This window comes from Lactuca saligna, chromosome 5, assembly GCF_052625555.1.
Source record: "Lactuca saligna cultivar CGN05327 chromosome 5, ASM5262555v1, whole genome shotgun sequence".
In the NCBI taxonomy this organism is placed as follows: Eukaryota; Viridiplantae; Streptophyta; class Magnoliopsida; order Asterales; family Asteraceae; genus Lactuca; species Lactuca saligna.
This window is the reverse complement of record NC_136421.1, coordinates 226,906,649-226,978,737: the sequence shown is the minus strand read 5'-3', so window position 1 is coordinate 226,978,737 and position 72,089 is coordinate 226,906,649. Positions and strand designations below refer to the sequence as shown.

General features: G+C 36.7%; 1 non-coding gene and 1 pseudogene across 1 annotated transcript; both read left to right on the top strand.

The window, feature by feature from the left end:
• Positions 1-38,455: 38,455 nt before the first annotated feature.
• On the top strand, positions 38,456-47,007 carry LOC145046323 (calmodulin-binding protein 60 A-like; annotated as a pseudogene).
• On the top strand, positions 39,905-40,011 carry LOC144998984 (small nucleolar RNA R71). Its single transcript, XR_013660515.1, has one exon. It is a non-coding gene; the product is annotated as a small nucleolar RNA R71 (small nucleolar RNA).
• Positions 47,008-72,089: the final 25,082 nt, after the last annotated feature.

Here is a 72,089-nt window from a genome sequence, read left to right as displayed (position 1 = left end):
TTAATAAAGATCAAAAAACATCTTTGGAGTGCGGCATGTACGAGACCAATGATCTATCATTCCACATCAATGACAAATATATTCAACATTCTTTTTTCCTTGAGCACTTTTATCATTAAGATGTAAATTTTTGTTATTCTCCCACTCTTGGTGGTTACTTGAGATTTTATTACTGTCATTATGATATATATATATATATATATATATATATATATATATATATATATATATATATATATATATATATATATATAACGACCTCCACCACGTTTACGACCTCGACCATGATCACAACCTCAACCATGGTTAGACCCAAAAGTATTATTCTTATATGATGTTGTATTCATTTCGGTGAATGGACTAGAATTATTCATGGGTGATTGGTGATTTTTCATCAATAACTCCTTGTTTTGTTCAACCACAAAAGACATGAGATCAATTCAAAATATTTTTTAAAATCTTTCTCATGAAATTGTTGATGCAGGAGCATGTTAGTGACATGAGAAGTAGAGAAAGTTTTCGCTAACATGTCTTCATCAGTTATAGTTTAACCACATAATTTTATTTGATAAATAGTTTTAAACATGGTTGAGTTATACTCACTCACATATTTAAAATATTGTAGCTGAGCGTGTGATCAATCAAAACGATCTCTAGGAAGTACCAATGTTTTTTTGATGATCATACCTCTCAATGAGATTATTCCAAAGATTAGTTGGATCTTTGCAGTGAGGTATCCGACTTTCAATCCTTCGTCTAGATGATGGTGATGGAAAATCATCGCCTTAGCCTTATCTTGGTTTGATGCTTCATTGAGTGCGTTTATAGTTTTGGTGTTTCTAAGACCCATAACATCAAGGTGGGTTTGAACATCAAAGATCCATGATAAATAATACTTTGCACTGATGTCAAGAGCAATAAACTCAAGTTTGCTAACGTTTGTTGTAGTGAAAACAATAATTAAAATAAAGACTTGTATGTTAGGGAATTATTAGTTAAGAATTTCCATAAAATAACGTGTGAACTTGTAAAATATACATACCTAAAAATGAAAAGAATTATAAGAAGTTTGAGCTCTATGGTAGAGTCGTGCTGATACCTTGTTATAAAATATGAAGCTAAGTTAAAAATAAAGTAGGAAATACGATTGTAAAGAACTTTATTCCATTACTTGTGGTAAAAACAACTAACATTTACAATACATATTACTCATTATTTATACTTACACAAAATAAAATAAAATGTGAGGTATGTTATGAATACTCATTATAGTGGTGCATAACTATACTTATAAAAACCATAATAATGTTTGTTATAATTCTCACTAAGTATGGAGAGTGATGGGAGAATATAGCAAATTCAGTAGTTATTCACTAAATAATATTTCATAACACATGCTTTTTTTATTTTACAGCAACAACCCATATGATTAGGGAAATAATTATATGACTTATCAATTATCATCAATTTGATTGATGTTGTTTTTGTTAAATTTTGTAAAGCGGCTCCTACTAGTGTTGTAATTGAACTTTTTTAGTTATAAGGGGGCCATTAAAATAGTCGTTAATATAGGTGTTTTTGTATTTTCGAAGCCAAAACGCCTTAGTTGTAGACCACATCTAAAACCATTTGTAGTAGAGGAGGTGGACTGAACGTCTGCAATCTAAAATAAGAAGTATGTTTGTTTGTTAATGTCTGCAGGCTGCTGAAATAAACTGAAATTTAAATAAACTAGTTTTACATACTTCAAATAATTTTTCAACACCAAAATTTTAATAATTCTAGTCGTGCAACATTGAAATAAAATTAATGCAACCAAATTAGTCTTACAATAACAATTTTATTTAAAAAATTCATTCCATATTTTGCATCAACAGCTCAAAAATTTCATCCCGTTACTGAGTCATATTTACGGTATGCTGCAGTACCATGTGTTGGAACCTCGTCTTTATCATCATGAACAGGCACATTGTTATTTTGAAACAGGACATTGGGTTCATCATATCATGTGAAATACTCATCATCCAGTCCCCACTTCTTTATAAAATTATGAAGCGTGAAACATGCAATGATAATGTCTTTTTTGTGTAACTAACGAGAATGATTTCTTCCTCTTCAATGTAGGGTATTGTTTCAAGACACCAAAATCATGCTCAATGACGCTCCGAAGTTTTGTATGTGCATGGTTAGAATTTTCTCTATTTGTTAATGCATGTATTTAATGAAAATCTCCAAGCCAATACCTCACATTATGATACGTGACCATAAATCCTAAAATGTGTGCCTATGTGACATCAAATAAATAATATTTCTTTGTAAAAGTGAAAAACATTAATTGATTTTAAATTAAGATACAAATATCTAAAAACACCATAAACTTTCCTGGTGGTGGAAACGAGAATGGTGCATGTGGATCGGCTAATGCTTTTGATAATATTTTAAAATCATGTGCTACTCTTTCCCAACCGGTCACAACAAACGTAAGATTCATGTTGAAATCACAAATTGCTAATATTTTATGGTAACAATCGTCATTTCCCCTCAACTCTATATAAATCTTGTTTCTTTTTAGAGACAACATGTATCAAAGTGTCATCAAGTGCACAAACTGCTCATTTGAAAACCCGTCGTAGCCTCTTATTATGTCCCATAATATTTAGATTTGGATTAAAAGAAGTTGGTACTATAATATCTTTTGCGATAAGAAGTTGAAGCTATATGGTAGAGTTGTACTGATAAAATGTTATAAAATAACCTATGAACATTGTACATGTGAATTTGGAAAATATACATACCTGATAATGACAAGAACAATATTAAATTTGAGTTCTATGGTAGTGTTAGGCATGTGAAACCCAAGAAATAAAGGGGTATGATATTCTCCAAAATAACACAACTATATTGCACTAAAAGGTGGTACAAGACAAGTAGGGTCGATCCACAGAGACACGGGACAATTAGTCTATACCTCTTTGCGCGAGGTACTTTGGTCACCAATAGTAAAGAGGGGGTTTTGCAATGATTAAAACAAACAATAAAGACACTAATCAACTATTAAGTGAATTAAATACAGAAATTGTAAGGACTCCAACTCTATGCATGACAACTTAGCTATGTGATTCAAAGATGACTAGATATTTGCTCAATTCTATCTAAGTCGGTACTTGAAAGTGTTAACAAGATCTAACACTTCCAATTCACTACATTAAATAACCAAAACAAGCTTTTTGATTAACCCTAACCTTACTAACCAAATCTAAACAAGCTCTTAGAATTAGATTAAAATGTTGCGTTAAACTTTATGTGAACATTCCCAACAACACCCAATACTCCTCACAAGCTCGGGAGCGTAAGAGTGTGTGAATAAGATTTACACTAAATTCATTCAATGGAAATCAGTTTAGTGCTTGTTACTTAGTCCAATTCACAAAACAATTACAAAATTTTCAATTAGATAACTTGAATGACCTAATCCTAATTCAAATGGCCAATAAGAATCATAATTAGAATCAAACATTTGATTAAAGAAAAATTAAATTTACTAGATAGAAATTAAAAGCAAACATCAAGTCATATGATTGAAATCACGATTAAGAAGTCAAAACATGAAGTTGGAGAAACTAGGGTTCTAGTCACACATGGCTAGAACAACATCACAAGTCAAAAGATGGAAATAGTATGCAATTACAATTTACAAATTAGAGAAATAATGTTTCCAAATGACAAATAATCAATTCCTTGCAAAAGCCTTCGAAATCCTCTAACCAATAATGCTCTGATATCATGCCTCAGTGTCAAAATGACCCAATTCCCGTGATATAAAAAATAGGAAAAACTGTCAAAAGTTGGTTTTAGGGTCGACCACACCCCGTGTCAAAATAGGGTAAATTAACATGGGTCGTGTTGAATGGAAAATGGAATTCAATCCTTGATTCTTCTTCCAAAGTACAATGCTCAAAATTGCTTAGCTGGGCCAACACGACCCGTGTCAAAATAGGCTAAACTGACACGGGTCATGTTCAGCAAGGTTAACATCTTCTTTTCTGGTAAAACACGGCATGTGTTCCCTTTGCAGTGTAAAATCAACACACTCCGTGTACTACTCTGCCTCCGAATCCAAATTTGATATTTTCAACTTTTCCAATTTACACCAGATCATCCTGAAATCTTCACCTGTGCTTCCCACCACTCCCAAAACGCATTCCAGCCTTCGGTTTACCTGAAAAGATCATGAAAGTGTGCAAATAAGGTTGTTCTAAAGAATAATGTGCATGTGATTAAATGCAAGAATAATGAAGAATAACTATGCTAAAATGATGCATAAAAGGGACTAAAAGGGTGTGCAAAAAGGTTTACAAATGCACCTAGGAAATCTCCCCAAGCTTAGACCTTTCTCGTCCTCGAGAAAGAAAAACAACTGGACGAACAGGATGATTTCTAGATAGAAAAAAGAAACATATAGAAAAAGGGGACAGAAAGATCCTAAAGGCTAAGAATGAATGCATGCAATGAAAACCATGGAAAAAGAAGTACATGTATAAAATAAACTTAAAAAAATTGAACCAAATAAAAATTTAAAAACACAAGTAAGTTATTTATTTTTATAAATATAAATATAGACGATCAGACTTTACATCGATAGGGCTCCAATCACTAATACCTAGGCGACCATCATGTTACCTTTCATATATAACAAACTCCCAAAGTGAGGAAGACCACGAAACGGTGTAACCTAATAATCCAACCATAGAGTTATTTAAACTTTATATCTTAATTAGCTTTCTGAGTGAAAATAACACAATTCGAGGTCTCGTGTCCTTAAGACTAGATAGTCAAGAATCAGAATTGACAGATCCTGAAGAACCCGTCATGGTAAATCAGCTTTTGTTGAAGTAGTGAGCCCACCCGAAGGGCCCCAGCTCCTATGATTTCACTTTTTTCAAGAGCCATAAGTATCATATCACATAGTTTTTCATTTTCCAGATTTGACTTTGAGATGACTTCTGATTTGATTGAACTTGGATTTGTATATTCGTTTTAAGCTTGAGTTCTCCAATCAACTTTTGAATTTTTTGAAAATTTCTTGAATTGAGTACTTGAAATTTTGATTTGGGTACCGGATATGAAAGTTGTACTCTTTCTTCTATCTTGACTATGTGGATCAGATACTTAAGCTATCTTTCACCGTGAGGGTAACGCATGTCAACAAATAGGTCCGTATTCTATGGGTCCAGAGTTGTCGATACAGTTTCTTTTTAGACATTCAAAAGCAAAGCATCCTAAAGCTGTTATTACGGCCTACAAAAATGGTCCAGTATGCCATTTTTTTATTATCTAAGGCTGAGCGAATTACGGTGTTTGGGTCCCCTAGTTATGATATTTGATTCTACACTTCCGGTCGCTTCAGATTTTTTCATTTTGATTTTTCGCTTTCCCACTTCATGGAGCTATCGCATGTAAAGATTTTCTCTTCTAGTATTATTATTATTATTATTATTATTATTATTATTATTATTATTAATTTTTTATTTTTATTTATTTAATTTTTTTTATAAATGCACGGAAATGGGATGCAAAAACTTTAAAACTAGAAGAAAGAGGAAACCATATTTTTTGGGTTTTATAGATTTTGACATGTAGAATGCAAAAGAAAAAAAAATGAAAATAAGAGGGTTAAAAGCTTTTTGGATTTTTTTTTATGCACGAGTAATATGCACATGAAAATGCATGGATGAACCTAATGTACAACTCTACCCCTCCCCAAGCTTAAAGATAAGCATCGTCCCCAATTCGTGGAGATGGTGGATTAACCTATTGCAGAGGAGGAGGAAGATAATATCCGGGGTTTTGGGTCCAAGCCCAAAAGGCCTCCTCATGATTGCGCTGACGCTCTTAATCCCGAGCATATTGAGTGGTGAAGGAGGAAAATTTTTGTGTTAGGCTCGTGAGAGCTTGATGGTAGGTGTCAAGGCGGGTGTGAATCAATCTGAATTAATCCATGTATTGTTGGTGGTATGATGATTTTGTAGCACCACGGGATGAGCTGGCACCACCCGTGGGAGGAATATTTTGTGGTTCCTCCTCTCCACCATCATCACCGCCATCCTCCTCACTTTCTTCGTCTTCCTCATCTCGATCACTGGAATAGGAGGTGGGTAAAAGGTACGGGGTGATTTGATGATTAGTAAAATTGGTGGGATGGTTGAGGGAAATAATGTTTTTGTTCTCGGGTGTGATCAGGAGCTTTGGGTTGTGATTTTTGGCCCACGGTCCAATGATGGCTGTCGTCCATCGATTGGAATAGTTGCAAGGACTCGAGCACTAACATGGTGAGATAAGGCTCACTGGGGAGTGGCTGGTTGTTTTCGGGATATGGGGCCCGGACCGGAGCACTTTTTTCAAACATGCTGACAATGCCACCACAATAGTGTTTTCCCAACCGGGATGTGCTGAGATGGATGAGTTTGTTACAAAGAAATGACCTATAATGAGGTATGAGGCTCTCATCCGGGTGAGCCATAACATAGAGGATTTTTAGCTCAAGTGCCCTAATGGTGCTTCGCTTTTCTCTAGGGATGACTAGCAAAGCAATGATCCGATGAGCCACCTTCATCACAGGATGGATGAGTGATGAGGCTTTAGCCGCGTTACATACATAAGGATGTGATGGGTAAATTGAGTCCACCACATGAGATCACTATATCCTTCAATTGAGTCATTGGGGACAAAGGTGTTTTCGGTTGGGGCCTTACAATGGCATTGATTTAGTCCAAGGAGAGGCATAATCATGGTTCATGAGTCAGAAATTTAGGACCCCATGATCCAAATAGACAGTGGTCAAGAACTCGATTGTTGGGACTTTATAGCTGAGCTCATGGACTTGAAGCAACCCTTTCCATCCAATGTTTCAGAATAAGGTGTGGACTTGGTTATTGCTGTGCAACTCACGGAGAGATGGCACATGTGCAAAAATTTGGATAGTATGAGTGCGATAAAGGAAGGCCTCAAATTTGGAAAGTTGACGTGAGCCAAGACATACACACCACCATGTGTCGGATTAGTTGGATGTGGAGGTGGAGGCGGAGGTGATGGGGACCTACGACGATGGGCTGATGACTTAGTGTGCCTAGGTTGTTTAGGTTTCTCACTTTCCATGATCAAAATTTGGTGACAAAAAAGTCACTTGTTGACGGGTCCAGCCATAACAAGTTTGGCCACCAAAATTTTGCGGGAAACTCAGTTTTGAATGATTTCCAAGTGATTTTCCAATCTAATATGGCTACAAATTCATGCAATTTGACATTAAAAACATAAAATCCACAATTGAAGAATTGAAAAGATTGTACCGAATCGTTGGTTGAAATACATTGTTGTCGGTGAGAGGTTGCTCTACAACCTCCCTAAGCGTGCCTACACGAATATTCAAGCATAAGAACACCAAAATCCTTAGTAATTTTCGGACCTAGGGTTTGTGAAAACCCCTAAATCCACCATGAAAGTGCAAGAAAATGGTGTGTGGGATGTAGGAGATGAGGTGTAGAAAATGAAAATCAAACATTTTTGAAGATTTAAGCCAAAATTGGTGAAGAATCAAGGGATTGTGAAGAAAAGTGGGATCTTTAGGGTTTCATGGGAGAGAGAAATTATTTTGGGAAGTGATTGTGGATAAATGAGATGAAATCCCAATTTTAAAAGTAAGAATATGTTGTTGCAGGTGTGAGAACACAGCCCGTATCTGTTTGAACTAAAACAACATGCCCATTGTTTAGTTAAAATTTACCGAGAATAGCTGAACATGGTGTCACACCCCAAAACCGATGGCGGAAACATTCCCAGACGGCTGACGTCATGTAAGTATCACAACCAATGTACATAGTAAGCATAGTAAACACGAAACATTACATTACCTATGAATAATTACATTTGTTTAAAAGTAAAGTGATATAGGTTTTAACTGCACATTAGTTTGAACAAAAGTAAAGACGTGACTTCTAAAATGCTCCATCTTCTCCAAAAGATTGTGGGTACCTGTCTAATGTGGACCTGAGAATACAAGCAGATTGAAAATCAGCATAAATCTGGTGAGTTCATAAGAGGTTTGTTTTCTAAAAATGAACAAGTTTCCTTTGGTTTCTGAAAAAGTGGTTATCCAAGAAAATCCCATATTTTCTTATAAGTATAGTTTAGTTATCCGTTTGTTACACGATCTGGTTATGTATATTTTGTTATCCCAGGAAAAACCCTTATTTTCCTTAAAAGTATGTAATTGGTTATCGGTTCTGAATGTAATGTACAAGTATCTGCCATACTTAAAATGTTTGTGCGATATATCCTGAAAACCTGGTTATCCTTGAAATGTATGATAGTTTTAACACATATATAAAACTATTGTGTGAAAAGTAAACTAATTCATACAGTTATTAGTTTACTAGATCCATTATTACCAACAAGTAAATCTCTGTTATCTAAATTGCGAGTTCCATAACCATACGATAGGTTATATATGGCAATAAGTAGTCCATCATCAATTTATGACTTTTGTCACCCTTGAACCTTTCGGTTCAACTGTAGCTAGCAGCCAGGTGCGGGGTTGTCAATCTTGTATAGATCGATACACTCAAGTCAAGCTCTCCCTCCAAGAGATTCTGGTTACGGGGGCGGTCCTCCACTTGCGTATCTCTGTGAAGTGTTTCTGAGGACGTGTCTCCATTTATTAAGATTAACAAATTTACAAGTAATAATGCGGAAAATCATGTTCGTGATTCTGGTTACAACGGGGGTCCTCCACTCGCGTATCTCAGTGGAGTGTTACCAAGTACGTGTTCTAATGTTCTAAGTTAATGATTTTTAAAATAAATGAAGTGAGAAATCATTGGTGAAACATACAATATAACACTGTATAATTAGGTTTGCAATTAGTTTGAAAAACTAACTCTACAGTTCAAACAGTTGGTTAAAACGGTTTCCAGTGTTAAAATTATATGAAATATGAAACATTTCAAATTAAATAATAACTTTAAGTACAAGATATTCTTGTACTTTTGCTTGTATTCCCCCTGAAAACATTGAAAACAAGGAAAAACGTAGGGGTATGAACTCACTAGACGAGAAACATGTCGGTTGGATGCTAATTGTTAGTTCGGGGCTTGAAAACACACGAGGTTCCTATGTAATATGAAGAGATACATAAATTGTATCTAATTAGACTTTGAACTACTAATTAGATAAGACAGTACACTCCGAGACGTGAAAACACTTCATTACAAGTGTTAGGAGTGACCCGGGTAGCATCTAAGGGTGTGTAGGGCCTAGATAAGGAGTTTACTCTTCAAGTGTAAGCCCTTAGAGGTGTTTACGGTCCAAAGACCATGTCCCCATGAGTTTACAGTCTTAAACTCATGGATGGTGTGTTATTGGATGTTTAAAGGCCTTACAATCCACAAAGGAAGGTTCTAGGGTTGATTCCATGGCTTAGGAAGTGATCGGGACTTGAATTGACCTTGGAAAAGGAGTTTACGATTCTTGAATGGAACTTGGGTAGTTTACTACCATAAACACATGAGTTTATGGCAGTAAACTCATGTTTGTCCATGAATCATGTGTTTTGGTAGTTGTTGGTTAAGCATACAAGGTTCTAGATCCAAATCTAAGTCATACAAGGTGTTTAGGGCACTTAAACACCCCATTGAAGGTGTTTACAATTTTGGGAGACCTTCCCAAACCGTAAACTCAAGTATGACTCCATTCTATATGTTTTGGTGCATCAAATGAAGGAGTACAAGGTTCTAGGCACTCATGGAAGCCTTTGGAGGTATTTAAGGGGCATTTTAACACCTTAAAAGGTGTTTAAGGTCGATGAAGATGTGCTTACGGTTCAAGAAAGGTCTTGGATCGTAAACTCATGTTTACCACCCAAATGATATGATTTTGGTGCTCAAATGTGGTGCATGCAAGTCCTTAAGTCATATCCAAGCACTAGAAGGGATTTGGATGGGTTTTGGGGCTTCAAACCCCCTTTAAAGGAGTTTATGGTTTTGGGAGGTGTTCCCAAACCTTAAACACATGTTTTTGATGGTTTTGGATAGTTTAAACATAGATTTTCTAGATAAACAGGCTTAGAAACATGCTAGGATAGATTACTTACCAAATTGAAGCTTGAAAGTGGAGTTTTTTGCGAAATTTCGAGTTTTAGAGAGAGAGAGTAGAGAGAGAAATTTGTGAAAGTGGGTAAAAGTCTTCAAATGATGCCCACTCACCGTTTATATAAGGTTTGGGTTTGAGACCCGGAGGAAATCTACCCGATACCGACGTTAAACAGGGTTTAAAATTTTACACGATTAATTTGTCGTAATTACGACTTAGTCGTAAATAAAATTTTTCCAAATAAATAATGAGGGTAATTTTTACGCTTTTCTAATGGGTTTGGAAACTCATGAGGCCATAATAAGAGGTCCCCATTCTAATTAATTTAATCCAAAAGTTAACAGAAAAATTGGAATACGAACAGTTTTATTAACGGGAACGGGTTACAGTGACGGAATAAATTACGGGTTGTCACATTGGCCCGTGTTAAAGTGAACTAAAATGACATGGGTCGTGTTCATGAGGATTTTCAAAGAAAATTTTCACAAAAGTTCAAGCTCAACCCGTGTTCAGTTCCATGCCAAAATGAACACGACCCCCGTACACCTCTACTTGCCAATCATCATTTTTGAACCCAAAAAAATCCCAAATTGTCCAAAAGAAATGATTTTGCATCCTGAGATTTGTTTGGTGATTTGAAAACATGTTATAACACATTTGGAACATTAAAAACCCAAAATGTCAAAGAAACAGAAATGTTTTGAAGAAAAAGACAAAAATACCCCCAGGTTGCCTCCCAGTTAGCCGTCCTTGTTTTAAGTCATTGGCTCAACTTGACCCTGAATTTGTTTCATTCTTGGTACGTGGGGTTCTCAACCATCTCCATCTCTTCATTCTGAACTTGGAATCCCTCATAATACGATTTCAATCTATGTCCATTAACTTTGAAAATCTTCCCGGTTTGTTGGCTTGTGATTTCCACCACACCATGGTTAAAGACATTTGTAACCACAAAGGGACCAAACCATCTTGATCTTAAGTTCCCTGATATCAACTTGAATCTTGAATGGTAATGCATCACTTTTTGACCTTTTGTGAAGGTTTTCCGAGAGATCATCTTGTCATGATACGCCTTGGTCTTCTCTTTGTAATCATTTCACTTTCATACTCATCATTTCTAATATCCTTTAGCTCTTTAATGTCTAACTTGCTTTTGTTTCCCGCTTCATATTCATTCAAGTTGAATTTCTTCATAGCCCAAAAATATTTGTGCTCAAGCTCTACTGGGAGACGACATGGTTTCCCAAACAATAATTGGTATGGAGACATACCAATAGGAGTCTTGTAAGTGGTCCGGTAAGCCCATAAGGCATCATCTAACCTTATACTCTAGTCCTTGAGGTTTGAATTGACTGTTTTCTCCAAGATTCCTTTAATTTGCCTATTGGGAATCCATGCTTGACCATTGGTTTGAGGGTGATAAACTTTTGAGACTTTATGAGTCACCCCATACTTTTTCAAGACAGCTTCAAGCATTCAGTTGCAGAAATGAGTCCCCCGATCGCTTATGAGAGCTTTTAGAGTGCCAAACTGGGAGAAAATCTTTTCTTTAAGGAAATCCGTGACAAATTTGTAATCATTAGTACGGGTGGCCTTGGCCTCCACCTATTTGAACACATAGTCCACCACCAACAAAATATATGAACAACCAAATGAGGGTGGAAATGGTCACATAATGTTAATACCCCACATATCAAATATCTCACATACTAAGGTGAGGTAAGGTACATTTGATTCCTAGAACTTATGGACCCAGATTTTTGGAACTTATCACAATGTGCACATAGCACATAAGAATCATGAAAATTGGTGGGCCAATAAAATCCTCTAAGACTTTTCTAGTTGTCATTTGGGGTCTAAAATGACCTCCACAAGCATAAGAATGACAAATTTTGAGTATAGATTTTAACTCTTTTTGCTCAACACACCTTTGGATCATTTGGTCCGTGTAGTACTTCTAAAGGTAAGGCTCGTCCCAAACATACCTCTTTGTCTCCTTGATTTTGTCCTTTTGCCAATGAGTGGATTCCAGGGGAAATTGATTCGTTACCAAGTAATTGACAATGTGCACGTATCATGGAGCTTCTTTGGTAACAAACAAATGGTCATCCGGAAATGTGTCACAGATTGGTTTGGCGTCTTCGTGTGGTATGATTCGACTTAGATGATCCACGACCAAATTCTCTTTCCCACTTTTATCCTTGATTTCTATATTGAACTATTGCAGAAGTAGCATCCACCGTATTAACCCCAACTTTGAATCTTTCTTGATTAGTAAGTGCTTTATAGCTGCATGGTCTGAATAGATACTCACTTTGGTCCTGAGGAGGTACTATCATAACTTCTCTAATGCAAAGACAATGGCCAACAACTCCTTTTTTGTTTTGGTGTAGTTGTTTTGTGCATTATCCAAAGTCTTGGATGCATAGTAAATGACATGATGAGCTCAGTCCACCTATTTTCCCAACACTACCCCAACCGCGGTGTTGCTCGCATCACACATGATCTCAAATGGGAGATCCTATTTAGGTGGTTGGATGATTGGAGCGGAGGTGAGTAAACACTTCAGTCGATCAAAAGCGTCCTTACATGGTTGAGTAAACTCGAATTCAACATCCTTTTGGAGTAGTTGACGCATCGGCACCGTAAGCTTCGAGAAATCTTTGATTAACCACTGATAGAAACCTACATGACCAAGAAACGAACAAACTTCCCAAACATTTGTTGGGTAAGGAAGACTCTTGATAATATCTATCTTGGCTTTGTCAACTTCCAATACTTTTTGGGACACTATATGAACTAAAATCAATACTTTTTCCACCATGAAATGACATTTTTCATAGTTAAGCACAAGATCTGTGTCAATGCACCTTTGCGGAATTTTTGTTAAATTGCTCAAACATTCATCAAAGGAGTTTCCATAAACAGTGAAATCGTCCATGAAAACTTTAATGATGTTTTCAACATATTTAGAAAAATGCTCATCATGCATATCTAAAATATTGCAGGTGCATTGCATAGACCAAAAGGCATACGTCTATAAGCAAATGTGCCAAAGGGACAAGTGAAGGTGGTTTTCTCTTGATTTTCCGGGGCTACCAAAATTTGATGAAACCCGAGAACCCATCTAGTCAACAATAATGAGATTTACCCACCAACCTTTCTAACATTTGGTCAGTAAATGGCAGGGGAAAATGGGCTTTTCTCGTTCAGCCATTCAACTTTCTATACTCAATACAAACTCTCCACCCGTTTTGCACACGAGTTGGCACCAATTCTCCCTTAGAATTCTTAACAATTGTTACCTCGGTTTTTTTCGGGACTACCTGAATGGGGCTCACCTATTTGCTATTAGAGATAGGATAAATCATACATGCATCCAATAGCTTCATGATTTATTTCTTTACTACCTCCATCATGGGGGGATTCGATCTTCTATGTGCCTCACAGGTTGGTTTGAAGTCTTCCTCCATGAGAATCTTATGCATGTATAAGGATGAACTCAACCCCTTTATGTCAGCAATCGTCCACCCAATATCCTTCTTATACTCTTTCAGCAAAGTCACCAACTTATATTCTTCTTCAATGGACATCTTGTTGGAGATAATGACAGGAAAAGTCTTCTCTTCTCCAAGATATGCATACTTCAAATGACCAGGAAGAGTCTTTAATTCTAGCTTAGGTTCCTGCACAATAGAAGGAAGAAGTTTTGTGTAAAAAATAAGAAATTTCACCTTGGTATTATCATACCTCATTTTCTTCTTGTCTTCCATAAACTCCACAATTTCCAGCAACTCTTCATCAAGCTTGAAATTTGCTGTAATTTCTTTGACTAAATTGTTATGAAATTCCTGCTCAAAACTAACTCCAACGAATCATGGTTAGTTAAATCAAAACACTTTTCAGTCAAAGGTTGGATCATATCAACAAAATTAATACAATGAACATCACTTGGATACCGCATTGCTTCATAGATATTGAAGTTGATGACCTCCCCATCAAATTCCATAGACAATGTACCATTGTAGACATTAATTTTTGTTTTTGCTGTTTTTAAAAATGGTCTACTTAAAAGTATGGAACTCGAGGTTTGGTCGTCATTTCCCATATCAAGAACATAAAAGTTAGCGGGAAATACAAGTTCATTTACTTCACTAAAACATCCTCAAATACACCTTTTGGGTGTACTAAAGACCGATCAGCAAGTTGAATTATGACTCTGGTTTTTGTTAAAGGTCCAACTCCCATTGTTTTATAGCTTGAATAAGGTAAAATATTAATTAATGTTGCAAGATCAAGCATGGCACGTGGCACAAAAGGTTACCCATTTTACAAGGAACCGTGAATACACCTGGATCCTTGCATTTTTTGGTAGCCATTTTTGTAACACAACGTACACCTTTTCCCCTAGTTTCACCGTTTTATTTCCTTTGAGCTTTTTCTTTGATGTGAAAAGTTCCTTGAGGAACTTAGCTTATCTAGGAATTCGTGTAATGGCATCTAAAAGAGGGATGTTGATTTCAACCTTCCGGAACATTGTCATGATCTCATCATCTTCCCGTTCTCTTTTCGTGCTTGTTAACCTTGAAGGAAATGGTGTTGGAGTTACTTTCACTTTGGTATCTATTGGCCTCTTTGACTTTGAAGTATATTTCCATTCCTCTTCTTTGATAGCTTTTTCTACCTCCATCTCATTTTCTTCTTCTTCTTCTTCATCCGGAATCTTTAGGCCTTCATCTTTTTTCCCTCCTCTCAAAGTAATGGCACATGCATTATGTTTCGGGTTCTTATATGTTTGAGATGTTAGCTTGCCTTTTGATTCCATTATACTCACAAATTAAGCAATTTGTGACACTTGTTGCTTCAAGCATTTTATGTTAGACTTTGTTTCTTGTTGGAAGTTTTGAGTGCTAGTGGCAAGACTTTTTACAGTATCCTCCCATGACATACTTGATGAACCCGCTTGTGGAGGTGATTGTTGTGGTGGCCTTGGCTAGAAATTTTGAGGTTGAAAAGGAGGCCTTTGATGATTTTGAGGAAATGGTGGTCTTTGTTGATCTCCCCCGTGTTGATTTCCTCCCTAACCTTGACTGTTGTTCCATTTTTGGTCACCCTGTGGTTGCTTGAATCCTCTTTTAATTTGACCCGGAATACCCTCCCAAGGCATTTTCTTCTTCATAATCCTAATATTGAAGTTGAGGGCACATGTCGAGTGGGTGCCCCACTTGAGTGCAAATACCGCAAGGGTGGGGTGTGGGTTGTACGCCTTTATCTTTAGCTAGCATCATTACCACTTTTGTAAGCTTGGACAATTGAGCTTCAATTTGAGTTTGGACTTCCTTTACACCTCGGGGTGCATTTGTGTATCATTCTTTATCATGGCTCGAGTGTTTAGAATCTTTAGTCATGTTCTTGATTAGGTTGTGGATTTCAGTCAGAGTTTTATCGGGTAAAGATCTGGCACTTAAGGCATTAAGAAGCTTTCTTTCCATTCGGGTCATTCTTTCAATGAAATATTGGAGGAGTTAATATTCAATTATTCCATGTTTTGGACAACGGACACAATAATTTTTGAATCTTTCCTAATATGTGTGGAAAACCTCCCTCTTATGCTTCTTGATTCCAATGATTTCCCTTTGTAGGGATGAAGCTTTCATCTCGGGAAAGTATTTATCCAAAAACAATCATGCAAGATCTACCCAAGTAGTAACCGTCCCGACAGGAGGTCATAAAGTCAGACTTTTGCTGCATCTTGCACCAGAAAGGGGAATGCTCTAAGATTGATTTGATATTCTGTAACATTGTGTGGCTTCATTACCACAACACACAACATGGAATTTAGTTATAAAATTGTGGGGATCTTCATTTTCCATGCCTCTAAAATTTGGGAGTTAGTGGATGAGCCCAAATTATAGTTCTAGGTTTGTAGCTTCCAGATATGTGATGCAAAGAGGTTGTTGAGTAACCTCTTGCCTTGCCCATTGGAGAAGGGTTTGCTCGGGTGGTGGATTTGGATGATCTTTATTCCCTCCAAGGTTATCTCCCATTGTGTGAGTAGTGGTTGAAGTTTCTGTGGGTGTGGAGTTTGGGATGTTATAAGTAGGTGAAGAGGGTGGAGTGGTATTTTAGAATAATGATAGTTGAGGTGAGAGTGAGAGGGTTTCTGATTCAGATATGGACACACATGAGAGGGGTATATCCTCCCAAATGTTAATGACCGGAGGGGTTGATGAAGAAGAAGTCCCGGAGACCGGTTGCCTCTTACGAAGCCTGGCTTGCTTCCTTAACCTCTTTGCAGTCTTCTCTATCTCTGAGTCAATTGACAGTGGTGTACCTAAATAGAAAGATCTAGGCATAAACAATTAGTAACACCATGTCCCCATCAACGACACCAATTTGTTAGGCATGTCAAACCCAACAAATAAAGAGTACAATATACTCGAAAAGAACACTACTATATTTCACTAAAAGGTAGTACAAGGCAAGTATGGTCAATCCATAGAGACACGGGAAAATCAACCTATGCCTCTTTTCACGAGGTACTTTGGTCACCAATGGTAAATAGGGGGTTTTGAATGCAATGATTTAAACAAACAATTAAGACAAAAGTAATCAGCTAATTGAGTGAATTAAATTCAGAAATCGTAAGGACTCTAACTCTATGCATGAAAACATAGCAATGTGATTCAAATATGACCAGATATTTGTTCAATTCTATATAAGTTGGTACTTGAAAGTGTTAACAAGCTCTAACACTTCCCACTCACTATATTAATTAACCAAAACAAGCTCTTTGATTAACCCTAACCTTACTAACCTAATCTAAAAAATCTCTTAGAATTAGATTAAAATGTTGCATTAAACTTTATGTAAACGTTCCCAACAATACCCAATACTCCTCACAAGCTTGGGAGCATAATAGTGTGTGAATAAGATTTACACTAAATTCATTCAATGGAAAATGGTTTAGTGCTTGTTATTTATTCTAATTCAAAAAACAATTATGAATTTTGCAATTAGACAACTTGAATGGCCTAATGCTAATTCAAATGGCCAATAAGAATCACAATTATAATCAAACATTTGATTAAAGCAAAATTAAATTTACTAGATAGAAATTAAAAGCAAACATCAGGTCATATGATTGAAATCACAACTAAGAAGTCAAAACATGAAGTTGGAGAAACTAGGGTCCTAGCCACAGATGGCTAAAACAATATCACAAGTCAAAAGATGGAAATAATATGCAATTACAACTTACAAATAAGAGAAATAATGTTTCCAGATCATAACTGATCAATTCCTTGCAAAAGCCTTCGAAATCCTCTCACCAATAGTGCTCTCATAACATGCCTCAGTGTAAAAAATGACCCAATTCTCGTGATATGAAAAATTGGAAAAACTATCAAAAGTTGGTTTTAGGGTCGAACACGCCCCGTATCAAAATAAGGTAAATTAACACAGGTCGTGTTGAATGGAAAATGACACTTAATCCTCGATTCTTCTTTCAAAGTACAATGCTCAAAATTGCTCAGCTAGGCCAACACGACCCGTATCAAAATGGGCTAAACTGATACGGGTCTTGTTCAGGAAGGTCAACATCTTCTTTTCTGGTCAAACATGACCCATGTTCCCTTGGCAGTGTAAAATCAACACGCCCCGTGTACTCCTCTGCCTCCGAATCCAAACTTGATTTTTTCAACTTCTCCGTTTTGCATTCGATCATCCCGAAATCTTCACCCGTGCTTCCCGCCACCTCCCAAAGCACGTTCCAACCTCCGATTTACCTGAAAAGATCATGAAAGCGTGCAAATAAGGTTGTTCTAGAGACTAACATGAATTTGATGAAATGCAAGAAAAATGAAGAATAAGAATGCTAAAATGATGCATAAAATGGACTAAAATGGTGTGCAAAAAGGTGCACAAAATGCACCTAATAGTAAAATCATACTAATTACGTGTTATAAAATATGAAACTAAGTTAAAAAGTAAAATAGGAAATAAGATTGTAAATAACTTTATTTCATTACTTGTGGTAAAAACAATCAATATTAATAATATATATTATTTACTATTTATACTTCTAAAAATGTGAGATGTATTATGAATAATTGTTATAGTGGAGATAACTATATTTACATATACATAAAAGCTTAAAAAGTTGGGGAGCAGTGTACTTTTTTCTCTTTCCTGTTTTGCCACTGAAGTTTTTTTTCTCATTCTAAAGGCACAATAACAATTCCGTCTTCCCATTCTTTTCTTCTGTTCTTATCCTCAACCTTGCCACCCTCCTCCTCCAATAGTCTTTCTTTTCGTTTTCCTTACTTCCTCTTTCTTGCTTCTTTACTCTTCCTCAGATGCAAGAAACCCCTTCTCCGCTTCTTCTACATTGATCCTCTTCCTTCACATGTTGCTCTCTTCATAAACCTAAGGTCCCAGATATTTTCTTTCCATCAGAAATGTTATCGGCTTCGATGAGACTGATCTTCATCGCACCTGGGTTAAAGTGATTCCGATTCATTATTTTTTTTATAAGTATGTATATGTGTATGTCTATTGTCCTGTACTTCTTTTATGTTTTTAACTTCGTTTGGAGGAATCCAATTGAATCGAATTGTGGTATGTATTGTGTATTGTGTGTGTTTGTGTTGCTTTGTATTTTTTTTTCTTTGGATGCAGGCCCAAGCGATGAGGAGTGATGTGTGTTAATTCAACTAGTTTTATCCCTACTTTTTATTAATAAATTGAGCACACAAAGGCAGTGAACCTGTCTTTAAGTGGTATAGATTGATAAGTAAGGTATCGAACTCAGGGAACGGAAAATTAAACTAATAACTAATTTTAACTAAAACAAATAATAAAAGTAAAGGGGTTTTCTCTAGTTCTGCAAGACTAGAAACTTAGACAAACTAAATTAACTAATTATCTAAAGCAACAACTATTCACCAAATTTGATAAAGATGTTTCTATTTAGGTTCAACCAATTCACTCCTATGGTTATTTAAGTTTAAGATAGATTAATTGCTATTGGTTACCAATTATAATAGTTAGGTTCATATTCATTACTCCTAACCCTTAGACAATTAACTAATTTAAGCATTGATCAAGTGTTTAAACTAATTAACTCCCTAGATTAATTATTTGGATTAAATAAGATTTGTAATGGTCAATTAAGTTATTAATTCAATTAACCTCTTGTTGATGGTTTCTCAAACAAGCTCACACATTAATCTTCCTATTTTCTTATTAATCTTAGTTTCATAATCATTACTTCTAAGCATATGGTTTAGCATTCACATAGACATATGAGGTTAACAATTAAGTGATGTTCATGCAACCTAATTGCCTTCCAATTAACAGAAAATAGTAATGATTAATACATAAGGTTCTTTAACAAACTTAATTTAATAAATCACCAAAAGACAATTAATCAATATTCAATAATCAAACCATAGGAGTTCTTTGGTATTCCCCAAACAGAAACAAAAATGAATTTGGCTCATAATTGTAGTAGAAACCAACATAGAAACAAAGTTTACTAAAGCAAACATGTTTAATTCCTAAGTCTAAGTGGTAGAATTAACCTAATTGCTTGAATTCTTCCAAATAGTGAAGCCTAGGGTTCTTCAGCGCCTTCTGAATCTCTTAGTCGCAGCCAATCCTTCAAAATTCGCCAAAGGTTCTTTTTTTTTTCTGAGATAAGGATTCGTCTTATATAAATATCCCAAACAGGGTGTACTCGGCGAGTAGCAGAATCAACTCGCCGAGTAGATCCATACTTATCCGTCTTGAATCAGCAGTCGTATTTATCTTCTGGAATACACTCGTGTACTCACCGAGTAGGGTCGATCTACTCGCCGAGTAGATCCCCTTCTTTCACTCTTTGATCTTCAATTGCTTCCCTTTTCTCCTTTTTGGTTCCAAGCATATCTTTTGGACTGAAAACACAATTCACAACATTTTAAGTACCTTTTGTCCACATTATTCACATAATTAATTAAAAATAACTAAGAATATATGCTAAATAATTAACTAATTATGCACATATCAAAATACCCCACACTTGACTTTTGCTTGCCCCCAAGCAAAACTAAATTTTAAACATATTAAAATCACATGTAATAACTCCAATCCAACCCAGCCATTATGCCAAGACTGCAACGCATGCATTTGTGTCTAAAATTTCCTAAAAACCCCCCATACTTCAAATACTCACAATCCTCATAAACATTCGCCCACTCACCCCGAACTATGCTCATTTTATGCAACCCTCCGAATCCATCCTCAGAAAATCTCTTTACCCTCAAGGTATTTTTAATTGAGCAACCCAAGCATACATATTCTAGAATTACAATTTTTTTGATACCACTATGGAGCTCTTTGAATTCTTCACTTCCTTGATATTTGATCTTTGATATCTTTGAATTCACCAACTTGTATTGATTTTTGGTATCTTCAACTTTTTGGATTTCTTGGAATTTTGATCTTTAGATCTTCACTTCATTTGCTCCAAAATTCCTATAACTTTTTCTAGTAATTCTTTTTTTTTTCTTTTCATGTATTTCTCATAAAAAAAAATTTCTCACTCAAATCCCTACATGCTTAAGCAGGGGCGCTCAATCTCAACCTTTATTGGCTAATGAAAAACTTTCCTGGATACATTTCAGGTTTAGGCTGCTAAACGTATTGCATCCCTCAGGCTGAGCAAGGTCGTGTTTTTGTCTCATGATTTCACTGAAATAAGGAAGCCACAAATGCACTAGAACGTGTATAGGCTCAACTAAACATTTGGGTCTTCATGCAATTATTAACACAATTCTAATATGGAATCCTAATTTTTTTTTTTTACCAAAATTTTCTAATTAAAGACCTAAGCATTTTTGGTATGCAACAATTTTTAAAAATTAGCTTAAATTAAAATTCTAAGTGTTCTAAGATGTGACTAACCCCCTACCCCACACTTATTTTATGCAATGCCCTCATTGCATATTATACTAACTAAAAATGCAAATAGAGAGAAAGTTGGAACAAACTCCCCTGGGGTAGCAGTCGCTAGGTTGACACTCTCTTCTTCAACTCCTTCTTCTAGTGACTTTAACCATGGGAACAGCTCATCCATGGCACGGGCGTCATACGTCTCGTGTGGTTGATAGCTCGAAAAAAAAACTCCAAGGAAAAGGGTTGTTGAACAATCTTCAGTAGTAATTCATAAAGAGTATATGAATGGTGCAGAAAAAATTGGCCAGAGCAATTCAGAAACTCCTCCTGCAGCAGGCTACTCGGCGAGTAGCCGTGAAGACTCGGCGAGTAAAACTCGATGGCAAAGAAATTTGTGTAAAAGCAGATGTACTCGCCGAGTAGTGTTAGTGCACTCGGCGAGTAAGGCGTATATTTCCAGATTTCTGTGAACTGCTGTCTCTCTTGACCTTAGTGTTGAAATGGAAATATAAATGCACTCTCACGCGAATTTCCTAAACAGCAACACTCCATAAGACTCTTGACTCGTACGGACTCGATCCTAGGAACAAGACTCCATAATCACTCATAAAGACTCTCATTCCTCTCTTGACCCTTCCTAATTAGCATGCTTCCTAGCTTCAATACCTGAAAAGTAAACTAAAAGTAACACTAATATTTCAACCACATAGCCAAATCCAACATATCCACAATTGTCTTAAAACAAACATCATAAATAAAACAAAACAAAACAAAATAAAATCTTCAATCTTCCTCTTCCATTCCGGCTCCTCCAGCTCCACTACCTCCTTCTCCACCCCTTCTTCGCATCCTCTCGTCCCAATCCATAATATACGGGTAGCCGGGTCCAGGTCGCGGGGCAATGTGCATTTGTTGGAAAAGATAGTCGAAGGATTGATTGGTGTAATTAACCCCTCGGCCAATATCATCCAAGTATTGTCGATACTCCACTTGGTTCCAACTCTCGTTATCCTCCACCGGAATAACCGGTGGGTCTTCCCGCACCCGCTCACTCCTTTGCCTAACCCGCCTTCCCGGCTCCTCGGGGACCGCCGGCTCATCCTCATTTGGGATAGTAAAGGAATCACCAAATTTCTCCACTATCCGAGCCCTCCTATAAAGTGCAGTGTTAAACGGAGGAGGGTGGATAATCGTTAGCGCTTGAGCTTGCGGCAAATCCAAGATCCCAAACGATTTCGCAAGCCGAGTAATGAACATGCCCCCATTTATCTTCGAGTTTATCTTCTCCTTAACCGCCCCCTCCGCAAGAAATTTGGCAATGCAATACGGGAGGTTGCAGAAGATGTCGGGAGTGATGATACTCCACAAGTAAAAAATATCAAGGGTGGGAACTTTGTCCCCATCCTTCCGCATGTTGATCGTGCTTGCAATGAACCGGTGAAGGAGTCGGTGGATCGGAGAACGGATATGACCTTCTTGAGCAGTAGAAGGTATGTAGACTCGGTTAGCAATTGTACTCCACCATGTCGATGCCACCACCTCCTCGGGGAGTTCTTTGTAGGTATTCTCCAAGAAGGCTTCAAAGTAATCCGTCATAACCATGTCTTGATCGTAGATGCCCAACCGCCAAGAGAACTCAACCATGCTGCATTGTCGCAGCTCCCCACCCAAAGAAAACGAGATCGTGTTTGGGTTGTAAAACTCACTACCACCTCGGAATGAGATGGTAGCGAAGAATTCCCAGCACAACTCCGCGTATACTGGCTCTTGGATCTTGAACAATTGCAACCAACCATCACAAGTGATGTTGGCATAACCCAAGTTACAATCTTTCACCAAATATGGGGTGAGTTCCTCTTCCAAGCCAACATTGCCCATCCATCCCCAATCCACTGCATTCGGTAGGTGGATTTCTTTCTGTCGAAGTGCTTCCAACCTATTTAGCGCTCGAGTTTTGGAGGATTTGGAGGTGATTTGTTGAAAGGTTAACCATGGCATATCACTATGGCCTCCCCCACGTGATGACTGACCTCTTCTTGCCATTCTATCTGCATACACATATCAAAAACACAGCAACAAATATCACCCAGTAATTAAAACAGGAAAATTTATGATCTAATTGTAACCTACTCGCCGAGTACACGAACATACTCGCCGAGTAGTATGAACTTATTGACAGATCGAGATTGGATCTGTGTAATCTGTGCAATAGTCCAATTTGTTCATAGGGTTTTGTTGTAATTACTTTTCTAACCATAGATCTTGAAGAAATTTCTCCTAACAACATCTAATTCATGAGTAAATCAAAACCCTAAAAATTGGGAAAAACTCCCAAAATCCGAAATCACATCAAATATAGGAAGATATGTGATAAAGATTGAACCTTTCATGAAATTAAATGGTAAAGATGGTACCTTGTTGCTTGAATGAAGAGAAAAGAGTAGAAATTTGGAAGGTTCTTGAAAAATGCTTAGGGAGGCGGCTGAGAGGAAGTGCTCGGCGAGTGTTGGGATGAAATGGTGAGTAATAACAATTTTTTTTTACCGGCTTTATTTTACTGGGTTTGAACCGGCTACTCGCCGAGTAGAATGGGTCTACTCGCCGAGTAGATACGCGTGTTATCAATTTTTGGCTGTAAATGGGCATTTACTCGCCGAGTAGATGTCACAGGTTGAAAAAATTTGTAAATTTGTCAATTTTACTGTGTGTGTTGAGATTAAAACCCTAATTGTGATTTGATGAACAAGATGCGGAAAATAAGAACAACACAAATATGAAGATTAGGTCGAATGATTACTCGATTTATTGAATTGTGAGGAACAAATTACACTTAGCGAATAAGAATCTAACTCTACAAGAAACCTCACAACGTGGTGGCTACATTTTGCTTCGCTCTCTTAACCCTAATAATGAATAATACATGACTATTTATAGGGAAAAGATAAGTCTTGGGCTTTTAACCTACACTTCATCTAGGAGCCCATTGCAATCATCCATGGAGTGCTTTGAAACCCTACAATCTCCCCCTCAAAGTATGGAATGGATGACAATGCTTTAACTCCCAAAAGAAGCATCTAGCAAATAAAAAGATCTGCAACAAGGAATATATGAAGCAATCCACGAATCTTGATTCTTCAATAGTCTTCAAACACGGGCTCTAAGATATATAAACCAAGCACTGAAGTAATGTTTTTAAACTTCATTTTCGAATGTAATCCCAAAAAAATTCATGAAAACCAAACCCGCCATAAAAACCCATTTCAAAACAAAGAAACTAAATAACTTCTTGTCTTTGAAGAGCTCCCCCTCCAAGTCACAATGATCTTCAAATAAGATAATGATATAAGCCATCAAAAAATATCATGTAACAACCCAAACTTTAAGATTCGTAATGCCAATTGATCGAGAAAATACTAGAAGTCAGAGATATAACAAGTCCTTAGCTGAGCTCGATGAAGAACTTCTACTGTAAACGATACTTCTCTGTAAAAGCTTTAGCAGAGCTCGATGAAGAACTTCTGCTGTAAAAACTACCTTCATAATTCTACCACAAGCTTTATCAAAAATCTTCAACTTTGAAAAGTCACAAATCCAATTTCGAATGACCATACCAAATTCTCCCCCGATTTATAATCGAAAACGTGATTATAAAGACTTCTAATGGTCATGTGAATTTATCTTGAATGGATAAATAATTATCGTGCTCCCCCGTGACAAAATGATATACATAACGAAGTATAAAATCCGAAAAATTTGTGAAAATTTGACGTTATCACGAAAAACAACTTTCCAAACCGCCACGACTTAATGGAATCTTTATTTTTCTGTTCACGAAAAAATATTTGCGTTAAAAAAATCCAAAACTGTTCACCATCCCTCAAATTTGTAAGCTTTACGAAAATTAGGCTGAAATTGTCACTTTGCTGAAAGACAGGGGGCTAAGTAAAAATTCGGCATCATTCCCCCCTTCATTTGTAACAATTTCTGGAAATGGATCAAAACTGCTAAGCTGTGAAAATAGCAAGGACGAAAACTATCAAATCGCTGAAGTTGCAGGGACTAAAAATGTAACTTGAGTAATCTTCTTCAATTAAATGGATGATTGACGAACACCAATACGATTGACGGACACCTCGATTTCCCCTCATTTACCAAAAACTCTGAATCCACCAACCAAACCTCTCGTTCCAAGCATACCAATACGAACACGAATCTAATTTAATATCCAATGCGAGCCGACCGGAACAACAAATCCATGTTCGTTCCGAGTCCGTCAATTACACACTCAAAGCGAACCCAACCGAACGTTCGGTTCCATTCGTTTCCATTTGAGACATTCGCTACCAGGTCCGTTCCAAGCTTCATCAAGCGAATCACCTTTCGCTTTCGGTCCTTCCTTTTTGACCAACAATTCGACCATTGCCCATTCCAGTTACGAATCTGATTTTGTTTGCATCAAACAATCGATTTTGACATAAGCCCTCATTCCAATACCTTTCGCATCGATCACAATTCCGATCGTGAATCAACAGTAACTCCGAATCTAATCTTTATTATGACGTTCGTAGGGGATTATGAGTGCGAGCCCAGATTTTCAATCTCCTATTCTTAGATCGTAGATCGTTCACAGTAAGAGCAATCACACCAATTTTGACTTTTTGAGTTTGACCATCAAAATCGAGATACGGAAAATGTATCTGTTCCGATTCCATCATTTTGATTGCGTTCATAATCCATTCGTTCCAATTGTCTTCCAAACGAGCCATAACAATTTCGAATCATTCTTTCATCTCGTTCTATATGATTGTTCCAATTCCAAGCATTCAATTCCATCATCGTTCCGAATTCAAACAAAATTTTCACACTTTCGATCTAGTCTCCAAATCGTAAATCAAATCTGATTCCTTGAATCTTGAAAAACGTTGGCCATCGGAACCCGATACTTGACAATCACCAAATTGATTTTCACAAATCGATTTAAGGATCAAACACCACTTCAATCAAATTTATCACCATCTTGATCTGTTCTTGACAATACTTCATCTGTTCTTTAAACTCAAAAGCATCGAATGACAATTTTAGACCCCAAAATCACAATCGATCATAACAATAACAAGAGATGATTCACGTTTAATGACATCCAGAAAAATCATTATCAATTAGAAAACAAAGTCGATGTTGAACAGGTCAAAAGAACTCGGATGGGAACAAGTTACGAACAAATAGATACATGAAATCAGATCCAAAGACCAAATCGATTAATAAATTAAACAAGAAATCGAGAATTATGAAATCCAGCAGAACATAAGAACGCTTAATCGACATGAAGTTGAACGCTTAATTTTGAATAAAGGATTTTGACTTGAGGATTAAGAACTAACGATTTCAACAACGACATATGTGTTAAACGATGAATAGTAATCGACAATAATGGGCTCATGAACAGTATGCGATCGGCTGAATGAATATGGATAAAAAATTGGGCTAGATGATTTGGTTTAGGGTTCGAATTCAGATCAGATTCAAAGACAAATTAAGAATAAAAGGAGTATTGGATCGAAATTATACCCACATAAACATTAGAAAACATCATAAATCTTCATGAACAGTAGCTCCAACAAAAATTTTGATTCCATATAGCCAAAACACCAAAATCTTCAATAACTTGTGCAGAAAATCATCAAATCAAGAACCGATACTTCAAAAATCAATTGATCTTCAAAGACCCACTCTGATACCACTTGTTGAGATTAAAACCCTAATTGTGATTTGATGAACAAGATGCGGAAAATAAGAACAACACAAATATGAAGATTAGGTCGAATGATCACTCGATTTATTGAATTGTGAGGAACAAATTACACTTAGCGAATAAGAATCTAACTCTACAAGAAACCTCACAACGTGGCGGCTACATTTTGCCTCGCTCTCTTAACCCTAATAATGAATAATACATGACTATTTATAGGGACAAGATAAGTCTTGGGCTTTTAACCTACACTTCATCTAGGGGCCCATTGCAATCATCCATGGAGTGCTTTGAAACCCTACAGTGTGAATTCATTTGTTTAGCCCTTCCACCCCACACTCAAAGCATAGCTTGTCCTCAAGCACTTAGAAACATAGAATAAACGAAGAAGAATGAAAAAGAAAGAAAGAAATAAAATGAAAAATAAAGAAAAGGAAAGAAAATGCAAACTTGAAAGTCGGGTTGCCTCCCGAGAAGTGCTTCTTTTGATGGAGTCATTAGCTGGACTCCGCCCCGTCTACGTGTTTGCAATTCCGCACAGCAGCAGCTCCTCCAATCCTTCATTTCGGGGGACACCTTCTTCATATTTCTTCACTCTATGACCATTGACTTTGAATGGTGTGCCGTCTCTTGATATCAACTCTATAGCCCCGTGAGGAAACACCGTCTTGACCAAAAAGGGACCATCCCACCTTGATTTAAGTTTGCCCGAGAAAAGTTTTAATCGGGAATTGAAAAGTAATACTTTTTGGCCTTCATGCATGTCTTTGCTTTTGATTCTTTTATCATGCCATCTCTTGGTCTTTTCTTTATAGAGCCACGAACTAGAATAAGCCTCATTTTGGAGTTCTTCAAGGGCATTCATTTGCATTAAACGGTTGGTCTTCAATTCTTCTATATCAAAGTTGCACCTCTTTAAAGCCTAATATGCCTTATGCTCGATCTCAACCGGTAAATGGCATTGCTTTCCATAAACTAACCTATATGGTGTAGTACCAATAGGTGTTTTGAAAGCGGTACGAAATTCCCATAGCGTGTCATCCAATTTATCCGACCACTCCTTGCAATTGTTTCCCACCGACTTCTCTAGAATACGCTTCAAGGCTCGATTGGTCACTTCCGTTTGTCCACTCGTTTGTGGATGGTATGACGTGGAGAATTTATGGGTCACCCCATATTTCTTGAGGACCTTTTCCAATTGATCATTGGCAAAGTGTGTGCCTCGGTCACTAATCAAGGCCTTCGGAACACCAAACCGGGAGAATAGTTTCTTTAAGAATCGTACCACTACCCGTCCGTCATTTGTAGGTAAAGCCTGCGCCTCCGCCCATTTCGAGACATAATCTACCGCCACAAGTATGTACTTGTTTCCTTTGGATGTGGGAAAAGGTCCCATGAAGTCAATGCCCCATACGTCGAACACCTCGCACACTTGAATGCTATTTTGTGGCATTTCATTTCGAGATGAAATGTTTCCCACCCTTTGACAAGCATCACATTCTTTGACATATTGGGCTGCATCTTTGAAGATTGTAGGCCAATAGAACCCAATGTCAAAGATCTTCTTTGCGGTATAGTGTGCTCCATGGTGTCCTCCCGTGGGCCCGCTATGGCAATGTTCTAGTATTCTTCGGCTTTCCTTCCCGAACACACTGTTGGGTTATGAGCATTCTAACACTCCTAAGTGTACATGCAACCCTAAATACCTTGGATCTATGTTTTCTCTATTATACATGCAAATATGAACATCCAAGGTATTATCCTAATCTAGCATACAAAATATCAATATAACAAGATAGAATACATACCTCTTTAATGGTGCTTGTCTTCATGAAGCTTGAGTGCTTAGTGCCCCAAGTGTGACACCTCAAATGGTTCACACAACACCATAAGCACTTGAAATAACTTAGAGAGAAATTAGAACACTTCTAGAAATCGTGTAGCCCTCATACATACACATAGTGTTAGTGTAGTCACGATTTCTTGAGCCATGGGTTTCTTTTATATGGTGGCTATTAGGGTTACACCATGTAACTCATGACTTTACCCATTCCTTATGCTCCATGGGTTTTAACCTCCATGGAGTATCCATGGGTCACCCCATGGACTTAGTCCAACATAAGGAATCTTGGATCACAAGCCCACATATATAAGAATGAATGATTTACACAATCAACCCATATATTTAATTAGTCTTCTTTTGATCACTTAATTAATTCTAGATTAATTCTTGATCAATACTAATTAAATAATCTCATTATTCTTATTATTAATATACTAGAACTTATAATATATTAATAACCGTAAGTGTCTTATTTCTCTCATTATAGTCTATCCAAGTGCATGATGCCATGCAACCCAAATGGACCATGCTGGGTCGGGTCAAGTCTTACCAATTATAGTTATGGACTTAGACATTAATCCAACAGTCTCCCACTTGGATAAGTCTAAAACTATTATTGCGTATGACTTCAGGAACCAACTAGCAATCGTAGCTCTCAAAAGCTTCTGTCGAACTTTGACCTTGTAGATGAACTCTGATCTTTGTCAACAACTTGTCCATTAGATAAGGGATCATATATTCCTCCATTCTAGATATCATATGGACTGAGACATGGATTATAATCATTCTCTCTGTCCATTAGTTGTTTCCCGATTTCCGATTTATGACGACTGACTAATTGAACAAATCAAATCAGTCCTGGCCCGGCCGAGCACTTCCATTTGTCATCATCAAATCATCGAGGGGCCCACAGATATCGCTTTTATCCCGAAGGTAAAAGGAATGGATAAACTTCGACTCATATGGCTTGTTCTACTACTTGTTGAATCATACACAAAGACACGTTTTATAGCACCGAGTTACCAAATGCAGTTTCGTGCAATCAATGTACAACCAACTCATAGTAACAACTCATATCTCTAGGTTTGAAGAATATAAGATATTATCGTCTCATGATCACTCGTGATAAAATCCATGAAGTGATTCCAATGAGCGCGGGTTGAATCCAATACTCAGAACTTATGAGCACTCATGAGTGTTGTAGCCCTTTGTCCAACATCTTAGACCTCTACAAGCCAACCCATGACAGTCTTAATTCATATCTACTTCCAACATATGACCGACTGTGGATGGTTTGAATAACTTAGTCATTCCGGAAGAATAACCTAGTTTATTCGGGAAGTCAAAACATGCAAAGTGAAACACAATAATAATTGAATCCAATATGGTCTCAGAACTTATGAATATAAATAAAACACTTTTTATTTATCACCATATGATTACACATTATTTATTGTATATTGTTTCAGCTATCAACATTATTCTTGAATTTAAAACAATAGTTGTCCCTTGCTCCAAGCATGCACACTATGTTTTCTAAACACTAGTCATGCCATACACCAAGTATGCATAATATGTTTGTCTATGATCTTTATTTTGTGAACTAGATCAAATGAACATAACTTCAATGATTCTCTTTTCACACTCCCAAATCCTTACTGCAAATGCAAGAATTCCAAATTCATGTCATTTACTGAAATCTGTTAGATTCTAAACTTATATGCATCGATCCTCTTGTAATGATTATGCACAAAGTCAGAAAGACTTAACAACAATCATTACAGAGCATTCCAAAGGAGATCAAGTCCTTGGAACCATCCTTCTTGCATTAAGTTTCCTTAATCTTACACAGATTGAAAATTCTAACTTTGAAACATTTCCAGATTCCATTTCGACTATCACTTCTGAACAAGAGTTGCCTCCTTACAGATTATGTCAATATGGTCCTTCCAGAATTATCACTATACTTCCAATTGTCCTTGAGAAACCAATCTTTGGTAAACCTTAGATTGTCCTCGACAATTGTTTAATCCTTTTTAGTCATATCCAGTTCTAAAGCTTTTCCATTCTTAACGCCCCAGGCATTCGAAAAATTTTAGAAAGGATGAATATAGCACATGTAATCGGTCCTATATCCGAAGCATATGGGACACAATTCATGATGTCTCACATAAAGACTAAACTAGTCTTTTGCTATAACATTTCCATTTCAATTTGCCAAGTTCTCATAATTCAGATTATGAAAAGGGATGCCGTAATCATAATCGAATTTAAGAACGCAAATAATGGACCCATATACAGAATTTCCTTATGTTGAGCCATTCCAACATGAAATTCATATATATCCTTGACTAAATGATTAAAACCTCACGATCTAAGCTTATAGATTTGAGATGAAGTATAATTTCCTCTCCCTTAATTATAGCAAAACAACTATTTCCCAGTTGAAAACTTTTGTTTTCTATAATTAACATTGCTAGCTTGCAATACTTATCGTAATTATCATGCTCCCACTAACATGATGATTATTAGCATAACACTTATGCTCCCACTAGCTTTGACATATACTCAGAAAGCTCGACTTCTAGAAATCAATACTTTATTGACTTTCTTACCAAAGTTCAGATTTCTGATACTAGATTGTTTTGATAAGACTTTATCAAAAACATACACCTTCCCTTAGATAGCTCATGGATATGTCAAAACAATTTTAAGAACTATGAAAAGGGATGCCGTAATCATAGTCTTGATCGTTTTGACCTTTGCCATTTCTCACAAGTCCAAGTTAGTGTGCCGGTAAACCACACACGCTCCACTAACGACTTTGAGAATGCAAATATCCCAATTGCTATCTAGCTAAAATCTACTTAGTGGAAGTGTTTCCTCACCATCATTTTCATGAATCGGAGAGAAACCTTATGACACTTAGATTTAATGGTGTATGAGTTCTTATCCATGTGAATTGTCAAAACCATAATCACAAGACAAGGATAATGACAAATCCAAACTCATATGGACTGAACTCAATCTTAATTTCTTGGCACCTGGTAGCTCAAGGGCCTGCCATTGCTTCCAAGTTGTTGTGCAACACATTGAGAACTCTAAGAACTCATATGCAAAGCCAACTTTAACTAGAATGGGCACAGAATATGTCAACACGATAGGTTATAAACCTTAAGTCGTGTGCTAGTGAAGAACTTTAGGTTTTATTCTTGATTAGTTCTTGAGACTTTCAAGACCTTTAAGACTCCCACTGTCCTCTTGACCTATAAGACTTCCTTGTCAAACATCCAAGAGATAGTGTGGATTCTAATCAAGACAAACACTTCACATAATTGGCCGAAGTTGGTCTTTGTTTTATCCAAAACATCACAACTTACCAATTTCAAATGTACAAGAGTAGAAAACTTTTACTCTTACATTTGTCAAGTGTTTTAAACCTTATTTAAGACATGTCACTCATATTACAATCTTGGAGTATGACTCTAAGACTTGTATTGAAACGAAGTATGACTCGTCTTCTTGATTTAACCATTTCAACAATTCAAGATCCCTTCTTCTTAGTCATAAAAATGAACTAAGACTTCCTTAGAGAACAAATTTTGATATGGTTTCTTAATCATTAAGATAATCACAAAGCTGATACTAAAGTACTCTCCCATCTTTTCAGATTTGAGAAACTTTTATCCTTCTGCCTAATTTGATTCTTCTTATCCGCTCTGCTATGCATTGGAACCTTTTCCAATGTCTCAGAGTTACACTTAAGCTTGTAAGTATAATCATATTTACTAAACTCTAGTAAAATATGACGAATATCCTTATATCCTTTGTGGTGGACTTAATCAGTGCACATGACTATGTACTCGATCCCTTAGTCCATTACTTGACTCACACATCCATGTGAATAAGTAATTAGTCTTAATTTTTCCAATACTTGAAAGTTCTCATTCATCATGCTATACAACTCGCATGATTCCAAGTTCCGGTCCAATTGAGACTTGGGTGATGAGAATCTTTCCTTTATTTGATAAATTTAGACATTACCACAAATGAAAGAATCAATTTCATATTTCCACTCTTGCTATTAATGGAATCATATAAGCAACAATTTTTTCCTCAAATGCCATTGTAAGGATATTTTTTAAAAAAAAAAAAATAAAATCAAAATTTTCCTTTTATTTTAAAACTATGCGGAAAAACTTATCCTTACAATCCATATGAAAACTTGTTGTTATCTATTCCTAAGCAATATCTCATAACTCCTAAGAAGTAGCTCAAGAATCCAATCTTCAAACTACGCGATAGAAATCCATCTACGCGATCAGATTCAGCATATTCTTTCTTTAAGTTCCTTTACTTTTCTTTGATTCTTAAAACATTACCATGTGACCCAGTCACATCATGTATCAGGAATCTCAGAATAGAAACTTAACAGAGTTAGATAGTGGACTTTACCTGAAGTAGAGTCAAACTTATTGACTTTAACATCCTTAGGTAAATTTGGCAGCTTCGCAACTAATGACCCTTCCTTTGGCAATATAAACATATGGACCCTTTGATAATGGTACACGGGACTATCACAGACTTAGCTTTTCTCTTTACCATTTGTTCAACCGAGTTGACTATGGCCGATCCCTTTCCATTGGGAAGAGAATGCTTTTCTGGATTTCCTATGTCACTATTGTCAATGTCCATCAAGTTTTTGAGGGAGTTGATCTTAACAATAGATGAGATCATTAAGGGTCTTGTCATAGTCTATTTCATAGGTGTCCTAAAGGAACTCACTATGTAACTTAGAAAGTGATTGAACCACCAACTTTCTCAAGACATTGACACCCAACTCTCTCGGCTTGTCAATATGTGACTACATCTCCAAGATGTGATCACACCTAGACCTTTACTTGCCAATAGGGCTCGAGTGACTTTAAACTTTTAAAGAACTTGTGGGGTACGGAGAATAATTGGAGGAGGAGAAAGAAGTATGATATCCATGGGACATCATCTTCATTAGGAATGCTTGTTTCAAGAGATTTGGGAAGATCATAAATGTCTAAACCAGACATGTTATGGGAGATATTCAAGATAGTTGATCTTTGAGTCCTTAATATGACACCCAACATGAAAATATTAAGGCTAGGACCCAACAAACTATTTTATAACTTAGAAGAGGTATGCCGTAATCTAAGCTATAAAACAATTTGAAGGTAGATGAATGACGATTCACCAATTTCCACCAAGATAAACGAAATGTATTATTAGGTTATAATTGGTTTTGAAACTCCTAGATCTTTTGAGATTCATTGAACTGTTCAATGGCATGTTTCAATCTCGAGTGTGCCCTTCAGGTTTTGTGACTGGGATGCCGAGGATCACAAAACAAGGTGTGAAGTAACCATGCAAATTACTTGGTACCCTTAAGTGTTTACCCCTCAATCGATGTGCCAGTTAACCACACACGCTCCATCGATACTATGATAAACATTAAGTTACCCTTTGCCTACCTTGTTAAATACGAGTTAGTGTGCCGGTTAACCACACACGCTCCACTAACCGACTTAAACAAAGTGCAAAGTGTAATTTCATGGATTAGCACCTTATTCACATTTTCCTAAGTAACTAAGATTGGGAATTATTAAGAGTTTAGTTACTTAGTATTTATCATTAATAATTTTAATGAAGGGAGAATTATAGTCATGTCAAACCCGTTCGGCTAACGACCCTCCACCAGTCAAGCAAGCGGTGGGTGAGAGTAGACACCCATTAAGTTGCCATTTTATAGGCAACAACCTTATACCCACCTTATAGACCGGCTTCGTGAATGAGGCGTACTAGCGGTAAGACCGACTTTACTCTTATACATATAAATATTATTAACTTATAATATTATAAAGTATAAGGGTTGAATTTTAACTTTTAAAATTCTAAGGGCTAACTTGGAATTAAAGTATTCATAAGAGAAAACTTTACAAATTCCAAAACTTGAGGGCAAGTTTTGAAACTATTCAAAACTAATTAATTCCATAACTTATGTATTTAAAGTAGTTTTAATCCAAAAACTCTTCAAGTTCCATAACTTGTGGACAAATTATGGAAGACTTTAAACTAATAAAGAATTAATCTTTTCTTTATTTTATAACTTATGGAATTAATTAAGGTTACATATTTTATTTATTTAATTATTAATGAAGTGACTCTTGAACCTCCATAACTTAAGGACAAGACTCTTCATCTTTTTTGTAACCTTTGCCAACTTTATGAGTTTTATGAGTCTTTAATGTGACTCTTCATGTAACTTAAGGATAAGTTACACAAACACATTTTATGCTCAACTCTTAGATTAATTTGGATTGAAAACAACTTTTTCACTCAACTTTTCTATTAATCTAAGCAACTCATAAGAACAAGATAATTCAAATCAAACTTTTTCATGTAATTAGTCTAAACTTTAAACTAATACAAAACATGAATCTATTGACAATTATCTTGAAAATGGATTAGCATGAACATTACCACATTTAAAAAACAAGTTTATAAGTTCAAAACAACTTAGGGTAATGTTCCTAGTCCATTTCTAGCCAAAAACCTCGAAGATATGCTGACTGGGGTCCAACTCATCGAGTGCATGAACACAACTCGGCGAGTTGGATGCATTTTGCCTTGGACTCGTCGAGTCCCTTCATGGACTCGGTGAGTCAGCTGGGCTGACAGCATCAAAACTCGATTTTTCAGCTTCTATTGCAGGTATAACAAGAAAACAAGCCTAGGCTTTGATACCACTGTTGGGTTATGAGCATTCTAACACTCCTAAGTGTACATGCAACCCTAAATACCTTGGATCTATGTTTTCTCTATTATACATGCAAATATGAACATCCAAGGTATTATCCTAATCTAGCATACAAAATATCAATATAACAAGATAGAATACATACCTCTTTAATGGTGCTTGTCTTCATGAAGCTTGAGTGCTTAGTGCCCCAAGTGTGACACCTCAAATGGTTCACACAACACCATAAGCACTTGAAATAACTTAGAGAGAAATTAGAACACTTCTAGAAATCGTGTAGCCCTCATACATACACATAGTGTTAGTGTAGTCACGATTTCTTGAGCCATGGGTTTCTTTTATATGGTGGCTATTAGGGTTACACCATGTAACTCATGACTTTACCCATTCCTTATGCTCCATGGGTTTTAACCTCCATGGAGTATCCATGGGTCACCCCATGGACTTAGTCCAACATAAGGAATCTTGGATCACAAGCCCACATATATAAGAATGAATGATTTACACAATCAACCCATATATTTAATTAGTCTTCTTTTGATCACTTAATTAATTCTAGATTAATTCTTGATCAATACTAATTAAATAATCTCATTATTCTTATTATTAATATACTAGAACTTATAATATATTAATAACCGTAAGTGTCTTATTTCTCTCATTATAGTCTATCCAAGTGCATGATGCCATGCAACCCAAATGGACCATGCCGGGTCGGGTCAAGTCTTACCAATTATAGTTATGGACTTAGACATTAATCCAACACACACATCTTCTTATAATTCCATCCGCACAGCTTCGAAAGAGGTATGGATCGTCCCAAAAGTAATATTTGATCTCAGCAAAGAATTTCTTCTTTTGTTGACTACTATAATCCTTCGGGACGTAATTTGTAGCTAAATAGTTAGCTATATCTGCGAACCATGGCTCCTCTCCCACGGACACCATAATGTATTCATCATGAAAGTCGTCTCCATCCTTATCTTCTTGCAATTGCGGGTTCTCGAGCCTAGATAAATGATCGGCCGCTACATTCTCCATTCCTTTCTTGTCTCGTATCTCTATATCTAATTCTTGAAGAAGCAGCACCCATCGTATTAGTCTTGGCTTGGCATCCTGTTTGGAAAACAAATACTTGATAGCCGAGTGGTCAGTAAAAACAGTGGTTTTAGATAAAACCAAATAGGGGCGAAACTTGTCAAAAGCATAAACCACGGCTAACAATTCTTTTTCAGTAGTAGTATAATTCTCTTGGGCAGGGTTTAAGGTCTTGCTTGCATAATAGATGGGTTGAAAGTGCTTATCAACCCTTTGACCAAGGACCGCTCCTAGTACATAGTCACTGGCATCACACATGATCTCAAAGGGTAAGTTCCAATTTGGTGCTATAATGATCGGGGCATTAGTTAATTTTTCCTTTAGAATTTCGAATGCCTCTAAACACTCTTTAGTAAAATTAAAGGGTACATCTTTTAGTAATAATTGTGTTAGAGGTTTCGTGATTTTGGAAAAATCCTTTATAAAACGCCGGTAAAAACATGCGTGTCCCGAAAAACTCCTAATGCCCTTTACATTAGTTGGTGGGGGTAACTTGGCAGTGGTGTCTATCTTTGCCCGATCCACCTCAATTCCCTTTTTAGAGACTTTGTGTCCCAAAACTATACCCTCCTTGACCATGAAGTGACATTTTTCCCAATTTAGGACCAAGTCGGTTTTCTCACACCTAGCAAGCATGGAATCAAGATTTGAGAGACAGTCATGGAAAGAAGATCCGAATACAGAGAAGTCATCCATAAAGACCTCCATGAATTTTTCCACCATATCATGGAATATGGCGGTCATACACCTTTGAAATGTTGCAGGTGCATTGCATAGTCCAAAAGGCATGCGTCTATAGGCGAAAGTCCCACTTGGGCATGTGAAGGTGGTCTTTTCTTGGTCCATTGGGTCTATGGGTATTTGAAAATACCCTGAAAACCCATCTAGAAAGAAGTAATAGCTATGGCCCGATAGTCTCTCTAACATTTGGTCTATGAAAGGAAGGGGGAAATGGTCTTTGCGAGTGGCATCGTTTAGCTTTCGATAATCGATGCACACTCGCCAACCGGTTACCGTTCGCCTTGGAATTAACTCGTTCTTTTCGTTGGTGATGACCGTCATTCCTTCTTTCTTGGGCACCACTTGGACCGGACTCACCCATGGACTATCGGAGATGGAGTAGATGATTCCTGCATCCAAAAGCTTGACTACCTCCTTCTTGACGACTTCTTGCATATTCGGGTTCAATCGTCTTTGATGTTGCACCACCGGCCTTGCTCCTTCTTCTAAATTGATTTTGTGAGAGCAATAGGATGGGCTTATTCCCTTGATGTTGGAGATGGTCCATGCGATGGCTCATTTCCTTTTCTTCAACACTTGTACAAGTTCTTCCTTTTCCGTCTTGGATAGGTCCGAGGCTATGATCACAGGATTCTGATTTCCTTCTTCCAGAAAGGCATACTCCAGATGGTCAGGTAGTGTTTTAAGCTCCAATTGGGTGTGGTTAGTGACGGACTCGCCGAGTGCAGGTTTGGTACTCGGCGAGTTGGTAGCTGCATTCACGACTTGTGGCTGTTCTTCAGTTGTACTCGGTGAGTAGATCGGGTCTACTCGGCGAGTAGGGCTCTCAGATTGCTTCTTTATTTCTTCATACTCCGCTTCTTCCAACAGTCTTTCAATCTCTAGTAAGTCCTTTTCTGGGTTAAATGCTTCATCCCAAGCTGCAAACTTGCTGGAATCTTCAAGTATGTCTTCTTCTAAGAGTTCGTCAAGCATGTCTATTGAGAAAGCCGTGTCGTCACTACTCCTTGAGTACTTCATGGCTTGGTCTACCCCGAATGTCACTGAATCGTCCCCAACTCGCAGTGTGAGCTTAGAATCTCTCATGTCTACGATAGCGCTAGCTGTGTTGAGGAAGGGTCTTCCAAGGATAATTGGCACTTCCGGATCCGCCTCCATGTCTAGAATGATGAAATCAGTCGGGAAGACAAATTTGTCCACTTTTACTAGCAAATCTTCACAAATGCCTCTTGGGAAGGTGACAGTTTTGTTTGCTAAATGAATTGCCATTCGAATTGGCCTTGGCTCCGGGAGGTCTAGCTTCTTAAAGAACGAGTATGGCATAAGGTTCACGCTTGCTCCAGAATCAGCTAAGGCATGGATTACAGCCAAGTTGCCAAATTGGCGAGGTAACGTTAAGCTCCTCGGATTACCCTTCTTCTTTGGTAATTTGTTTAGCATTGCTGCGGAGCAGTTCTCATTAAGCACTACCTTCTGCACTTCTTCCATCTTTCTTCTGTTGGTGAGGAGTTCCTTAAGGAACTTAGCATACTTGGGCATTTGCATGACGGCTTCAATGAAAGGGATGTTGATTTGAAGAGTTTTAATGTGGTCAAGAAACTTCTGATATTCCTCTTCCTGCTTCACTTTCTTGGCTCGGGCTGGGTATGGCATTGGAGGCTGGTATGGTTTCAAGGGCGGCTGTTCATTCGTTTTAGCAGGGGTACTCGCCGAGTCCATCGGACCTACTCGGCGAGTAGGGCTCTCAGATTGTGAATCTTGGTTTTGTACTCGTTCTTTCGTTCCTTCCTTCTGGGAGTCCCTGGTTGCTTCAGTTCGAATGGGGGCCAGGGGAGTGATGATCTTCCCACTTCTTGTTGTGACAATGTTTACTTGTGCGCCTCGTGGGTTGTTCTCGGTTTTGCTAGGAAGCTCACCCGGTGACCTTTGGTTTAGTTGTTGAGCGAGTTGCCCAAGCTGCGTTTCTATGTTGTGGATGGATGCTTGCTGGTTCCGGAGCATTGTTCTTGTTTCTTGGATAGCAGCATCGTGGTCACTATGTCTTTTCTCGGAAGCGGCTACAAATTTAGTAAGCATATCTTTCAAGCTTGGCTTCCTCTCTTGCACCGGCTCCTCCTTTTGATAAAAGCCTCTCCCTTTCTGTCTATACTTCTCCTCCTTGGCCTTCTTGTACTCTTCGTAAGGCAGCCACTCTTTCTTTTGTTTACGCAAGTCCTCATCATATCTGTCACCGCTCGAATAGCATGCTTGTGCCTTCTTGTTGCCATTCTCATCCAGATCGCAATCTCTAGTGAGGTGAGGTCCATTGCAGTTTTCACAACCCACCCGAATAGCACGAATAGTTTGATCCATTTTGTCCATCCTTCTATCCATGGTTTTTAACATGGCCATGACCGCGGATAAATCTTCAGTGGCAGCATACGCGGCTCCCCTCGTGACATCATTCCTAGGGTTGTGGTATTCTCTAGAGTGTTTAGAGAATTCTTCAATCAATTCTTTAATCACCGGGGGTGGTTTCTTTGTAAGTGGGCCTTGCGAGTCTAGCAATTGCCGGGTTGTGACATTGACTCCATCATAGAAGATGGAAACTTCTTGATGGCTGTTTAGATCATGGTGTGGGCAGTTTCTTAGCAGACCTTTGTACCTCTCCCATGCTTCATATAAGGACTCTCCAACTTGTTGTTCAAAGTTTGCAATGGCCTTCTTCAGTTTGGCTACCTTGGATGGTGGGCAAAAATGATCAATAAATTCTTCCTTCATTCTGGCCCAAGTAATGACTGATCCGGGGGGAAGTGACTTGAGCCAGTCTTTGGCAGCACCCTTGAAGGTTACCGGAAGCATACGAAGTAGTTGAGTTTTGCGAGTTACATTTGGAATATTGAAGTAATCAGCAACATCATTTACTTCATCCAAATGTTTGTAGGCATCTTCATGATCTTTCCCATAGAAAGGTATTTCCTTGAGTGAAGCTAGGATATGACCTTTTAGCTCGAAGGTAGCAGTCGCGGGAATTGCGGGTTGCACAAGTCCCGGGCCATGGTCGTCGCGCATCCTCTTCTTCCATTCTCCCATGGGGATTTCATCAATGTTAGCCATAGTGAACGCTAACTCTTCCTCCGACTCGGTTTCTTGCTCGTACGTTGTCTCCTCTCCTTCCTCGGTCTCGTATCCAATATCTTCTTGAATTGGCTCCTCAATTATCAAAGAAGCGCTAGAAGCTCCTGATTTACTGCTCTTGTTTTTCCCAAAAACAGTCTTCAAGTTGGACAATGGTGATTTCTTTGGTGTGCTTGAACTCTCCACGTCCTTCCCTTTGTTTCTTTTCAATGCGGATTTGGGGTCTTCAAACGGGGGTACCAGTGGTGTGTTTGCTCCTCTGGTCATGAAAGTCCTGAAATCAACTAAATAAAAAGCGTAAAAAGAACAAAAAAAGATTGTAAAAATAAAGAAAATCTACTGCTGAGTAAACTGCTACTCGCCGAGTAGGTGCGATTGCACTCGGCGAGTATCAGCGATATTTCAAAAAAAAATTCTAACTTTTAAATTAACTAAAACAGATACTAAAACCTAATTATTAATTACTAAATTGCAATAAATGAACTTTATGCAAGTAAACTCACACAAAGGATCGAAAAAAAAATAGGAATTAGCTTAATTATTTAGAACCGTTCCCCGGCAACGGCGCCAAAAACTTGATGTGTGTTAATTCAACTAGTTTTATCCCTACTTTTTATTAATAAATTGAGCACACAAAGGCAGTGAACCTGTCTTTAAGTGGTATAGATTGATAAGTAAGGTATCGAACTCAGGGAACGGAAAATTAAACTAATAACTAATTTTAACTAAAACAAATAATAAAACTAAAGGGTTTTTCTCTAGTTTTGCAAGACTAGAAACTTAGACAAACTAAATTAACTAATTATCTAAAGCAACAACTATTCACCAAATTTGATAAAGATGTTTCTATTTAGGTTCAACCAATTCACTCCTATGGTTATTTAAGTTTAAGATAGATTAATTGTTATTGGTTACCAATTATAATAGTTAGGTTCATATTCATTACTCCTAACCCTTAGACAATTAACTAATTTAAGCGTTGATCAAGTGTTTAAACTAATTAACTCCCTAGATTAATTATTTGGATTAAATAAGATTTGTAATGATCAATTAAGTTATTAATTCAATTAACCTCTTGTTGATGGTTTCTCAAACAAGCTCACACATTAATCTTCCTATTTTCTTATTAATCTTAGTTTCATAATCATTACTTCTAAGCATATGGTTTAGCATTCACATAGACATATGAGGTTAACAATTAAGTGATTTTCATGCAACCTAATTGCCTTCCAATTAACAGAAAATAGTAGTGATTAATACATAAGGTTCTTTAACAAACTTAATTTAATAAATCACCAAAAGACAATTAATCAATATTCAATAATCAAACCATAGGAGTTCTTTGGTATTCCCCAAATAGAAACAAAAACGAATTTAGCTCATAATTGTAGTAGAAACCAACAAAGAAACAAAGTTTACTAAAGCAAACATGTTTAATTCCTAAGTCTAAGTGGTAGAATTAACCCAATTGCTTGAATTCTTCCAAATAGTGAAGCCTAGGGTTCTTCAGCGCCTTCTGAATCTCTTAGTCGCAGCCAATCCTTCAAAATTCGCCAAAGGTTCTTTTTTTCTGAGATAAGGATTCATCTTATGTAAATATCCCAAACAGGGTGTACTCGGCGAGTAGCAGAATCAACTCGCCGAGTAGATCCATACTTATCCGTCTTGAATCAGCAGTCGTATTTATCTTCTGGAATACACTCGTGTACTCGCCGAGTAGGGTCGATCTACTCGCCGAGTAGATCCCCTTCTTTCACTCTTTGATCTTCAATTGCTTCCCTTTTCTCCTTTTTGCTTCCAAGCATATCTTTTGGACTGAAAACACAATTCACAACATTTTAAGTACCTTTTGTCCACATTATTCACATAATTAATTAAAAATAACTAAGAATATATGCTAAATAATTAACTAATTATGCACATATCAAGGAGTCCTCAAGAGAGGAACACCAGACTTGAGAATATGTGTTGGAGGATTTGGAATTTAGGTCGTCAGAAAAAATAGGTTTTTACAACTTTTGTTTACTTAATTGTTAATTTTTTCCCCTCAAATTTCTTTCTTATGCAATTAGGTGTTGATTCAGTTGGTGAATTTCATCCGAACAACCGTGTGAATTGTTTGTACTTTTCAATCTAAATTTTTTCTACCTGCTACACAGGGATTGTGAGGATTAGATACATACTTGTAAAACAATTTCTAGTGGGATCGAATCATCAGCAAAAGTGGAAATAGTCGTTTTTTGTGACAACCCGAAATTTCCATTCTATACAAACTATATCACTTCAATAGAAGTTATAGCAGTCACAGTTAATTTTCAGACTTCTCGCGTAAGTTTGAGTAATTCAGGGTTTACACTTCAGGAAATATCAGGAAAGTGGGTGCACTAGGGTTTTGTGCAACACTGTTATTCCAACACTCTATTATATTAGAAATCATTTCAGGAATAAAAATATTTTCTGCCAAAATATCTCAGGACTATAAATAGATTTCTGAACCAAATTCATTCATTATTCACAATTCCAACTAAAGAAAATCCATTTTCTCTCTCACGGATCTTCGGGTTTTTATCCCAAATCGTGAGTACCTCTTTCTAGTAACGTTAGAAAGCTTTATATGTGTTTATATCATGATTTAGAAGGCTAAATCACTAGATCTAGGAGCTTACTCCCCAAGGTGTTCTTGGGCGGTAAACTCCCGAAACGAAGCCAAAAACTGACCCTTGTGTTATGATAAAGCCTTAGACTCATATGTATGCATGTTAGGGACAAGAAAACAATCAAAATCCACCCAAGTTTGGGAGTTTACGGCCCTAGATTATCATAGGCCGTAAACTCCATTGAAATGGACAAAAGGGTGTTTTTATGACACCTAAAGCCCTTGACCTTTACAAGAAATTGTTACCCACTTAATTGGGGGACCAAACCACATCAAAATCACTTAACAAAGTGAGTTTACGGCCAAGACATGGTTCTTGGGCCGTAAAATCCTAAAAAGGGCACCAAGGTGTGCCTAATGCCTTCATATGCTTGGAATAAAAGTCTAGAACCCATACCACAAGTGCAAAGGACTTGAAAACAACAAAAACACCCTATACTTAGAGTTTACGGCTGTAAACTCTAAGGGGAATGGCCTTAGGGCCGTAAACTCTTAATTGGAGTACTTCTAGACCTTAAACCCTTCCAAGGACTTAACCACCAAGTTGGAATAATTCTAGGAACCATTTGGGACTTCAAAACACACCAAACACACATGTTTGGGAGTTTACGGCTGTAAACTCAAGAGTTTACAATCGTAAACTCCATGTGTGTTGGTATAAGAGGAGTAAACTCATATATGGGATCCTTTGGAACCCTAAACACAATTGCCTTGTCCCACAATAGCTTATATGCAATCCTTAGGGCTTAAAACACTTATATAAAGTGTTTATTATGTCTAGGATGTCTTAACATTATCAATTAGTGATTTGAGACTAATTGAGTACATATATGTGTGCTTATATATTCATTAGGATCGTAGTGTGTGTACAAGTCCTCGCTTGACACCTAGCAATCCTATACCGTTCAGTTCATCCCAATCACCAACTACAGGTGAGTTCATACCCCAAATCAATGTTTTAAATGATTTTAAATGCTTTAAAGGGGGGGGGGAATACAAGTAGAAACAAACATGTTATTAAATCATTGTTATGTATTTAATAACTGTGTTTGTCATTTAACAGATTTCACATACTACAAAATGTGATGCATGAAATGGTTTTAAATCTTAAAAACGCATTGTTATCAATTGTTTTACCTTTGAAATGTATATTAAAAATGACATCAAGTCATTGTTAATTATTGTTCAAAACCCATAAGATGTCTTATAAAACCATTTTACATTATTGAACTAAACTATGCATGTACACTTATATTCTTATATATGTATTGATGTTATAGTTTACAGTTTTCATTTAGTTTCTCACACCCTTGATTAGTAAGAGTGTATAAACCTACTTGAACAACCAATTACCTTCCAGTAAATTATCATAGGGATAATTTAGAGATATCAAACATAATTCCTATTACAAGGAATCACACAAGAGTCAGTTCATTCATGAGTCTATACCAGTACATTACCTGATACATGAGTACCTTTACATTTGATTACATGATACATGAGTACGTTTACATATACTTACATGATACATGAACACGCTTACATGAACGCATTACAAGAGTACCTTTACGTAGATACACTTAACTGTGTACATTAACATGAATACTTGTATCTCGAATTGCGAGGATGATTTATTAGTACCTTCTGTTTAAATCTTCCTGCATATCCCTAGTACCTCGGGATATCTAGACATGACCCTATCCATAGTACCTCGGGATACCTAGATGGGCCCCTATCCCTAGTACCTTGGGATATACGTACGGGACTAACCATTCCGGAACCCATCTGTTAGCAACAGTGGGTGATGAACATCTATGGATGCCTACGGTTATTACTTATACTAGGAGTACCTTTACAGGGACTAACCCTTCCTTCCCCCTGCTACTGCTACAGAGGACAATTGGATAATCTTCGGATGTTCATTAGGTTATATAGGTCGTGTTAATCCTAGTACCTTCGGATAACAGTTACATATGATGTGTTAGTCCTAGTACCTAGTGACAACACTTACAGTAGTACATTTTCCTGTTTACTTTATTTTGTGATACTTTCACATAAAAGATGAGTTAGACTAAGTACTTTAGTACTAAACAATTAAAGGAAAACTATCATTTTACTTACAAAACGTTCGGGTCTTGGTAGAAGACTACATCTCAAACTGATAGGAAATAAGGGATTTTCTAGGTTTTTTCATACGTACATCAACATTTTCATTTAACGATTTACATGGCCTTTATAACAGATTTTCACAAACAAGGAAATGACACTTATATACTTATGAATTCACCAGCTTTAAAGCTGATACTCGCTTTCAAAATAACTTGTATTCTCAGGTCATCAGTAGACAGGTAGGGAGGCCAGGTTTTGAGAAGACGGAGCAGACAAGTCTCGTCTTTTATTTTGATTGTATATTTTTGGTGTCTTACTACAATGAAAGAAACACACATGTATTAAAACTTTACTTATAATGCAATGGATGATGTTGTTGCTTGTTTATTATATTACACTGTTGTGATACTGTACATGACGTCCTCCACCCTGAACGTTTCCGCCGTTCGTGGTTTTGGGGTGTGACATTTTTTAGGGAGACATTGGTGATGATTCTGGTGACAATTAGACACTTGAAGGTTTCAATGTTAACATTGTTATAGAGAGGCATGGGATGAAACCACTTCTTCATGGAAATGCACTTTTGAATCTTAAAGAAGGCATCGGGTTAGTGGATGGTTTTTTTACAAATAATTCAAGCTGGACAAGGAGTCGGAAATTCAGACTGGGAGCACGGGTTTTGGACAGTTTTGATGGAATTCGAGTATACAAGACTTACTAGGAAAAAACAACCCCTAAATCATGTCCACATTAAGTCTATCAACATAAAAAGAAACAGAACCAATAACTATTTTAATTAATATGATGATGTGCTTTTTTGGTTTTTTTACTATACAAGAAACATCATCCACCGTATCTGTCTGATAAGGTATGAAAACTTGAAAAAATCAGCAAGGATAGAGCTTTTCACAATAGGTTGACCAAGGAAAAAGTCAAAATAGTCAAAGGTTTCTTAGTTCTTTACTTTCTCTACCATGCAAGGCTTCGACATGTAAGATGTTGCATTCTTTGTATTATTTTGCTCATAAAGTTTGTATTTTTACCAAAAATGTTTAGCATTTCAAATTGTTGGATCTGGTATGTCTGCTAAAATGTGGGAAGTTGTTGTGGAACATGCTACATGATGTGTGATAGATGATAAAAAAATTGTACTTGTATTGTCCTCAATCTCATCAAAGGGATGGTGTTGTGTTCAATATTGTGGGACAAGTCCTTGGACTCCTTTCGGATTGCAAATATGTTGTTTCCAACAAACTATCAGAAATTGTAAAGGTTAGGTTCTCAGACAATGCATATTGTCTTTCATTATTGTTTGGTTTGTTACATGACACAGCACAACCTCTTATGTTCTTTTATAGACGGAAGACCATAAGTTGGTGATGTATGCATTTCAAAACTTGGAGAAAGTTGTTTCCTATGATGATAAAGCATGTCTTAGAATGGGTACTTGATCTTTAACCGAAGATATATAGAGAATAATAATTACCTTTTGAAAGGGCGATTTGATTACCCACAGATGAATGCACCATCTCCAAGTGAATATGAGTCAAATCAAATGGGTTCAATCAATGTTGGCATTTGATGAGCATATAGACTTCGAATGCCATGTGGAAAACACCTTGATTTGTGACCCGAGCTCATCGATGCATTTGCAGTATCTTGGTACTTCATCTTCTTCTGTACCCGGTGATTTGCAATGTGCGGTTGATAGGTTTTTGTTTCTGTGTTCGGGCATGGGGAAAGCTCAGACAAGATGGAAGATTGTGTTGAGTGTTGTAAAGTGGTTCTCACTTATGTTAGAGATAGGCAAAGGGGTTTTACCTTAAAATGCTCCATTTGTGGATGAAAATACTCAGTTTTAGAGTGAATTAAAGTTCAAATATATCATTTCTTGTGTATATACAACACCACAACAGGTACTTTTTTCAACTCAGGACCTTTTATCAACCTGGAAAAACTGTAAAAAGATAAATAAAAAAAATATTATGTTTTCGTAGAATGAATAATTTTAGACAAATCAATAACTGATTAGATTATATGTTCTATGATCTGGGTGTAAAAGGTTGGATTTGGTTGGGGTGATACGATGTTGCTCTATTCGTGTAAAGTACATGGGGGTTAACAGCGGGATTCATTGATCTCGGTATTATTACTTAAATTTAATTCAATTCTTGTGTTTTTTTCTTAATTATTTCTTACAGAATTTTTATAATTTATAACAGAAAATGCGAAAGTAGATCATGTGAATAAAGCAGTAGGAAACATCTATCGGAGAAGAAAATCTCAACACTATACAAGGTGGTTAAAGTTATATCGATCACAATATAGGTACTATCGATATCATGATCTCTTTAATTTTTATACTTCCATTTTATTTTATGGATATCAAATTTGATGAATTTCATGCACTTCAAGAACTAACAATCACACTTGTTAGAAATCATGATTTCGAATCGGTTCTTGGGTTTTGGCAAACGTTCAGCTCTTTTAGGTTGGCTGGTAAGGTATTATCATATCGTTGTTTCAGCTTCACCATTAATTAGTTATCTTTTTCCCCCAATTTAATTTTATATTCAAATCTTTATCAATTATGTTATCCTAATTAATTAATGATCAAATTTTATGCATTCTTTCTTCAAGCAATTCTATGGATTAGTGATTAGAAGCACAAAATCTAGTGAAGGTATCTTTTATAATTTCATAATTCAATCCACCATTAAATTGTTTTTTAAATATATGCTGTTTTTATAATTTTATAATTCAATCCACCATTAAATAATTTCATAATTCCATCCACCGATTTCTACTACATATTCAAATAACAAAAGAAAACAATGTATACAACGCCAACAACGCATCTAATTTCATCTAGTTTATATAATTATTTATAATAATATTTGTTATAATGGTGAGAGTGATTGAAAAATATAAAAATTCAAATAGTTATTTAATATTTCATAAAACAAATCATTTTTATTTTTATTTTATTTTACAACAGCAACTCGTATAATTCAGAAATAATTATATGACTTATCAATTAGCATCAATTATTCAATTTGATTGATTGATATCGTTTTTTGTTAAATTTTATAAAGCGACGTCCACTCGTGTTGTAACTGAAATTTTTTTAGTTATAAGGGGCCCGTTAAAATAGCCGTTAATATAGAGACGGTTGTGACAAAAAAGAAAAGAAATGGTAAATTTCAAAGTTAAAGCCGCCCTACATAAATATCCAAACTCGAAAGTGCGCCACTAAACCCTGTTGGGTTTTTATCGGCAATTGACCTTTTTTAACCTCTGTTTCTCATAAGTAATTTAGTAGTTTTGTATTAATTTTAGGACAAATGGCATGCAATCATTAAACTTTTGATAATTTTCATCTTAAAAGTATATATATTTTTTTCTTAAATCGGGATCAATCAGCTAATCACAATTATTATATATACTTAATTTCAAATGAGAAATGAATATTATGATTTTGGTTTTGAGATTTTAGCCATAACAGTTTCATATATTGGCAGGTTTAATCCTTATATTGAAAATAAATTACAAAAATTATTCTTTAATAACTATCCCTACATGAGTTTTTTTTAAAGAAAATGTCTCTATATAGATTTTTTTATAGAAACGATCCATATATTTAAACAAAACTATGAAGTTAGTATCTACCCAATTAGAAAATTTAGCTATTACACCCACAAAGTAGATGTAATATCAACATAGTTTTATCTAACTACAGGGGTAGACCTAGGTAGAAGGGAAAGGGTGGATGTGTCCCAATTGGTTTGAAAATTTTTATATAAGGTAGGGTTAAAATTGGATTCAAATTTCTTTTTAATATACGATTCCCTTAACCAAATATACGTTAAGTTATTGGACTGGAAGTGTTGGTGGCACCTCCTTATTCCATAAGCAAAATGTATTGGGAATTTGGTCAAATCTGTCAAGCGCATAATAAAACAATTGAACTTTTATTCGAATTTAATTTGGCATAAATGAATTGTTATTAGCATTATAATAACACATTTCCAGTTCTTTAATTTATATGGCATACTTTCTTTATATTAAGATGATCGGCGGAGTTGGTTCCTGTGCATAAATATATATGTTGGTTATCAGAAAATTGAATCAGGTGTTGCCTTCTTCTCTATTCACGAGAACACATCCTTGTGTTCTATCAACCACACACCGGGACATCATCAATAACACCATTAATCTATTAACCCATCCTAATTGAAGGCAATCAACATGTGGTATCAAAGCAGTTTTGTATTTCATGATCATAAGCGACTGCAATATCTTTTCTAATTTAGTCACCTGATTTGCATATGCGATGATCGATTGTTTTTTCTCAATTTGGTCGATTTCTTCAAACTAACTGACGGTCTCTTCAAATTCCATCATATATGCAATATCAAATGATTAATCCTTATCATATATGATCCACCATTTAATCGATGTTGATCTAATTTTGTGTTCAATCGGTTTTTTTTCTTCTTCAATGCACTGTTGGTCGGTTTCACCCCAAGGTTTTCGTAACACATGCAATTAAGCGTTCTGTTAAAACATTATACACAATTTTGTTTAAAACACGAAACTTTAGTTACAAAATTCTGTCAAATTTGTTAAGTTGAGACTTCTGTATTGCTTCAAAGTAACCGGCCCAACCAATGATTTCTTTTTATCAATATGGAAGTCTAATAATATCTTAGTGTGAAACTGTTGAAATTATTGTTCAATTTGCCCAACGGAAAATTGAATGATAATTTTGAACAACTTAATGTTTAACATAGTTAGCATATAGACCGTGTTTCATCCAACAATAAAGCATGACTTCTATGTTTTTTCAATAAGATTATTTGTATCTCGCAATTTAACTACTTCACTTGACCAATGTTGAGTTAGTAGTTAAATTATGAAGCCATTACCAATAATTTTATTTTGTGTTCTTATTAGTCAATTTATTTATTTTGTCTTTTTGTACCCATTAATTCCCCCTTTTTTTTTCTTCTTATTATTAAAGAGCCTAATTAAACTGATACTGAAATTTCAGCCCCCTTGGTTGGTCATACCGGATTACTTTCAAACATTGACCCACTTAATGAGACGAACTATTCCTCATGGATTGAGCAAGTCAAAATAGCACTTGGAGTGATGGAATTAGACTTTGCATTAAGGGTTGATTGCCCCTCCCCCTTAACTAATAAATCCACAATTGATGAAAAACGTGTTTTTGTTCAGTGGGGGTGATCAAACCTCATGTCTCTAACGATCATTAAAAACTCCATATCATCTGCTCTCCGTGGTGAAATTCCTGATTCTAAAACAGCCAGCAGATATCTTGAGTCGGTTGAGGAGTAATTCAAGGGTACCTCTAAAGCGCATGCTAGTAATCTTATCCTTAAAATACTCACAACTAAATATGAAGGATCTGGTGGTGTCCAATAACACATAATGGTAATGAATGACATGGCCAACAAAACTAAAAGTATGAAAATGGAAATTTCCGAAGGTTTTTTGGTTCACTTTATTATGACCTCCCTTCCGGCTCAATTTTGGTCATTCATAATTAACTATAATACCCAAAGGGAGAAATGGAAAATGAGTGAACTAATAGCCATGTGTGTTCATGAAGAGGAACGTTTGAAATTAGAAAAACCCGACGTTGATCATCTCACCACCACCGACTCAAACAAGAGGAAGTTCAATAATGGTGGAAAGGGTTCCAACAAGGGGAATAAATCCAATTCCAATCCCAACAAATCTCAGAAAATTGGTCCTAGTACAAGTGAAAAAAAAAAGAGGCTAAGTGCAAATTTTGTAAGAAACCTGGCCACACCCAGCGTAACTGCCTGATATTTATGGAGTTGTTAGCAAAAAAAGATACGCTTTTTAATTACATAGTTTGTGAAACCTTTTCAATTAGTGTACCTTCTAATACTTGGTGGATTGACACGGATCAATGGTTCGTGTTACAAATTCATTGCAGGGATTCCATACAAAGAAACTATTGAAAAGCAACCAACGGACCATTAAAATCGGGGACAAAAATGAAAAGAAGGTTGAAGCTATAGGTATTATGGTGTTATTATTAGATGGAGGACAAGAAATTGTACTTAAAAACACTTTATATGTACCTACTATTACTATTACTTGAAACTTAATATTTGTATCCAAATGTAAATATGATGGATATGGCTTTAACTTTGATGATGATGACGATTTAATAATATCTCGTTTTAAATCTATGGTTGGTTTTGGTAAATTAGAGGGGGACCTTTATAAATTAAGACTTGATAATGAATTTTCGGAATCCTTATTGTCTATGAATGTAAACCTTTGTGAATGTAATAACAATAGTAAAAGAAAAAGAGATAATGAAAAATCATCCCGATTGTGGCTTAAACATCTAGGTCACATATCTAAAGAAAGGATGACATGCCTCATATAAGATGGAATCATTGAAAATGTGACAACTAGTCAATTTTGGATCCAACAAAAGTCAACAAGTCAACAAAAACCAACTCGACCTGTATTAGAATTTTAGGTAAATCTTGATGTTTCCTAATGTACACCAACAAGTATTAATACGAAATACCTCTCGTTTAACCAATTATTGAATAAAAATACTATTTTTTGATTAACAATGTTAATTTCGATAATTCCAACATATAGTATTTTGGTATAAATAATATTTTAAACACATCATGCTATTATCTTTATTGATAATGATTACTTTATAATGATTTGAATTTTTATAATTCAAATTAGGTAATTATATATTAGTTTTACCATTTTTTTTATAAAATACCAATTTTTTATTATAAAAAAACTTAGTTTTTTTATAGAGATTAGGAGGGTTGACTTTGGTGCATGGAAAGCCCCAACATTGGTCATGTCTTGCTTCAACTTCCTACAAAACACATTATCCATCATATAACCAAGCAACCATCACCTCACCCCCTCTCCCCCTCTTTTAACTTGCGGCCGAGGGTTCCCAAATCCCCCATTATCTTCATCTTTCTTCATTCTTTCTCTTAATAACAAGTTCAAGTCTTCCATAGATTCATCCTTCCAAGTTGGTTCTTAGATTTTTGGTAACCATTTCTTTGATTATCTAGTGATTTTACATACATTCATACAAGTTTTGTGACTTTTACACACATTAACACGTGTTAAAATCCATAGGATAATACCATCTTTAAGTGTTCTTCAACCACATTCAAGTGTTCTAAGCTTGAGGGTCTTCTTCTTCTTCTTCATCTCTTTATCCAACCACAAACACACATAAGGTGAGTTCATACCCCATATTTTTGAGATTTTCATGCTTTTAGGGGGGGGGGGATACAAGAATAATTTGAATAATAACACAAATGTTTGCATGTCTCATCTCATTGTTGTGTATAAAGCATTATTTGCATGAAATATGGTTATTACAAGTTTTTAGAGCATTTTTTTCTAGTATGATAGTTTGAGATGCAAAACTAAGAAAACAAATAAAAACCATGTTATAAGTTTATAAGAAAATTTTATAACTACAAGGTTACAAATACTAAGATTTTATGGAGACATATGGATTTTCTAACAAAAATGGTTATAACCTAGTTATTATACTATTTTTGTGGGATATAACCCAAAATATGTTGTTTGGACGTGGGTTTTGAAAGTAGACACAATTATCAAGGAGTTAGCTTTACAAAAAGAAAACTCAAAAATCTATCATTTTATGTAAAAATGGATTTTTAAACAAAAATGGTCATAACAAGTTTATGGCATCATTTTTATGGGTTTTGACTAAAAATATATGGTTTTAAACTGTAACATCCTAACTCTCAGGTATTATATATATATATATATATATATATATATATATATATATATATATATATATATATATATATATATATTAATGAGTGACTCGACGAGTGGTGTACCCGACTCGTTGAGTAGAGTTGGATTGACCACGTGGGTTTAATGAACAACTCGACGAGTCAAAGAGCCGACTCACCGAGTTGGCGGTGTGTGAGGAAACCCTAAATCCCCAGGTTTGTGACCTATTTAAGTGGCCTTAAGCCCTCATTTCCACCTCACCAGCCACCTTACTTCCTTGAGAGGAACCCTAATCATCAACGTGAGCTAGAGAGTGAGATAGAAGCTAATCTTGTGATTATTAGTGCACTTTTGAAGGAAAAGTGGAGAGCATCAAAGCTTAGATCAAGAGGAGGCTTTGGATCTAGTGGTTCTTCAGGGTTTTGCTTCAGCTGGAGGTAAAAAGATGCCAACTTGATCATTTCCTTATGAGATCTTGGTTTAGGGAGTTTCTAGGGTTTTCTCCCATCCTTTTTGTGTCATTGAGTCCTTTGAGCATGATTTGAGGTTGAAACCTTAGAACTGGATTGTAAGAGGTACTGTAAGTCCAAAGACCCGAACTTTATTCAGATAGAGACAAGATCTTATGCATCTAACCCTTGTTGGAGCTTGTATTGGCATTATGGAGCAAATATGTCATGCATGAACATAAAGATCGAAGCTTTACATGACATTCGAGCCTTAGGAGACTAGACCTAGAGCTTGGAGTGGTGGATCTGCCTTAAAACGTCTGAATAAGAATACAGACTGAATGGACTCGCTGATTCAATGAGTTAACTCGATGAGTTGGCTAGGGTTTTCTCCCAATGAGTCTGGATAAGGGTAAATCGGCGAGTTGATAAGACAAATCGACGAGTTGAGTTGGGTTTTCGCGATGTTTTGAGGAACAATGGGGACTCGACGAGTCACAAAGATGCACTCAGCGAGTCAGGTCAACATGGACAGTTGACTAAAGTGTTAACTTCTGTTTCCTTTAGGGTTTGGTCAAGGCAGGGATTATGGGGACCATGGAGGGGTAAAATGGTCTTTCACCCATCCCAAGAGTTAGATAGGGATTATCATGAGTTTATATAAAGTTGTGATCTTTATTTGTTAATTAGAAATGTTTATTATGTGTAGGCGGAGATTAGGTTGTTCGAGGGGTATCCAGTTTCCTTGCTTGCTTATGAGGAGAGTCTTCTCACTATACTCACCTGAGTGGTAATACCGAGTGACCGGTGAGTCTTATTTGAGTTATCGACCGGAGGGTCCTATGTGCTTATACTGAGTTATGTGATAGTGTGAATTTTGTCTTTGTGATATATGTTTTATTTTTGTACCTTACAGAGTTAGGACCGGAGGGTCCAAACTGAGTCGTGAGACCAGAGGGTCTTCACTGAGATATAGGACCTGAGGGTCCAACCCGAGCTGTAAGATCTCGTGGTCCTCACTGAGACTCATGACCGGAGGGTCCATACTAAGCCGTGAGACTGGAGTGTCTTCACCGAGACGCATGAGACCGGAGGGTCCATGCTGAGTTATATCCATGAGAGGCTTATTGTTTGTGTATGTGGTATTTTGGGGAGCTCACTAAACTTTGTGCTTACCATGTTGTGTGATGTGTTTCAGGTACTTCTCAGGATCACGGGAAGCCGCCAGCTTGATTGTACACACCGATTCGAGACTACGTGAATGATTCTGGGATAATGACATTTTTATGTGGATTTGTGTGGACACCTGAAACAATTATGTTTTTGAGAAATATATTATGAGTTTTTATGTGTTTTAAAAATGAAATTTTTGGGTTGAAAATTTACATTGTTACATAAACATATAAGGTTAACTTGAGTTAAATATCCCAAAACGGTAGAAATAAGTTTTGCAAAGTTATATTTTACTAGTTACCAGTAAATGTAGTTAAAAAGGGCCAAAAACTAGAAATTGGGTTTATCGTACTAAATGTTCTTATACTTGTGTTAGATGTAAATTTATATGATATAATCTTTTAAAACATCTAGACATGTTAATTTATATGTATTTATATATATGATTATCTAAATGGACTTAACGAAACATTTATAATAAAATAGAATTGGTATACTTTATGGGTCACACATATACTACTTTATCAGTTTCGACGAAACATATAATTATTTAAATGTATAATTATTTTACACTATGTATTTACTATAGGAAGGCAATATTCCCATTTACAAAAGGGTTTTCATTACACTACACGTAAAGCTGTTGATATAATTTTGTGAGTCATAGTCTTCACGTTCCTACCAGAGTACCTACAAAATTCTTGGATTATAACCATAATCTCCCGTAAGAGAGCGTGATACTTGTGTATATATCTATACGGGACTGACAATCCTACACATAAGCTGCTAGCTACAGTTAGACTGGTAGGTCTAGGGTGACAAATGTCTAACATTCAGACGCTTGAAGAACGTTGTAACAAGCCTTCTATGTCTTTTAGCACGGTTATAATAACTCACATGGGGTATTAACAATACATTTGGTTTACAGTGCTAAAATACTTTCAAATTGTTTAATATAAGGATAAAACTACATGATACTATTTTCCAGTACAACACTACTTACATTTTTTATCTTAGGGTTTAAGACTTACAACTCATTTTTAAAGAAAATATTGGATTTTTGAAAGCAAACTTTATCATTTTACAAGGAAAAGTTACAAAATTTTCTCATACAAAACTCTTATGAACTTACCAACTTAATTGTTGACACTTTTTCAAAACTACTTGTATTCTCAGGAAATCAGTAAACAGGTAATCAAAGGGTTTTCGTGGATGGGGTGTCACAACGTCACATTAATTATTTTTGTCTTCTGTATTCGATATTGAATCAAACAATGTTTTGGATACAATGTAATCTTCTTATTTATAATTATGATGGTTGTATGACTTTGATCTCTATTATTCATTATGTTATGATACTGTACATGAAGTCATCCACCCTCAGACGTTTTCGCCGTTCTGGTTTGGGGGTGTGACAGATTGGTATCGGAGCATTGTTTTATAGTGAACTAAGTATATCAAACCATGTAAAATATACAAATATAAATAAAATGTGGCTAAAAAGCTCTGACTAAAAAGTATACTTTTAAGATATAATGATATTTTAGTAAAGTATAAGTTCATACGTACATATTAGAGCTTTGTCATAACAATAACCATATAAAAGTATTAAGATAAGTTGAACATAACGGGTAGGCCTAAGTATTATGTAATCATATCTTGGATAATTAGTGCCCGATTAACTATATTTATCCGAGATGTGACTAACGTATGCTTGGGAATAGTCGTAGTGAACAACAAGTCTAAAACTTACCAACACGCCATACTAAGAGACTCTAGAATCAAACATAAAGTTTAAAATACTATAAGAGTATTTTATGATACTATAGAACTATACACCTAGATTCTTTATGTGTCTCTTATACCTCTATCCTTGCACATACATTGTGGTAGGATTTTATTTGCCGAGAGACCCCTATTTCCCCAACTAGGGGAATGTGCGATTGATAGAGGAGTATCCAGAAGAGGACCCTAAAGTATAGATGGAGGAGGATCTTGAGGAGGATCGTGCAGGACAGACTGAGGGTGTTGAGGAGAAGGATGATGGCTCAGATGAGGAGGATGACTTTGATGCAGAGTCTGAAGTCATTAACCCACCATATGTCGCCCATTTTCCTGCGCACCGACAGGGTTACCAAGGGTCCATGCCCAATTGGGCGGAGGATTTATAGAGGTGGAGCCGACAGCAGGGCCAACACTCCCCGTATGGCATGGAACGAGGCTGCTGTACGACTCCAATGACTGGACGAGGACAACGACCGGACATGTAACAACCCGAAATTTGTTCGTCGCCAAAACCCGTTCTACCCGGAAAGTCGCTGTTATCAGATTCGTTCCGTTTTCTCTTTGGAGTTAATTATATAAACTTATATGTTTATTTTATTTTAATGAGTGTCTAAATCACTCAGGAACTCTCATAATTAGCCCGAATATAATTATTTCATAAGTTTTAAAGATGTCCCCGTCGGGTGACGGTGACTTAATCGGGTGCGACCAAAAGCCGCGTTTAACGTCGGTATCGGGTAGAATTCCACCGTGTCCAAGTTTTAGGAACTATATAAACGTGTTTAACCTATCATTTGAAGCTTTTTCCTTCTCTCTCTACTCTCTCTCTAACCTCTCTCCAAAATCCAAAGATTAAGGGTCCAAAACTCAATTTTAAGGCCTCAAATCCTTAAGGTACCTTCCTAGCCTTAATCTATAGCATATTTGGCTTCCAAATTCGACATTTAATAATGAAATGGGACAACATATATGAGTTTACGGCCCAGGAGGCTGCCTAGGCCGTAAACACCATTTTGAAGGATTTTAAGCCCTTAAACTCCTTCCTAAGCTCATTTGGACTTTAGATATGGCCAAGGGACTTCAAGATATGGACTTTAAACAATTAAAACATGAATTTTGTGATGTTTAAAGGAGTTTACGGCTAAGGATCATTCTTGGGCCGTAAACTCATATAATTAGGGTTTTCATGCCCTTAAACCCTTCCAAATCACTTATATGGCTTAGTTATGAATTATAGAACCTTGGTTTTAGCATTTGGACACTTGAAACATGATTTTCGGGGTGTGACAGGGCACGTAGGATCATCGATGGCCTCCAGGAGGATCTCACAACCTCTCGCGCGGAGACCAGGGAATACATAGAGTGACACGCTGCCCTTCAGCAGAGGGTGATTGAATCCAAGTGCCAATTAAAGGAGATGCAGGCTTTCATGGCTACATTCTGGGGGCCACAGGAGACCATACACCACGAGTAGAGCCTATACTACTTACATTTTGTTATAGATTAGGTTTTATGAGTAAGCGTTGGTGTTACTCCTTCTTGTATGTAGTTTCAACCCTACGAATAAGTGATTACACTATTCAAGGGGTTGTTACGCTGCCAAAAATTTTCTTTATTTTGATGTATTGTAGACCTTCTTAAAGGTCAATTTTCCCAAAACCATGTACTTTTATATGTTATCAATGAAATTGGCATGCATTTTATTTCATTGGGTATTGCAATTAAATTCATAAATTGTTATGCAATTGTTTACTTATTATAGTATATTTCCATTTATTAATTGTTTGCAAGTTATATTAAAGGCGGGTATAACACCTACATAACTGAGACATTCCATTTTGATAATGCTTGATTCATGACCGTTATCGAGGACTTACCATAATTCCACCTTTAAACTTTATGGTAGAAGAATGCCACCACGAAAGCGTAACAGATGTGTCAACAACACACCAATAGCCACACCAAAACCAACACTACCAATGGACCCCACTATGTTCCAAGATGTTGTGACAACCGCAGTGGCATCCACCATGGCTCAAATTAGCGGTAATGGTATGAATGGGAATGGGAATGGAAACGAGAATGGTACCAACAGTTCCAATCTTGGAGAAAGCCAAGGTCACCAATGAATGCGCTCCTATAAAAAATTCACGAACTGCAAGCCCATAACCTATCATGATGACAACAGTGTCATCACCTTGACAAGATGGTTCGAGAAAACCGAGTATGTATTCGAAATCTATTCATGCCCGGACAAATACAAGGTCAAATATGTGGCTTGTACATTCACAGACTCGGCCTTATCATGGTGGAACGGCCATGTTAAAACTCTAACCCTTGTTGTAGCTAACTCCATGAGTTTGGAGGACCTGAATGTTATGATGATGAGGGAGTACAGCCCAAGAAGCAAAATGCAGAAGTTGGAACAAGTACTGTGGGACCACACCATGAAGAGTTCTGATATTGCCACCTACACCTCCGAGTTTAACGAATTGGCAACTCTGTGCCCGGGGATGATCACCCTAAAAGCTAAGAAGGTGGAATGCTACATTTGGGGACTATCCCCTCAGATTTATGGAATGGTCATATCCCCCAACCCAAGCACCTACGATAGTACCAAACGTTTTGCACAAATTCTTGTCGACCAGGGAGTCCGCTAGGGCCATATAACCCCCACACCTGAACAAGCAAAAAGAGGAGACAACAAGAGAAAGTTCAAGAATAAAAAAAGGGCCAACCCACTCAAGAGCCTGTCAAGAAACAACAAACCATGGTCGTCCATGCCGCCACCGTCCCTGCTAGCCCTACACCAACCAATCAATATATCGGGACTCTTCCAAAATGTAACAAGTGAATTTTCCATCACAATGGAGCCTTCCGAGAGATGAAATGAAATAATTGCAACAAGAAGGAGCATACCACCCATTTTTGTACGGCGCTAGCACAACAAACCACCCAAGCCACTAATGTTGGGGGTGAGTCAGGCATGCTACGGAGGGCATTTCAAGAGGGAGTGCGCAAAGGCAAAGAACAAAAATGGTGGAGGTGTGGGAAGGGTTTTGGCAATAAGAGGTAATGAAGGTTCCCACCGTGGTTACTGGTACATTTCTCCTCAATAATTCATATGCATGCATACTTTTCGATAGTGGTGTGGAGAAAAGTTTCGTGAGCCACAAGTTTAAACACTTACTAAAACAGAAGCCCCAATCGCTAAATGGAACATTCACCGTAGAAATGGAAAATGGAAAAACAGAAAGCACTAAATATATATACATGGGATGCACTCTAACTCTCAATAATCACTGCTTTCAAATTGACCTAATGCGAGTCACAATAAGTAGTTTTGACATTATCAATGGCATGGAATAGTTAAGTCCTCACCATGTTGATATCCTGTGTTATGAAAATGTCGATCACCTTAACCTAGCAAGTAGAAAATTCTTCTTCATCCATGGTGACAAACCCGACACGAATCTCAAAATCATCTCTTGCATCAAGGATCAAAATTATATACGTAAGGAGTACCATGCCTTCTTAGCCCACGTTGTTGATGGGAAACAGGAAGTGAATGACATCAAGGATATTCCAAAAGTCTGTAACTTTCCTGATGTATTCCTAGAAGACCTTCCGGGAGTACCACGCGTGTAAAAAGTTGAGTTTAGAATTGACTTAATTCCCAGAGCCACCCCTATAGCCAAATCACCATATCTTCTAGCGCCAGCAAAAATGAAGGAATTGTCTAGTCAACTGAACAAACTGCTGAGCAAAGGATTCATCAGACCAAGATTCTCACCCTGGTGGGCACCGACCTTGTTCATGAAGAAGAAGGACGGATCATTCCGCATGTTTATTGACTATCGAGAGTTGAAAAACTCACTATCAAGAACCACTATCCCCTACCTCGAATCGACGACCTTTTCGATCAACTACAAGGATCAATCTACTTCTCAAAAATTGATCTAAGGTCGGGGTACCATCAAATGCAAATTAAGGAAGGAAATATCCCTAAGACAACATTTAGAACTTGCTACGGTCACTATGAGTTTGTGGTGATTCCCTTCGGATTGACTAATGCGCCAGTGGTGTTCATGGACCTAATGAATCGTGTATGCCAACGTTACTTAGATAAATTCATAATAGTATTCTTCGATGACATACTAATTTATTCAAAACTAAGGAAGAACATAGTCAGCACCTACGAAAAGTCTTGGAGATGTTAAGGGCAGAGAAACTGTTGGATTGGGTGTCTAAGCACATAACTATAATGGGTATGTACTTCACCCGATAATAGCATGGTCCATTTGGGTTGCAACACTCTGGAACAATTTGATAATATGTATATTTGAAGAAGAGGTTATTGTGATTTATTAATATATTATAAGTATAATATATTAATTGAGAAATCACATTATTTAATTAGTATTGATCAAGAATTAATTTGGTATAATTTAGTGATCAAAAGAGACTAATTATAGTTACAGGTGCTGATTAGGTAAATCAGTAATTCTTATAGTTGGACTCATGAACCATGTTGATTAGAGTTGGGATAAATCTATATGAAAGTCCAAGAAGGTTTAGCCCAAAAGTCCTATGAAATGTGAAGAGTCATGGTGAGTTAGGGCTTGCATGGATGTAACCTTAGACTATAAAAGAAGTCCCTAACACTCTAAAATCGGCCCCCGATGCACACTAGAGTAGTAGCTAGCTGACTTTGAGCTCCCAAACCTATATCTCAAGTCCATTATCTTGTTATTGGTTTGTTGTAAGACATTTGAGGCATCACACTTGAGGTGCTAGGCTCTTAAAGGTCAAATAGAAGCAAGATACTACACAAGGTAATCTTCTAACTGTTTTATGATTCAGATGTTACCTCGCATGCTAGTTTAGCCCGTATCCTTTGGATAAACAATATTGCATGTATAATTAGAGAAAAATTAGACCCAAAGCATTAGGGTTGTTTGTGCACCAGAGGAATGTTAGAGTACATAAAACCCACAGTGGTATCAAAGCTTAGGATTATTCTCTATTATATTGATGCATTGGTAATTTTTCAAAGTAAGAAAAATTGTTTTTTTGGAACCTGACTGTTGACCATGACGTGGTCAATGTTACCACGACGTGGCGACTGTCCAGTGGACGATTTTTCTAGGTTTTTGGCCAAGTTTTGGATTAGAATCATTACTACAAACAGTTTTAACTATAAAAAATTGTTTTTGTGATAAGGTAATGATTTCCATTATCCAACATTAAAAAGACAATCATTAAATTTTAAGATAATGTTTTGATTATATCATAATATGATTATTTGTATTATTTGATAGAATTGTCTTGCAATAAGAGTTAAATTAGATCAATGGTAAATGATAAATTATATGATAATCGGATTAGTTTAAAATTTTGATCTAAATGTTTCTTGAAGAGTTTCATATCTTGTTCTCAAGTTATGAAATATGAAAAGTCGTCATTCATGGAACATCAATTTTATAAGTTATAGAAATTCAAAGGTCTTGAAGAGCTACATAACATGTCCTCAAGTTATGGAACTTGGAAAGTCTCATTTATGTAACATAAATTCTAAAACTCAAGAGGTTTTGAAGAGTTTCAAAACTTGCCCTCAAGTTTTGAAATTTAAAGAGTCACATTTTTAAAATTTTATTCCAACCCATAGATTTTAAAAAGTTTAAAATTCAACCCTATACTATTATAATATTAAAGTTTAATACTTATGTGTGTGTGTGTGTGTATATATATATATATATATATATATATATATATATATATAAAAGAAAAGTCAATCTTACAATCAGTAGGTCTCATTAACGAAACCGGTCTATAGGGGGGGGGGGTATAAGGTTACTAATGGGTTTTGGCCATATGAACATTCCTATGTGCACATACAAACCCTAATGCTTGGATCTAGGTTTCTCTAATTGAACATGCATGAATCCAAGACTTCTAATGGTTATTCTATCATAATAACAAAGAGAAATCAGAGTTATAAGTTTACCTTGAATCACTTGTTTGATATTCTTGTCCTTGGAGCTTTAGAGTCACAATTGTCACTCCTCTAATGGCTTACAAACACCAACTAGCAAGAGGATGATTATAGAGAGTGGGAAGGGACTTAGAAATCGGCCAGGGTTCCTTTAGTGACAAGGGTATCGATTTCCATGACCCCAAGTGTCTATTTATACTTGTAAGGCTCTTAGGGTTTTACCTTTAAACCCTAATTGGATAACTTAGGCCCTAAGCAATCCTAATCCCTTTCATGATAACCTTGGACAGATTTTAGGTCTATTCTAGCCCTAAAATCATCCACCCCCATTATCTATAAGGAATTATAGCCTAAAGTACAACTATCATACACTTGATAGTTTATGCCCTTCTATTTAATTAATCTCTTTAAGTCACCAAATTAATTCCTAATTAATTTATGACTTATATTAATCAAATAACAATATTATTATTCCTTATAATATTTCAACTCTCATTGTAAATCATCCTTTCAAGTTGCTATGGTGATGGCAACCCAAAAGAACCATGCTCAATCGGGTCAAATAGTTGCTTAATATAGTTGCAGCCTTAGACACTATTCCAACAGTCTCCCACTTGGATAAGTCTAGTAACTATATATACGGATTAGCAATCGTAGCTCTCAAAGACGCTGTCAAACTTTGATCTAATTAATTTTGTCCTTTAGATAAGGGATCGTACAGTCCTCTGTATAGATAGCATGTTGTCAATCAAATGGAACTAATTGTCTAGCATTTGGTTTCTCGATCTCAGATTTATTCGACATAGAACTTAATCGAACACATCAATTTAGTTCTGATCGGGCCGGATACATAAGTCAAATCAAATCATCGAGCGGCCGAGATATCACTTTTACCTTCTTAGGATAAAAGTAACAGATAAACTTCAACTTATATGCATTTACTTATTCATTAATCGACTATACACAACAATGCGTTTTATAACATCAAGTTACTGATGCAGTTTCGCACCATCAATGTACAACCAATTAACAAATAACAAACCATATATCTAGGTTTTAAGACCATATGATATTATCATCTTGCGATCACCCTTTTATCACATTCCATAAGGTGATTCCAACAAGCGCGGGTTTGTTCCAATGCTCAAAACTAGTTCATAAGCACTCATGAACGTTGCAGCAAACTTTTTCTATGTCTAATACCATTTAGACAATCTACACACCAATTCATGACAATCTTCATTCATACCTACTTCCAACATATGAACGATTGTGCACAATTTGAATAATTCGATTATTCTTAATAAACTCAATTATTCTGGAAGTCAAAACATGCAAAATGAAACAATAGTTAAACAATTAACATAAGACAGTAACATTACTCATAAATAATACTCTTTTATTTAATCATCAAAAGTTAATTACATTTATCTATTATACGCTTCTAATACTATCTAATCTATACTAATATCATCCTTCAGCCCAATGCTCTTAGCATGCTGCAAGTGCTTAACCCTGCTCAGTCCCTTCGTAAGCGGATCTGCTGGGTTATCTTCTGATGATATCCTCTTCACCACGAGTTTTCCTTCTTCTACACGATGTCTTTTAAAATGATATTTTCTGTCGATATGTCGAGATCTACCATGATCCCTTGGTTCCTTGGTCAAGGCAACCGCTCCTTCCTTATCACAGAAAATCTCCATGGGCTCCTTTATGATAGGTACAACTCCAAGATCACCAATGAAGTTCTTTAACCATATTTCCTCTTTCGACGCTTCGCTCGCTGCGATGTACTCTGATTCGCATGTTGAATCAGATACGGTTTCTTGTTTGGAACTTTTCCAAGTTACTCCTCCTCCATTCAGGGTAAAGACCCAGCCCGACTGCAAATGGTAGTTGTCCCTCTCAGTCTGAAAGTTGGCGTCACTATACCCTCGCACCTTCAAGTCATCACTGCCTCCGAGGACTAAAAATCATTCCTTGGTCCTCCGAAGGTACTTAAGGATATTCTTCATCGCAATCCAATGCGCTCTGCCAGGGTTCCCTTGATATCTACTAACCATGCTCAAAGCAAAGGCTATATCAGGGCGAGTACAAGTCATAGCATACATGATTGAGCCAACTGCGGAAGCGTATGGTACTCGGCTCATTTCTGCTATTTCGGCTTTGGTACTCGAACTTTGAGTCTTACTCAACTTGGCATTATATTGTATCGGTAATTCTCCCTTCTTCGAGTTTTCCATACTAAAATGTTTTAGTACTTTATCTAAGTAAGTGTTCTGACTAAGTCCTATTAGTCTCTTACTTCGTTCTCTCACTATCCTTATTCCCAGAATATAGGAAGCCTCTCCGAGGTCCTTCATAGCGAAGCACTTCCCGAGCCAGGACTTAATCTCCTGCATTGTCGGGATGTCGTTTCCTATGAGCAGTATGTCATCGACATACAAAATGAGAAAGCTAACTATACTCCCACTGGCTTTGACATATACACATGATTCATCTTCACTTCGTACAAATCCAAACTCTTTGAATTTCTCATCGAAGTGAAGATTCCATCTGCGAGACGCTTGCTTAAGTCCATAAATGGACTTCTCAAGCTTACACACTCTATTGGGATGCTTCGGATCAACAAAACCCTCTGGCTGAGCCATGTAAACATCCTCAGCCAACTTTCCATTAAGGAAGGGGGTTTTGAAATCCATTTTCCAAATCTCATAATCATGAAATGCGGCAATCACTAGCATCACTCTAATAGATTTTATCTTCGCAACTTGTGAGAAGGTCTCATCATAGTCAACTCCAGGAGTTTGAGTAAAGCCCTTCAGAACCAATCGTGCTTTATATGTGTGTAGGTTTCCATCCACGTCGGTCTTCTTCTTGAAGATCCATTTTCACCCAATGGTCTTACGTCCGGGCACGTTATCAACCAAATTCTAAACTTGGTTTTCATACATGAACTGGATCTCGCTGTCCGTTGCCTCTTTCCACTTCGCAGACTCCGGGCCTGCCATGGCTTCCTTATAGCTATTAGGTTCATCTAGATTTATTAGTGTACTATCACTAATATACGTGTCCCCTTCAGTAGTAATATGAAAAACATATAACTGGGGTTGAACTCTAACTCTTTCGGAACATCTAAGAGGTAAGGACTCTTCAATCGGTTTAACCGGAGTTTCCTCCTTGGGTTGAGGGCCAGTGGTAGAGGTTCCTTCATCTATCGACTCTTGAATCTCTTCAAGCTCGATTTGCCTCCCACTGTCTCCTTGGCTTATGAGTTCTCGCTCTCGGAAAACTCCTCTCCTCGCAACAAAGACAACATTTTCCTTCGGTCTATAGAAGAGATATCCAAAGGATTTCTGCGGGTAGCCGATGACAATACATCGCTCACCACGAGGTTCAAGTTTGTCGTGAGTATCTCATCATACAAAATCCTCGCAACCCCAAACCTTGATATGTGCTAACGAGGGAGCTTTCCCTGTCCACATCTCGTGAGGTGTTTTGGCAACCTTCTTAGTCGGGACTCGGTTAAGGATATGGGCGGCAGTCTCTAAGGCATACCCCTAGAATGAGATAGATAGTGTAGCACGACTTATCATAGAGCGAACCATGTCCAACAAGGTTCGATTACGCCTTTCTGCCACACCATTCAATTGCGGTGTCGTAGGTGGCGTCAATTGTGAAACTATTCCACACTCCTTGAGATAGTTGTGGAATTCAAGACTTAGGTACTCTCCTCCTCAATCGGATCGAAGCATCTTGATTTTCATGCCCAATTGATTCTCCACTTCATTCTTAAACTCTTTGAATTTTTCAAATGTTTGTGACTTTTGCTTGATTAAGTAGATATACCCATATCTACTATAGTAATCGGTAAAAGTCACATAGAAGCGGTTCCCATCCTTTGTGGTTGATCTAAACGGTCCACATACATTGGTATGTATTAGGTCCAATAAACCCTTACCTCTTTCACATGTGCTAGTGAAGGGTGACTTAGTCATCTTTCCAAGTAAACAAGATTCGCATGTGTCATGTTCCTTAAGGTCGAATGACTCCAACACTTCATCCTTTTGGAGTTGGGCTATGCGTTTCTTGTTGACATGTCCAAGACGACAATGCCACAAGGATGCTCTATCCATACTATTGGAAGAATCCATGCATAAAACATCATTTCCTAGGTTATCTACAATCATAACAGTTTCATAAATTCCATTACATGGTATTGCTTCAAAATATAAGACACCATTTAGATAAAGCACAAATAGAACCATTCTCATTATTAAAAGAAAATCTAAATCCTTGTCTAAACAAACCATGAAATGAAATGATGTTTCTTGCCATTTCTGGCGAGTAGCAACAATTGTTCAAATCTAAACATAAAAACCATTCCTAAGCACTAGAGAATACACTCCAATCTTGGTCACAAGAGACGATCTTATGTTCCCCATGATTAGATTTATTCTTCCATGCTCCACATCCCTATTTCTTCTTAGTCCCTGCAATTCAGAACAAATGTGGTAACCACACCCGGTATCGAGGACCCATGAAATAGCATGAGATGAATCATTAGATTTAATTGTATATATACCTGCGAAAGATGGCTCGATCTTTCCTTCCTTGATAGCTTGCAGGTACTTTGGGCAGCTTCTCTTCCAATGCCCTATTTTGTGGCAATGGTGGCACTCTGCCTCCTTTAGGTTAGAAGTAGGCTTAGTAGGATCAAATTTTGTCCCACTAGAGGAGGAACCATCTTGGGACTTTCCCTTGCGGTGGCTCTTAGACGGAGCCTTCCTCTTCTTGCCTATTCCTTGCCCAATTGCCAAAACAGGAGCAGCGGGTGGATTGGGAGTGGGTGCAACGGACTTGTCCTTGAGATTGCTCTCAGCAACCCTAAGGAGACCTTGGAGCTTACTTAGGGTGACCTCTTCTTTGTTCATGTGGTAGGTCATCCTAAATTGGTTGTAACACGGAGGCAATGAGTGAAGCACCATGTCGATTGCCAAGTCTTCCCTAAAGTCAACATTCAACTTGCGAAGACGATCGACATACTTTTGCATCTTTTGCAGGTGCACGGTTAGAGATTCACCATGACCCATCTTAGCAGAGATCATGTTAGTAAAAATCTCGTAACGTTCTTGCCTCGCGTTTTGGTGGTATCTCTCCAACAAGTCTTGGTGCATTTCGTACGGATACATGTCCTCGTAGGAATTTTGGAATTCAGAGTTCATAGTGGCTATCATGATGCAATGAACCTTCGTTGCATCATGCTCATGAGTTTCAAAAGCGGTGATTTCAGCCGGAGTAGCGATTTCAGGATTGATCTTCTCGAGCTTCTCATCGAGGACATACTCCTTGTCCTCGTAGCGAGCAATCGTGCGAATGTATCTTATCCATTCGCTAAAGTTCGTTCCATCGAAAGTCACCTTTTGGCAAAGGCTCATCAATGTGAACGAGCTTGCAGCAGTGTTGTTCGCGTTCAACATCTACAAATAGAAAGGACAAAGATAGATTAGAATTTTGGATCCCTAATAATCACCCAATAAGAAAATTAGGGCTAGGATCCAACAACAATATTTATATATTAGAAAAGGGATGTCGTAATCTAACATGCAAACAATTTGAAGGTAAGTGAATGACGATTCTCTAATTCTCCACCATGAAAACATAACTTTAAGTTCTAAATGTATTGAGAATTCCTAGGTTTGGATGAGATTCATTGAAACTTTTCAATGGCATGTTTAAATCTCGATATGCCCCTCTCGTTTGTGACTGGGATACCGAGGATCACAAAGTGTGTGTGAATTACCATGCAAATTCACATGGTGCCTTCATTGTAACAATCACCTATTCGATGTGCCGGTAAACCACACACGCTCTATCGAACTATGATAAACAATGAATCACCCTTTTCCACCTTTGCTTAGAACCAATTAGTGTGCCGATAAACCACACACGCACCACTAACTTCTTAGCAAGGGTGCAAAGTTTAATTTCATAGGATTGCATCAATTCACTTTTCCTAAAGTAACTAGGATTGGTAATTTTTGAAAAACATGTAGTTACTTTGTATTTCATATTATACTTTTAATGAGGAGATGAGGTTGCCCTATCCTACCCGTTCGACTAACGACCCTCCACCGATCAAGCAAGCGGTGGGTGTGAGTGTACACCCATTAAGCACCATTTTATAGGCAGCAACCTTATACCCACCTTGTAGACCGGCTTCGTGAATGAGGCCTACTAACGGTAAGACTAGCATTTTAATTATATATATATATATATATATATATATATATATATATATATATATATATATATTAATATTGTAATATTATATTAGTATAGGGTTGAATTTTAAACTTGTAAAATTCTAGGGTTTGTAATTTAAATTGTCTAAATTAAACTTTTAATTACAAAACATAAATTTCAAAACTTGAGGGTAGGTTTTAAACTTTTCAAAACATAGAGGATCAAATAACAAATAATCTAAATTAACATTTAATCACATAATTATCCATATTTGATTTATTTGATTATTGTTTGCAAAACAATTTACCAATTTAATTAAAATAATTAATCAATTATCACATAAGGAGACTAATATTTAATTAATTGATAAATATCTTCAATTAGGTCAAGGATATACTCAAATATACCTTAAAATCGGATTTATATTGACCTAATATGATTAAGGTAAGTATCAAAAGGATAAACAACAAGAAATCCCGAAATTAGCTCTTTCTGATGCTCGAACTTGCCGAGTACCACAATGGACTCGCTGAGTTGAGGCCTACTCGCCGAGTCCACTATGGGACTCACCGAGTTCATCAGGCAGGAACACAAAATTCGAATTTTGCAAGCATCAAAAAAGCAATCAATGCATCAATTCAATAGAAACCAATCTAGGCTCTGATACCACTGATGGGTTTTGGTCATATGAACATTCCTATGTGCACATATGAACCTTAATGCTTGGATCTAGGTTTCTCTAATTGAACATGAATGAATCCAAGACTTCTAATGGTTATTCTATCATAATAACAAAGAGAAATCAGAGTTATAAGTTTACCTTGAATCACTTGTTTGATCTTAATCCTTGGAGCTTTAGAGTTACAATTGTCACTCCTCTAATGGATTACAAACACCAGCTAGCAAGAGGATGATTATAGAGAGTGGGGAGGGACTTAGAAATCGGCTAGGGTTCCTTTAGTGACAAGGGTACCGATTTCCATGACCCCAAGTGTCTATTTATACTTGTAAGGCTCCTAGGGTTTTACCTTTAAACCTTAATTGGATAACTTAGGCCATAAGCAATCCTAATCCCTTTCATGATAACCTTGGACGGATTTTAGGTCTATCCTAAGCCCTAAAACCGTCCACCCCCATTATCCATAAGGGATTATAGCCTAAAGTACAACTATCATACACTTGACAGTTTATGCTCTTCTATTTAATTAATCTCTTTAAGTCACCAATTTAATTCCAATTAATTTATGACTTATATTAATCAAATAACAATATTATTATTCCTTATAATATTTCAACTCTCATTGTAAATCATCCTATCAAGTTGCTATGGTGAAGGCAACCCAAAAGGACAATGCTCAATCGGGTCAAATACTTGCTTAATATAGTTGCAGCCTTAGACACTATTCCAACAGTTAGTGCCTATAAAATGGTGGTTTAATGGGTGTCCACTCTCACCCACCGCTTCCTTAACTGATGGAGGGTAATTAGCCGAACGGGTAGGATAGGACATTCATATTCATTAATAAGTATAATGATATTATAAAGTAACTAAACTTTTATTAAATTTACAATCTTAGTTAATTTAGGAAGAATGTGAAAATGGTGCTATTCCATGAAATAGCACTTTGCCCCTTGCTAATTCGTTAGTGAAACATGTGTGGTTAACCGGCACACTAATTTGGGACTAGAAATGGTAGCAAAGGGTAGCTTGATGTTAGTCATGGATCAATGGAGAGTATGTGGTTAACCGACACATTGATTAGGTGATTTGTAACATCGAGAATACCAAGCTAATTTGAATGGTTATTCACACCTTGTTTGTGATCCTCAGTATCCCAGTCACAAACTTGAAGGGCATAATCGAGATTTAAAGATGCCATTGAAAAGTTTGATGAATCTCAAAAGAATCTAGGAATTTCAATTCATTTAAAACTTAATAATAAATTTTGTTTTTTATGGTGGAAATTGGTAAATCGTCATTTACCTACCTTCAAATATTTTTCAATTGGATTACGACATCCCTCTTCAGAATTATAAATTATTGTGTTGGTCCTAGCCTTAGTATTTCATTTGGGTGCTATATTAAGGATCCTTATCTAATCTAAACTTTGTCTTTCTTTTCAGATGTCTTTCAACACTGCTTCAAACTCAACTGCTTTTGGCTCTTTATCCCTCATAAACTTATGTAGGAGGGTCATTTTTGATGGATCGAACTTCAATGACTGGATTCAAAACATCCGAATGGCCATTCGCTACGCAGACAAAGAATATGCTCTTGACATAGAGCTTAAGGATATTGATGAATCTACCGCTACTCCTAAAAAAATTGTTGAAAACAAGGCCCATGAGAGGGACACGACCAAAGTGTCATGTATTATGATTGCTACCATGACTGTTGAACTCCAGAAGTCCTATGAGGACTTTTGGCCTTATGAAATGCACTAAGACTTGATGGAAAGGTACCATCAAAGTGCTAGGCAGGAAAGGTATGAAATCATAGCCTCCAAGATTACAACCAAAATGAAGGATGGAGAGTCCATTACGACCCACTTGTAGAAGATGCAAAGATTTGTGGACCGCTTGATGAAGTTAAATGTCAACTTCGATGAAGAGTTGGCCATTGATATCATCCTACACTTTTTGCCTCCTTGTTATGATCAGTTTCACTTGACTTATAATATGAACAAGGAGGAGGTCACTCCAAGCAAGCTCCAAGGCCTTTTAAGGACTGCTGAAAGTAGTCTAAAAAAATATTTTTGTTTCTACTCCTACTGCAATTGCCCCTTTCTTGGCAATTGGATATGGGAAGGGAAAGAAGAGGAAAGGCTATTCTAAGAGCCCCACGGGAAAGTCCCGGGGTGGATCCTCTTCAAGTGGGACTAAAGTTGGTTCTGCTACACCCTCATCCAATCCAAAGGAAGCAGAGTGCTTCCATTGTCATGAAAAAGGGCACTGGAAGCGAAGCTGCCCCAAATACTTATAGGGAATAAAGGATGGGAAGATCAAACCCTCCTTTGTAGGTATTTATACTATTATGTCTAACAACTCATCACATGCTAATTATTGGGTCATGGATACAGGATGTGGTTTTCACATTTGTTCTAATTTGCAGGGTCTAAAAGGAAGTATGGATGTAGAGAACGGGAAGATAAACTTGATCATTAGGAATAGGAAAATTTTGCCTGTCGCTAAGATTGGAGTTTATACTTTATTGCTTAGTAGTGGGTTAAATTTAGAATTTAATAATTATTGCTACTCGTTTGATATGGCGAGAAATATTATTTCCTTTCATAGCTTGTATAAACAAGGTTTTAACTTTTCTTTTAATAATGAAATTGGTAGTATTCATGATTATCATAATGGTGCATTTTATTTTTAAGCATTAGCTTGTAATTGTATATATGAAACTATGATGGTTGTAGATAACTTA